The 72,089-nt window shown below is 47.3% G+C and overlaps 1 long non-coding RNA gene across 1 annotated transcript; it reads right to left on the bottom strand.

Moving 5' to 3' along the window:
* Positions 1-13,859: 13,859 nt before the first annotated feature.
* LOC123953821 lies at positions 13,860-48,598 on the bottom strand. The gene is made up of 4 exons (XR_006820983.1): positions 48,542-48,598; positions 27,303-27,489; positions 19,004-19,146; positions 13,860-14,938 (listed from the first exon to the last, which is right to left on the bottom strand). It is a non-coding gene; the product is annotated as an uncharacterized LOC123953821 (long non-coding RNA).
* Positions 48,599-72,089: the final 23,491 nt, after the last annotated feature.

Below are 72,089 nucleotides of genomic sequence, written 5' to 3'. Positions count from 1 at the left end.
GGGAATGAAAGCTGGTGCAACCACTCTGGAAAACAGTATGGAGATTCCTCAAAAAGTTGAAAATAGAGCTACTCTATGACCCAGCAATCGCACTACCAGGTATTTACCCTAAAGATACAAATGTAGAGATCCAAAGGGGCACATGCACCCGAATTTATAGCAGCAATGTCCACAATAGCCAAAGTATAGAAAGAACCTAGATGTCCATCAACAGATGAATGGATATAGAAGAAGTGGTATATATATATATATGATGGAATACTATGCAGCCATCAAAAAACACAAAATCTTGCCATTCGCAATGATGTAGATGGAACTAGAGGATATCATCCTAAGGAAAATAAGTCAATCAGAGAAATACAATTATCATATGAGCTCTCTGATATGAGGAATTTGATAGGGAGGGCAGGGGGTCATGGGGGGAAGGGAAGGGAAAAATGAAACAAGATGGGACTAGGGAGGGAGACAAACCATAAGGGACTCTTAATCTCAGGAAACAAAGTGAGGGCTGCTGGGTCAGGGAGGGATGACCTGGCTGGGTGATAGACACTGGGGAGAGTATGTGCTATGGTGAATGCTATGAATTGTGTAAGACTGATGATTCACAGACCTGTACCCCTGAAGCAAATAATACATTATATGTTAATTTTTTAAAATACCCAGTTTTTGTATTTGAAATAGCCAGGGCTTGTGTTTGAAAAAATTGGAGGTTTTGGCCTTCCTTGACTCCCCTTCCCTCACAGAGGTAATCAGCTGGACCGGGTCCCTGTGCCTCTTTTATTTAAACAAGCACATGTTCTCTAGTCTGTCCATCTCTGCTCTTCCCTAATTTCCCTCACACCCCATCATGTTCTGTCATCTACGGGACACACCTGCTTCTCAGAAATTATATTTTAAGACTGTTGGACAGATGATGTCCAAAGCCCTGTGCTGAGCCCCATGTTTCACAAACACAGGAGTATGGCCATGCCCTCAGGAGCGGAAATGATCCCCACAGAAGTCAGGAGTCATAGCAGGCAGGGGTCCTCACTGGGTGAGTTTTCTTGCCCCCACACAGTTTGGAAGTTCACACTGGTATATTCCCCCTGGAGATCCTCTCTCTTCTGAGACAGTAGCAGTTTCCTTTTACCGTAGACATGCCACAACTCCAAGCAGGGTTTTGCCAGCACATGGTCATAGAGACATAGTCTGGTGCAGCCACTTTTGGGGAGCAGTGTTCTGGAACCCTGTTTCCTTAAAACTTGGCAGGGAATGAAAGAAAAGAAAGAGAGGGAGGGAGGAAGAGAGAAAGGATGGGAGGAAGGAAAGGAGGAAGAAAGAAGGAAAGGAAGGAAGGAGAAAGAAAGGGGGAGGAAGAAAGGAAGGAAGGAAGGAAGGGAGGGAGAAAGGGAGGAAGGAATGAAGAAAAGTCAAAGCCAGCTTGATTTGGGCAACAAGGTCCAGATCCACCCAGAAGAAATGATGCTAGCTATATAGAGCTAATCCGAAGAAGCTCACAAGTGAGATTCACAGGGAATCTGGGATATGGCCATCATAGTGTGGAGGCATGACCCCTCTGAGATTAGACTGTGCTCTGTCCCATTAGGTCTTCTACAGCCTGGGCAACTTATTACCTGACCTACTTTACTGCCTCAATCTGTGAGCTCTCCTCCCCGCTTGGAGAGAAAGCAGGACCTTATCATCAATCTTTGCTTAGAACGTTTATTTTATCATCCAAGAGTGAAAATTTTCCAGAGCCAGAGATGGTTCAGGAGATAGTGGGGAGGTTGACAAGTCAGCCTGATCCCACGGCAGCCTTTCTCTCCATTTCCTGGGAGTACCCCTACTCCGGGTGCCATCCATTATAAAAGCTCTAAGAAAACAAGAGTAAGGTGGGACCCCCAAAATGGTAAAAGACAGTTATGTGAAACCTCGGTAAACTTCCCAGGCAATGATCAAAGACTTCATCACTGTTCCCCCCTCAGATCTGAAATAAGGCAAGGACATCCACTCTTACTACCTTTGTTCAAAATTTTTCTGGAGATCTCAGAGCCCTGAGAAAGACAAAATTGGAATGGAATGGAGTGGAGTGGAATGGAATGGAATGGAATAGAATAGAATAGAATAGAACAGAACAGAAAGCATAATATCAAATAAGAAAAATAGGTCTGGAGGTCAGAAGATAATTGTTCTACTTACACATGAGAAAATCTCAGGGAATATACAAAACAGTTACTAAAACTTCTTTGCACGATTTTTGCTGGGTTATGGATATAAACATTTAAAATAATCAGTTGGGAAAAAATAAAGATAAAAAGATAAATTAAAATACTCAGTTGGATTTACGAACAGCAGCCAATTGGAAAATGGAATCTTTAAAAAGTTACAGTGGATCCAAAATATAAAATATAAATACTCTAAGAATAAATCTAACAGAAACATTAAAAGTTTAGACACTACAAAACATTGCTGAGAGAAGTAAAATTTACCTATGTAAAAAGGTAGACCATGTTCACAGATAGAAAACCTCAGAATGATTACAATGTTAATTCTCACTGTATCGATCTGAGCTCAATGTAGCCCACATCAAAACAGCAGTAGACTTGGGTAGAAATTAGCATGGTGGTCCTACAGTTTGTGTGGAAATTCTAACCTAGAATAACTATTTTTTTGAAACAAAGATGTAGGACTTAACATATCTGATTTCCAGATTTACTCTGAAGCTCTAAAACAGATATGTTTGCAGAAGGTAGACACAATCATCAATAGCATGGGATATTTAGAAGTGGGTTTCATAATTTCATAAAAAAATAATTTCATAATTACATATGTGCGGTCTTGATGTTTGACAACCATGAAAAGATAATTCAATTGGGGAAAGAAAAGCTTTTTCAACAAATGGTAGTGGGTCATCTGGATATCCATATTTAAGAGTGAACACCATCCCTATCTCATACCATACATAAAAAATAACACAGGCTGTATCATATCACTAAATATAAAATTATAAAATTTCTGTAAGAAAATATATGACGAATTTTTAGCAAGCTTGACTATGGTAAATGTTTCTTAGACAAATCACTAAAAGTATGAATCACAGAGTATGACGTGTCAGACTTCATTGAAATGTAAAACTTGGGATCTTGAAAAGCACCATTAAGAAAACAAGGCTAACCACACGCTTAGAGTATTCACAACACATACACCAGACAGAGACACCCTACAAAGAGGTCTTATAATTTCACAACAAAACAAACAACCCAACATTAAAATGGACAAAGAATCTGAAAAGACACTTTACAGAAAAGGAAACATGAATTGTTAGTGAGGACAGGAAGAATATTTGAAATCATTAGACAATAGAGAAATGCAAATTAGTATCAAAATAAGAGAATGTGGCAAACCCATTATAGTGGCTAAATTTAAAGTGAACAGACAAACTGACCATAGCAAATGCTGGCAGAGACGAAGCAGGGAGCTGTTCTCAGACACTGGGGACAAAATAATAGAAGGCAAAGTACCTTCAGAAAACAGGTAAGCATGTTTCGAACGTTAAGCACATACACAGCATACAACCAGCCTTTCCTCTTCTAGCTATTTTACCTAAGAGCAAAACAACTTCGACATGCTCACAAAGGCTTGTGCATGGATATTGAGCAGCTTTATTTTTAAAACCAAAAACTAGAAACAGCTCCCATGTCTACCGACAGATGATTTAAAAAACAAGTTTTGATATGTCCCCATAGGGAGCATCATCAGCAAGAAAGGACACCGTGGATGAACCCCGAGGTCACTACAGTGAGTGAAAGGAGGCTGGGATCCCTGGGTCCCACTCTTGATTTTGGCTCATGATCTCGGGGTCCTGGATCGAGCCCCGTGTTGGGCTCCGTGCTCCATGGAGGGTCTGTTTGAGATTCTCCTTTTCCCTCTGCCCCTCTCCCTCCCTGTGTGCACGCTCTCTCTCTCTCTCTCTCTCTCTCGCTCTCTCTCTAATAAATATACAAATTTTTTAAAAGGCTTGCAAGTAAGATTTCATAATGCCCGTCTGTATAAAATTCTAGAAAAAGCTAACTGATCTCTAGAATGTGTGTATGTGTTCATGTGTATTCTTGTGTATGCACATGTATGTATACATCCATAGTACCTACGTTTGCACACACACAGAGAATACATAATACATATCTACACACACACGCACACTATGTTTTAGAATATCTATAATACATTTCAGGATTACCAAATTCAGCAGAAGAGCTCCCTCCTGGGAGGGAGAGACCAGGATGCAGTCAGGGAACTGGTACTTCAGGCTTTGAGTGCTTCCGTTATGTCTTAAACACAACAGTTTTGAACATGGGGTGTTAAAGAAAGCATAGGATATTGGGGAAAATATTAAGATTTGACAAACAGAATGATAGGTGCATGGCTGTTTGCCACACTGCAGTGTGTGGCCGTGGGTAAACAGGAAACAGAGTATTTAAAAATAGAAAGCTGTCATCGCGGTTCTCATTTTTTCGTGGATGGTGCTCGGCTGTTTGAGTCTCGACGACAGGCCTCATCAAAATCGCTCCAAGCAATCCCCCGACTCAATTCCTCTCATAACAGCTACGCTGAGCCCCTGCCCCTGTGTCACAACCACAGGAAAATTATTTTCGGTTCTTTCTGTTTTTCCTCTCCTTTAGTCTATTAAAGCACAATCTACCTTGCGGGTTGGTTCGGGTGACCTTATTTTTGCTTAGCTAACACTTCTCTAGCGCCGAAAACAATAACTCTTGATAATGAGCAAATGTGAGGCTGCTTCAGTTTCTGTGGCTGCCAAACCTACAGCCATTTCTCACACTAACAGCCCGTGCTAACTTCCGGGCTCCCCAGATTTTGCAGAAATCACCGTGACAAGCCTGGGGACAGTTAAGACGGTTGACCCATTTGCATATTTTTTTTTCCATCTCTGTCTTTGGCAACATCCCAAAAGCCTTCCAGGAAAGGGAGGTGCAGAAATCATCTTACACGGATTCTCTAAATGCCGCCTTTAAGAGTTGTCCTTCTCTCCGATTTCCCCATTAATGTCCTGAATGAAGGCTCTTATCATGCATAATAATTTATATATCCCTTGGAAGTGTAGCTATTTCTGAGTCTACTAATGTGGAATGTGAAATCTGAGCTTACTGACTTAAGAAAGAATGTGATAGACCCTGACAGAGTTCGCAACAAATGGGTGTCAGCTTGTAATCTCCTTGTTCCTGGGGTGGAGGCTTTTGGGTTTGTCCAAGCCAGGAACTGGGGAATCGGCATTACGGTTTGTTTAATTTAGTGATATTTTGAATTAAAATTTCCAAGGGCATACAGCAGTAATACGGTGAAGACTCCATCTCCCACGTCTGTCCCCCGGATCCACCACACCCCTGCTTTAGGTCAGAAGTGTTATGTTTCTTAAGCCAGAAAAGATAACACAATGCATCTACAATGAGTAAGTGGGCATGGTCCTTCTAATCCTGTTTCTGCACAAAGGGAATCCACTATGCAGAGCCCTAACACTCAAGTCTGGTCCAAAGGGAGAAGGAGCTCTGGTGGTTCTCCAGTGGCCAAGGAAACCCCTGACCCGGGGGTGACGCATGATATGTCTGCTACAGCGTCACTGGCCAGAGCGGCTGCAAGTCCCATCTGTCCTTAGCAGCTCACACGGCACCATCAGTAGCCCGCAGTTAGTTCTACCCAGGAAATACTTTTAAAAGCCGACTAGTACAGGCCACGGAATGGGTGGAACATTCTGCACGTCACGTACCTGGTAAGGAGCTCTTAATTCACAAGACCCCTTCTAAGTGAGATCTTCTGATGGCTTCACCTAAAATCCTCTCCCCTGGGTTGGTACTCCCCACCCGCCCCCACGCCTGCTTTGTTTCCACTGCAGAGAGGTTACCATCTAACATCCCAGATATTTTACTCACTTACTATGTCTATCGTGTGCATTCCTGGGTGGAATGTCTCATGGGGACAGGTATTTTCTCTACCGTGTTGGCTGCTGTTCCCCTACTAGTGGCTGACCCAGAGTGGGCACTCCATAACTATATCGAGAATAAGTAAGTGAATGAAGAATGAAGAAGGAAGGAATGAATGAGGAGTGAAGGGCTTCGCAGTGAGCATCAGAGGAAACTCACTTCCCTGTGTTAAATCCCTTGGTCTTACTGTCAGCTCAAATTACCAGCCCCCGCCTGGGACCCCACCACTACCCGTACCCCTGTCCTCGTCTTGGGTCTGTGTCCACCATCATCTCCCCACACTCCCCTGTTCAGGCTCTTGGCAGGCAAGTTAATTCCCACTGCCCCTTAACAGAAGCAGAGATTTCCACTGTCCAGAAGGAGACAACGGTAAGGCCAGCAGACAGACATCTCAAGTGGTCAAGTATGAGGCTGGGTCCCTGCATTTAATGGGGATCTGTGCTGCTGGTGCAATGACCTTCTCCTGGAGCATTTATTAAGCACCCATGAGTAGCCAGCCCCAGCACAGAGGAAGACTGTAGGACCTGGAATCAACTTCCTCTCCCGGGCATGAAGGCTGGATATACTGATATCTTGGGGCCTGTGGAGGCCATGTGTTCAACCTACTGAAAGCAAGGACCAGCTCAAGTTTGTTGCTAAATTCCCTGCGATGCTGTGAGGCAATTAATAAGCAATAAATATTTGTTACTCTCAAAAGGTAGGGGAATCCACCTAAGATAACTATACGGGAAGAATCATCGTAGCAGAGAGAAGGATGACTTAATGTCCACCAGCAAAGCAAGCAATGAAATTCTCATGTTGCGAAGGCAGGCCCTGTTAGAATTGACTCAGCACTGAGAAGGAGAATCAAAATGACCTTTTCCAGAGGGATCACAAGGGACGGACATAGCCAGCTTTCTCCAAGAGAGCCAGAGCTCCTGGCACAGCAGAAATCCCAAGGACCACCGGTGATCATTTAAATGTCACTAGAGCAAAGACAGAAATTAAACACCAGACTAAGATGTGTGGGTGTGCCTATGTACGTATATACACATATATGTACACATGTGTGCACATGTACACACACGTACATATACATGTAGATTCAGGAAAACAAGCACAAATGAACTACTCAAAAACTGTAATTCAAAGAAAGGACGTGTCCTGCACATCCCCTGAGTGCAAGGACACTGGGGCTACAGAGACAGAACTCAGTGGTGCCTCCAGTTCCGGGAAGCCTGAGGATTTAGGGAGGGAGTTAGGATGAGCCCACAAGTGGAATGGCGTTCTGAACGCCATTTGAGTAAAAAATCAAATCAGAATTCTTATAATGTTCAATTAACCTGGGGTCTCTCCAGCACTTCTCATCTGGGCAGAAATTCAATGGAAGGGATTTGCTGGCCCTTGTAAACCCAAAGTGTGTAAATAGTCCTAAGTGATGAGCTCTCCTTCAGAAGAAATGAAATACTCTGTCTCCAATTAATGAAAATCCAATAATTCGGTCACATCTCCTCCTGGGTTCATTGTGTTAATTACAAAAGCCTCAAACTCATTTTTAGAGGACAGGGTTTCTCAACATGGGCACTACTGATATGATAGACCAGATAATTATTTTTGGTAAGGCGGGAGGCGGGTGCTGCCCTGGGCTCTGTAGGATGTTCAGCACTCCTCGGGATTCCACCCACTAGATGCCAGTAACATCCCAGCGTGACAACCAGCAGTGTGTCTACACATCCCCCAGTGACCTCCTGGGGACAAAATGGCCCCAGTGCAAACCACCGGCCAAGGATAATTATTCTAAAGTAATTCAGTCTAACCAGGCAGGTAGAAAGAATGATGTGTCTGTGACTCTCCTACTTCTCCTTTGCTGATTGGATCCATTCCAGCTCTCCCAAAATATTTTATGTGGAAATGTGCCCATATCCTCACCGGCAATAGTTCAATGAGAAAAAATTCGTTTGTTCTGAATAATTAGGAGTGAAGCGCATGGAGGAGGCAATGACACATGGTGATCAAAGTGGTATGCTTCCCCCCTTGTCACTGAAAACCAAAGTGGTTTGGGTTAAGAAATGGCTTCCGCTTTCATTACTTGAGGAACTGTTTTCCTGGGTTCCAGGAGAGGGGAGAACGAGTCCACGCAGTGATCGGGAACACACTGGCAGAGCTAGAGAGAGGGTTTTCGGGGACGGGCTCAGTAGCGTATTTTCAGACACGACAGAGATGCCAAGGAGTGACAAAGTCTGGATGGGAGTTGGTGTCAGGCCAGACCTAGAGGACGAAAGCCACTAATGAGCCCCAGAATGAAAGGTGACGTCCTGTCTCCTGGCTGAGTTGGCCCGGCGCCAACCACTCTGCACTAATGAGGGGCTGTGGGCCATTCGGTGGCCATGGGGGAGCCTGACCTTTGCCATCAGGAGCACGCTTCCCTCTCCCGGCCACTTGCCACCATGGGGGAGGGTCGAGAGCACACTGGCATATAAATGGAGCCAGCATCTCAACAAAAAGTGAGTTTCTGCTTCAGCTGACAAGAGTCAAGGTCAGAGCCCTGGGAGCTAGCATCTTTAAAAACTCTATTGAGTCCCAGAGCAAAAATGTGTCCTCTCTCTGATCCAGGCTGACTGACTTGCACTAAAGAAGGGGGCCAGAGTGCAGAGACCATGCACTCTAGATATAGATAATCCAATCACGTAGTCTTTTAGGCGTTGCCTTATTAAAGGAGCAGAACATCTGAAGTTAGGGTGGTCCGAGAAACTCCAGGTCAGCACCTCTATGATGAGACACGACTCCGAAGACCCCCAGCTGCCACTGCTGGTCCCACTCGAGCACGCGCCTCAGACAGACTGGCATCCCAGACACGCGGTCAACGGTGGTGACCAAGGCAAGAGTGGCCCCTGCTCCTTGAGTGGGAGGAGGTAATTCGTAGGCAGTGTGCCTGACTGTCCTGAGTGCCCCTCCCCAGACACCTCCAGTTCCTCGCCTTGCCCGCATATGGCATACTTCCCAGCCCCCATGGCTAGTGGGCCCCGTGGAAGCTCTCCAACTACTCTGTGAACAGCAGTGACATGTCTCACTCACACTCATCGCATTAAAGACCCTCCGAGGCCCAGCAACATTCAACTTGGCAGCCGTTACTTGAGCCTCATCTCTTGGGCAACTTTGGTGGTCAGAGCCACCCAGCTGGCCTGAGATGACCCCATGGTCTCAGGGAGAAATAAACCTGTGTTATTTACAGTCACTGACTGTAGCTGCTGGACCTCAGCATGAGCTGGTGTACGAGGCTGACTCAGAGATCATGCAAACACAAAGATGTGAAGGAGAAGATGATGATTCAGAAGAAGTAAAATTCCGTGCAGGGTAGCTTTTCTGAGGGTATGACATCTGAGTTGAAATCTCGGGGCTTGAGACACGGGAACAGCAAGAGCAAAGGCCCTGAGGTAGCAACAGCACATTATGTCTACGCAATCTACACACACATGCACACACGCACGCACATGCACACCCTTAACACAAGACGCAGGTGGGAAGAGACAAATAGGAGGCTGAGGAGGAGGAAGGGTTGCCCTGTGGGGCCCCTGAAGACACACCCAGGGGTTCCAAGACATCAGTGGCGTGAATCCACTGGTAAAGGGCTGCACAATGCAAGCACAGTCGCCTTTTCTGGAGAGCATGTTCCACGCTGGGCCTTCTCTGGTGCAGGGAGCCAACACCTTCCGACTGACTGCTGGCACCAACTGAAGGCAAGAGCCACTGCAGCTGCTGAATTAACCAGAGGACTGAGAAGCGGGCACGCTTCCCCGGTGGGCTGTGACTGACGGATCTACTGTCCCGAAACCTGGCTTTAAACCGCATTCCCCCCAGTGCCCTCCGAGGGGTGGGACCAGGTGCTCCTTCCCTCTGTATCCCAAAAGTGCCCTGTGGGAAATCTACCGATGGCAGCAAAGGACACTAAGTGGAACATGATGGGAGAATTAAGTGACGTGCCCCTGGTGTCGCGGGAAGCAAGCAGGTGGACCTCGGAGCTCCTGTTCCTCCTACTGCACCGCATCACCTTGGGACCGGAACTGCCATGGTCCGGGGCTCACTTTTCAGCCACCCCAGGAAAAGCTGACACTCTGCACACCTGCAGGTGATCAGCCCTCAGAAGCAGGTGTGAGCGCACTCAGAAGGCACAACCTCCTTTGGTTGCTGACAATTCCAGCAACTCGCCACCCCTTCCCTCTGATGGAACATTCTCCAGCGCTCCAGGGACCTCCTGGCAACCCAGAATAGGGAAAACGGTTGTGCCCCTGGTCTAAAGTTCCAGAAGCCTTGCTGTCACCTTCAGCAGGCGTGTTCCCTTGAGTCCTTACAATTCTGCACCCCAAGCTAATCTACGAGCTCCAGGTTCAAACTACAGGGGAAAAAAAATCCAATCTCCCAGAACATTCCCAAATATTTTGACCTTGAGTTCCTCCCGAGACCACTCTGTTGATCAGGTAATTTGAGTTGAGTCACAGGGTTATTATCACTGAGGACATTTCCCAAGACCAGGACAAGATGACTTTGCGGTCACGTGTCTTTGGGTGGCTTGCATCCCAAACTTTCGTCACTGTGGTGGCCATGTGGATGGACGAATAAAAGGAAAACACAGAGGATCTCACTTACTTCATCCCAATCGAATATAATTATATTATAAATGTATCAGAGATATTAATTAATTCCAAAGAATGAATTTATTTGTTCTTGCTCAGGCCAAGTAGAAGGCATCTTGCCCCAAAATCGTCGGGACAGGTATGGGTTCAGGGGAAAGTTTCCAAGTGTAAACCATACATTTTGGGGAGCGTAAAGCCAGGGGCAGTGTTCGCCTTCCCAGGAATGTGCTCACCAGCCCAAGCCTCATCTGCAGCTAATACAGTCAGAAGGGAAGCACCCAGAGCATGGAGACAGGACTCAGAGTCAAGCAGCCCATGCCCACCGTGTGTGTGCTGCCGCAGGGACGAGGACCCTCCTGAGGGCTCCTCCTTCCCCTCAAGGGAGTCAGGTCTCCGAAGCCAGAATCCGTCTGAACTCAAGGGGACCAAGAATGCTGCCCTCTGAGCCCTCCTGCCCAGGACCAGCCCAGCTGCCGTTTACATCATCCGCATACAGATGGCCTCGTCTCTGCTATTTCTGTGCCGGAGAGTAATGCCCACATATTGCTAACACTTGCCGATAACCACACTCTGAACGTGATGAGACGCCACTGGCCAAGAATGACTATCATGCTTAACAGACTGATTAGCAAGAAAGGGGAGCAGCGAACTCCATGCAGGGTGAATGGGATGTTTTAATTTACACTAGCTGATCTATCATCATTTTGTTTTTAGTGCGGTGGCTTGTTACACATATAACTAATAATGCTAAACAGTGAAATGTCAAGCTTCAATTCTTAATAGCCTCATTTGAATTACATTTGTATTTATTGTCCCTCTAATTATTTTCCTGGCCATTTGAGCAGGACACGTCCCTACACCACAGAGCAGGCTAGCTGCCTGCCACAGGAGATCGTTAACATACCCGGGCCCTTGTGAAGTCAAAATGATGGCAGGAGGGATCTTTCTAAGATCACATTTTGAAAACGCTTTCAGAAATTACAAGCTAGTGTCCAACTGGTTAAATGGTCATGAAGCCACATTTTTTTATTACAAGCACAACTTCCAAATGGACAGCATAATGGGCGGCTTCTCCTTCTGAGGCCTCTGTCCAGATTCACACAATAAAACTTGCTGTTGTGATCTATCTAGGAAACTCCCAAGAATCTCTGTTTGGGCTCACTCACAGTAAGCAAACAGTTCCTGAGCACCTGGAGCCAAATGTTTGCAGCCTGGAGGCTGGTATCAGCCGTGAAATCGCTCTACGCAAAAGTGTACCCACTCACAAACCACGGCTCGGGCACACAGGCTGGATATGTGTGCTGGCCCCGACTGCTTCTCATCCCAGCCCTCCCCGCTTCCACACAGTGTGGGTAGGGTTGTCCCTGATCCCCAAGTGCAGGAGGGGGTACAGGGCCTTTGCCCTGCCCATCAGATCATTCTATCCACGTGGGTGGGAGATGCCCACCAGACCGCTTAGGGCAGGGAGTTGCAGGCAGGAGGTTTAAAAAAAACTTACGGAAATTACAGGTGAAGAGCATCTCTCTGTTCTGGGATTTAGAGCTATGGGGAGGTAAGCTGGGGACTTCCAGCTGTCAGTACACAAAGAAAGTCTGCTGGAAGGGGGCCTAGGGAGGGCTCAGTCAGTTTAGCGGCTGCCTTCAGCTCAGGTCATGATCCCAGGGTCCTGGGATCAAGTCCCATTTCAGGCTCCTTGCTCAGGGAGGAGCCAGCTTCTCTCTCTGCCTGCCGTTCCTCCTGTTTGTGCTGGCTCGCTCTCTCTCTCTCTGAAGAATAAGTAAATTTAAAAAAAAAAAAAAAAAGGAAGGAAGGAAGAAAGAAAGTCAGTCCGTCTGCTGGAAGTGAAGCTGGCACAGGAAGTCAGCCAAAAGAGGGTCAAGAAGTTGGTCCGGATGGGAACATTTAGACCCTGGGTCCAGTTATGCCTCAGTTTTAAAGACTTTATTTAAAAGAAAAAAAGATTTATTTTAGAGAGAGACAGAGATGGGCAGAGGGGAGGGAGAAAGAATCTCAAGCAGACTCACTGGTGAGCAGAGCCCCACATGGGACTCGATCCCACGACCCTGAGACGATGACCTGAGTGGGAACCAAGAGCTGAACATTTAACCAACTGAGCCATCCAGGTGCCCCTCATAGACTTGACTTTTTAGAGAGGGTTCGGGTTCACCACAAAATTGAGCAGCAAGTACAGAGCTTTCCCATGTCCTCCCCGCCCCCACGCATACAGAGCCCATCACCAACACCCTCACCAGAGTGGGACACTTGCTATATATATAGACTTAATATAGATATAGATATAGATATAGATAGCAAGTGTCCCACTCTGGTGAGGGTGTTTATATCCATATATATATATATACGTGTATATATATGTATATATGTATATGTACAAGTATACATATGTATATATATACTTGCTATAATTGTTGAACCAACAGTGACACACGCGGTCACCTGACAAGGCTCACTCTTGTATGTTCTAGGAGTTTTGGCAAATGGGTAATGACATGTGTCTACCATTAGAATGTCACGCAGACTAGTTTCACTGCCCCACAAGTCCCCAGGACTCCAGCTGCCTTCCCTCCCCATTAGCGCTGACAACCATGGCTCCTTTGGCTGTCTCCAGAGCCCTGCCTTTTCCTGAATGTCCCAGAGTTGGAATCCTATAGTCAGTAGCCTTTTCAGACTGGCTTCTTTTGCTCTGTAATACGCACATGAGGTTCCTGTCTTTTCCTGGCTTGCTAGCTCATTCCTTGGCATCCAGGAATAACAGTCCGTTGTGTGGACGGGCTACAGTCTGTTTATCCATCCACCTACCTGGTTGCTTCCAAGGTTTGGCAGTTGCAAGCAAAGCTGCGATAAACACCCAGGTGTAGGTTTTTGTGGGGACAGAAGTTTTCAGCTCCTTCGGTGCCTGGGCTTTGTAGTTCCATGAGCCTGTAATTATCTTTATTAAACAAGCCATTAGGAGCTGGGTTTGCTGTCATTTGTAATCACGGGAGTCCCGGTTACGCTGTGCTTTCCCGGGTTATCCACAGTTGGAAATGACCCATGTGGCCTCAGGTGAGTTGCTAAACTTCACTCAGCTGGCCAGTTCAGGGAGGGATAAGAATATCCTGGGTCGGAACATCACAGGATCGCTGCCCTCGGCGACCGGAGGACCGCGTCAGCACGTGAGGTTCTCACAGTGGGCAGCGCTCCAGAGGGCACACAAGTCCCCTTGTCTGCATCCCAGCCCTCAGCCCGGACTGCACAGGGGCAGGGACCCCTCTCTGTCACTCCCAGCACCACTTGAAGGGTCCAGGGGTCTGGACCGAGGCCTTCCACGCTGCTTTAGGATGGTAACCAGACATCACCACCAGGTGGTGATACCAGACCAGCCTAAAACCATTTGGGCGTGGGGGGCAAGCCAGAGGGTCATGAGTGAAGTCCCGTCTGGCTAAAGCTTCCTGAGCCAGTGGCTGTCATATTGAACAGCACGGACCCAGACCATTACCATCATGGCAGAAAGTTCTAGCGGTCAAGGCTGCTCTAGAGCCTCACGGGCTGAGACACTGGCTGAGCTTCTCCCTCTGTGGCTGCTGCGCACCTGGGGGCATACAGCTGTGGCTCGCTTTAGTGCTGGATTTAGGCTAGCACCTGTCGTTAACGGCACGCTGTCATCGCCCTGCACCTGCGGTAACTACATCCCGATGGGTGCTTGTGCCCACTGGGGAGAAGAAAATGACAATGCATGGCCTACGGAGGGGGAAACATGATGATGTGCAGCGTAAAAGAATGAAAGAGAAGATTCTCTCAAGGGCTGAGGAGACAGTCTGCTCCCGCCAGCAGGCCGATGGCAAGCCGGAGCGCCTACTCCCGGGAACCAGGCTCCATCGCACACGCGGCTCCGTGGGGCTGTAACTCCATACAGCGTAACTTCACAGATGATGCTGAGACCCCGCGGGGGACACTGCAAGGCCCGTCTCCCACATCACAGGGGCTGGTGCGCACAGGCGGGTGGGGCTCCCTGCACGGGCGGTGTCATATGCGGCCCACAACGGTGCCTGGGCCCCGGCGGCCAACCACGGAAATGGGGCTCTGGCTCTGATCAACGCCTGATCAGTCAGAACCAGCCTCTCCTCCCTCCACCCCTGCCCAGACGACATATGTCTTCACAGCCCCGGGCATACCCACCATGTGTGCAGTGGTTCTCGCTATAGTTTTAATTTACATTTCCTAATGCCCCATGCTGTTGACGTTTCTCGTTGTTTGAAGCAGGAGGGTAGGCTGGACCCAGTTTGACATCTATGTGTGAATACTTCCTCATCCACAGACCCCCCTTGCCCTGGAGAGTCTCTCCTCCTTGGAGGAAGCCTGTAGATGTGGTAAAAAAGCATGAACTTTGGAGTAAGACGTGGGTTTGAACCCTGCGTCCATCACCCAGTTCATGGATAGCCCTTGAAAAGTGACCACATCTGGAAACTGGGGAAACTGGAAATAAAAGCATTGCCGACCTCAGCGGTTTGTGAGGATTAAATGGATCACTCACGTCCGTGGGCAAAATGCAGGCCAGAGAACACGCGCTCTAGAAGTTCCACAGGTAGCTTTTTCCCCTGTGGGCACATATCTCAACATACGCAACCCGCTGCATGTGTAACCGCAAGATCGGCCATGGGACCTTCCAGCCGAGCCCCATGGTGCATTCCTAGTGGGAAGAGTTCACATGATTTTCACCCAAAGTGAAGTTTACGCTATAGCTTGAGGGAAGAGTTGCGTGGTGCAGGCCTGCTCAGGAACCTGCCCCAAACGTGACGTAAGAGATATAGCTCCTCTGAGGACTGCCGTCTGCAGAATGCACCACGCCCCAGAATGCATAGAATAGAGTGTCTGAATTATAGTGATGCCGTGAAGCAGAAAAGGCAGAGGCAGTTAGAACTCTAAGATCCTCCTCAAGCCTTCTAGCAAAGAGAAGGCATCTGAACACTTATTGCTAAAATGACACAGGTGGGTCTATGCTCTCGCCCTTGAACTGGTTAACTGGAAGGTATTATTTGGTTGAGCCAAAGAGTCCATGACAGCTCTCGCAACTACAGACAGGCAAGGCCAAAATCAGTCTGGGACAGTCACACTCGATTCTCCGTAGAACCAACTCCATCCCGGTTCACATCCCAGGGCCGCAGCAGCCAGGCTGACTCTCGGGACGGGCAGAATGCCACGGCTGCCTCCCCAGAGCCATCGCATCTTAGAAAGCTCCCCAAATTCAGAAGACTTGGGGAGAGGAGAAGATGGCTGATGGAGAACTTATTGTCACTGGTAGACACCGTGGTGTCACTCAATCTCAACCCCAAGTAGGGAAGCAACCAGAAAGATGTCCCATGGCCCCGCCATGCGGGAGGTCGCCAGCCAGACAATGGTATGTATGGGGGGCAAGAAAGCGCCTCCCCCTGGATTCATTGTGCCTGCGAAGGAGCACTTAGAGAAATTAACCATAATGGTAAGAGAAACTGACTTACAGAAAGGGAAAAAAAAGATTCTCAGAGAGAAAGGTAAACTTAAAAGCTGTCAAAGGATACACAGCATTTTGTGTTTCTGCCTTATTAATATTTATTAACTCCAGGGAGAAGCAAAGACCCCAAAGGAGACTGACCGCCCCCCTCTCAGCTGCAAAATGACACCACCTGTGATCTCCTATTTACAACTGCTCTGCTCTGCTCTGCAAACCTTAGCAACAATTACAGATGCCCTTAAGATAGAGCTCATAGAGTGCCCTGGTAGCTGCTATCCAGAGGATAAAGGGAAACAAAGAAACTTGCATTTAGATCCATTTACACGATCTGTTACACAGGACTGCCACGGGGCGGCCTTAGCTCTAACCAACATTGGGATTTTTAACTTGTGCCTGCCTTCCAGAAATGGTGACTGAAAGAGAAAATAAATTGTGCTTTAATGCCAGGGACTTAGGAAACCATCCTTGTTTGGGCTACTTGGTACTGCTGGAAAATGTTTCCCAGAGCAAATGTGGCCTCATAGATAGTGAAGAAAATCTCATGGGAAACACGAATCGGAGCTCACAGTTGGAAGGTGTGGAAGATGATACTCAGTTCTTGATACCAGCACAATGGCACACGATTCCCGAATGGAAGTAAAAGAAAGAACCATGAGCCTTTTCCTTCTGCCCAAGCTCCTCAATTTCTAGACAGCCATTTCATTCAAGATTTGTGGTTGGAGTATTTCCAGTGAAAAATGGCATAAAATGAAACCAGCCCAAAGGATCTTATCATTTCAATGGGGAAATAGAGTAGAGACAAGACAGGGACAGCAGCGTTGGTGAGGCCCTGCCCCGACTCAGGGGCCTCATGCAAGTCACAAGGTGTCCCTGTGGCTTCTTCTGGAAAGCCCCTGTCCTCCCATCCTCGTTGGCAGAATACTGCCCCCGAAATATCTCCGCCATGGTCCCTGGAACTACAAATATGCCAGGTTACATGGCAAAGCAGAGGGAAGACTGCCGGTGGTATTACAGTTACTAGGGAGATGACCTTGAGAGGGAGACATGAGCCTGGATCACCCTGGGGGTCCCAATGTAATCAGAAGGTCCTTAAATGCAGGAGAGGCAGAAGAGCCAGGCCTACGACACCGGCTTTGGAGATGGAAAAGATGAGGAGCGTGGGTGCCCTCCAGAAGGTACAAGGACAGGGAAATGAGCCCCACCACCACCAGAGTCTCCAGAAGGATTCAGACCAGCCAACACCTTGATTTTAGGCCAATGGGACCCATATTAGAGTCTGTCCTACAAACTGTAAGACAATAAATGTGTGTTGTTTTAAGCCACCACATTTGTGGTGATTTCTTAGGGCAGAATAAGGGATTAACACATCCATCTATCCCCATCACAAGAGCTTCTAGATGAACGAAGGACACACACAGCAAGGTGTTTGGAAGACCAGAAAGTATTAAACAAGTGCAAGTTTCCTAATATTGTCATAAACCAATAACCATTAGGGACTAACACTTATTAGGTTGTAAGTAAACATCTATTGACTTATATAATGAGCATATGATATGTCATATTAGAAAAGAGAAAATCCTACGTAATGACGAACAATTGTAAACAGGTCTGAATTTGACGGCACACAGGAGCAAGCATTCCCTGGCCAGGGAATGTGCAGGGACAGCCACCAGGCTATTACCAGAACTTTCTCTGTATTCTCTCTCCTGGAGGCTAAGCTGGAGGAGGAGAACCATGGATGCTGGTGGCTATGTCTCTCAGGATCTGGAGGAAGCCGGCACAGAAGAAGGAGAAGCTCAGAGCTGTAGAGAGCCAGAATCCTGGAAACACTCCTGGGCAGCTGGATCCACCCGTTCCTGAAACTAGTGCAGCCCCCCATCTCTGTCATGAGCAACCTTACAGAGTTTCCCTCTGGGATGACCAAGACAAGGAACTATGTAAAGGTCTTCCTAAAATAAGAAGACCTTCAAGAGGGAAGCACTAAAGACACCCAGAGGTGCTTGAGCCCATGGTGGATTTGCTCTTGGTATCCTACTAGAGTAGGACCTGAGGAATCGATCTGGAATGTCAATCCATGGAATCTGCCCTCAGAATCCTAGAGGGGGACAGGGGGAACAAATCTGGAATGTCAAGGGCCACTCTATTCTCCCTCCCTCAAAAATTCTGGCTTTTGTTGCCTGAGACTTAGTCAAATATCCATCTCTATTTTCCTACCTGTTTATGTATTTATTTAATAGGACAGTGGAGAGAATCACTTAAGAACATGGATTCAAGCCCCAGGACTCGAAGTAACTTCAACTTTCTGTGCCTCAGTGTCCCCACCCGTAAATGGGAATACTACTACTGTCTACGTCACCAGAGGGCTGGGCAGGTCAAAAATCCCTACCTAGCAGGAGTCACCAGCTCAGCACATGGTAATCCCCAAGTACGCGCTTTGAAGCTCCCAAAATTATAGGGAGGAAAATACCCCAGGAACTAGCTTCCAAATAGCCACAGTTACACACTTCAACTTAACAAAATGATTAAATCAGATCATTCTTAAACCAAAAAGCTAATTTGGAAATTTAATTATTTTGAAGGACAGGTCCCCCGTGGCTTACTTATTCCATGATGCTGGAGTAGGAGAAAAAGTTAATAGCTTTCTAATTATATCAACTTTTCTGTTTTAAAAACCCGGTTCTCATTTATTAGTCTGTCAAGGGATTATCAAGCAGGTTGCTTTATGCTCTTAATTCACAAAGCAGAAATAAATTAGTGCAAGTGTATTAGATCATGGTCCCTTAAATCACTCCTTTTTAAGTTGAAGTGATTAAACTCATTCATTTTTATGGAAATTGTTAATAAACCCATTTATCAGAAATTTGACTTTATTAAGTTAGCCCGTAGTCTTCATGAAATAACTCAAGGAAGATTCTACAGCCCCTGCCTCTTACCTGCACACCTGACTTTACTTCAGTGGCAAAACCGATGACAAGAAAACAACGTGGAACTCATCCAAGAAGGGTCAAACGGCAGGATCTCGACTTTCTTATGGCTGAATAATTCCACCGACACGCGAAGCCTAAACAGACCAAACCTGCAGAAACAGGGAATGGATTAGTGGTTGACAGAGGTGGGGGGGGGGGGAGGGCAGAGGCGGGGAGAGGGCAGGGAGGGGTGAGTGAAGGCGGTCAAAGGACACCCTTCCGGTTATAGGATGAACGCGTGCCAGAGATAAGACATGCAGCACAGTGACTACAGTTCACAATACTTTCCTGCGTATCTGAAAGTTGCTAACAGAGTAGATTTTAGAAATTTTCAGTACACACACACACACACACACACACACACATAAAACTTACAACGATGTAGATGATGAATATGTTGATAACCTAATCATGGTCATCATTGTACAATACAGTGGTCCCCCTTCTCTGTGCGGGATCCGTTCCAAGACCCCCAGCAGGTGCCTGAATCATGAGTAGTACCAAACTCACTGTACATACATGCTTTTTCCTATGTATACAGACGTGCGATAAGGTTTAATTTCTACATCAGGCACAGTAGGAGTTTAACAACAGGAACAAAGAATGAAATTGAACGATGATAACAACATACTCTAACAAAAGTTAAGTGCATGAGCTCTCTGTCTCTCAGAGTAGCTTCCGGACTCACCCTTCCTTTTTTTTTTTTTTAAGCTTATTTTAGGACTCACCCTTCTTCTTACAATGACAGTGTGGATGACAAAATGCCCGTGTGATGAGAAGTGAGGTGAATGACATAGCCGTGTGATGCTGCGTTTGGCTGCGAGTGACCCCGTGGAGCCCCAGAAGGAGCGTCACCAGCTTCCAGACTCTGGTGGATCGCAGGTGACTGACACCATGGAAAGCAAAACTGCAGATAAAGCGGGAAGGCCCAGGGTATGTATGTATATAAAATCTTTATGGTTTATACCTGAAACTTACATAATACAATAGGTCAACTCTCTCTTAATAAAGCTATAAAAGGAAGAAGAAAAAAATCTGGATGTAATAGCTACCTATGAGGTACCACTTGAAATTACAGTTCTAGATTCTTTTTCCCATTCACACTTTCCCACATGGCCCCCTGAGCACATCGTGGTGAAATGTCATGGGGCAAGATGACAAGACCAATTCGTCCAGTAACGGCCTCTGGCTCTGGATCTTGGAGATAAAAGCCTTGAAGACAATACGTCCTGCTCTTATGGACATTGTCTTGTTGTGAGTGTGACCTAAATCCAGGTGTCTACAGGTGCAGAAGTGACCGATGCCATGAGGAAGGAAGAGGGTGAGTAGCTAGACAGCCACGGAACCTGGACAGCCAAGATGAGACAGACCCATCTTGCTGACTCCCACGTGCAAGGTTCCACACGCTCTTGCACATTCTTCCAGACACAAGGCAGGCACAGGCATGGCTGAACCAGTGGACGGAGCCACTGTGGGCCCCTATGGCATCAGCACTGTTTCATGAACACGGACTGGCAAAGAGAGGGACCCCTCAGCTGACAACAGGTTCTGAAAGAGTGGGGACCAGAGTCTAAGGTCTGCACTTCTCATATTCAGAACTGACAAAACAACAGGTAAATCACATCCCTTAAATTCCACCCATTTCCTTGGCAATCCCTAGTTCTTAGGAGAAATAAAAGACCGGGATCTACAAGACGGTTTGACTGGAAGAATTTTCTCATTCTTCTATTGTTTGTTGGCTAGCCACACTGGGTACCTGGGAGGGGTGGGGTGTGGGCAGATAAGCCATGATAGAAATGGAGCCCAGGAAACTGGACTTAAAAATAATGTGTGCATGAGGGGGCCTGGGCAGCTCAGTTGGTTAAGCATCTACCTTCGGCTCAGGTCATGACGGGGGTCCTGGGATTGAGCTCCGCATCGGGCTCCCTGCTCCACATGGAGCCTGCTTGCCTGCTTCTCCCTCTGCCTATCTCTCTGTCTCTCATGAATAAATAAAATCTTCAAAAAAAGGAAAATGGGTGTGCGCAAGCACACGCACACACGCACACGTGTGTGCATGCACTTAGTTCAGGAATGTAGAAATCACTGGATTTCATTGCTTGACGTCCCTCTAAGAGATCCATGAACTTTTACCCCAGGTTCTGTATTCATTATTCCCTACTCCTGGAATGTTCTTCCAAAATGTCTTTTTGCTTTTCCTTCCAAAATTTCTAAGGGTGACTCCTAATTGTTCACGTTTCTGCGAATATGTCGGCATCTTCAGAAGGCTTCCCCTGGCCATCCTCCTTGAAGCGGGAATTCCCCAGTGTTTTTCAACCAAATCCCCCAAATTCGTTTGCCTTATAAACTTTACATGGGGCTTGATGTATCTTAGGCCTATATTCTGCTTTCTCTCTCTCTAGATTATAAGTCAGGAGTCTGGTCTAGCCCCGTTTTTGCTGCTGTAATCCTAGTGCCTAGAAGAGAGCCCAGAGCACTCCTTTTACATCCGCTGAATCGGTAAACAAACTTAGTTACATCCTAGACAAGTAGACAGGGGTCCACAAATGTTAAATATCTTGACCAGACCACAAAGGTCACAGTGGCAGGGCCGGGAGACAAATGTGTGACACGTGAGAGTTAACGTACTTGAGTTTGTGCACTGCTGGGGGAGAAAACCCTCACATTTGGATTTTTTTTTCCTTTTACATTCGGATCCTTGATGCTTGTAATGACTTGAATACTGATGATGTGGAGACGCAGAGAGATGTCAAAAATGCACTTTTTTCGCACCATCAAGTCTTGCCGCCCGGGAAGAAATTAACATTGAGGATTTTCTGAATCACTAACATTTCACCTCCACAAGAGGTTTTAGGAACTCTCCTCTCCCACAAACGACATTAGCAATTTAGAAAATGATTTAAAATAAAAGGGCATTTCCGAATATTGCCAATAACAGTTAGCAAATCTCATTAATGAGATACTCTGATGTGGAAATCACTACAATTCTTTTTCACAGCAGAATACTGTAATTAAGCCATTGTGTGTCTGTGCTATTTAGCAAATGAATAATCACACTAAGCCCTTGAGGCTTCCTGCTCCTTTGGAGCATCAGGCTAATACCCTTGCAGTCTTGTCTGGAACTCAATTTAATGAACAATCTATGCTGAGCTGTGCTCAAGGCAATTGACTGCTTTCTACAAGGAGGTATTAGAGCAACAGCAAAATTACCCAGTGAACTGCAGGCCATAAAACAGGAAGGACAACGGGTATCCACTTAGACCGCATCGGCTTCTGGAACACAGCGGGCCGGGGCTCCAGCGACCGCCACGCGTATCTTGCGTGTGCCAGGCTCCGTGTGGGACAGCAGGGAGGTTCCCTGCTCCGGGAAGTGCACGGCCTATGGCATTTACAAAAAGCACAACACCCACTTGGAACAACAATGACAACAGCAGCATCTGGGCGGCATCCAACGTCCGCTAGAGGCCCACGGAGAAGTTAAAGAGGTGTGCGCTGGGTGGAGGACCCATGTGACATCCGGAGCCCCGCCTGAACAGCGCAGACTGAGCTGCACTCATCCACTCGCAGGTGGGCTTTTTTCAATAAATACAGTCCAGTCCTGTCAAAGTATTTTCTCCCCCTTATTAATGTCTTCTTTTCCCCTACGTTGCTTTACTATAAGAATACACTATGTGGGCGCCTGGGTGGCTCAGCGGTTTAAGCCGCTGCCTTCGGCTCAGGTCATGATCTCGGAGTCCTGGGATCGAGTCCCGCATCCGGTTCTCTGCTGGGCAGGGAGCCTGCTTCCCTCTCACTCTCTCTGCCTGCCTCTCCGCCTACTTGTGATCTCGCTCTGTCAAATAAATAAATAAAATCTTAAAAAAAAAATACACTACGTGATACGTACAATGGGCAAAATCTGGGCTAATCCACTGCTTATGTGAGTGGTAAGAACTCCGGTCAACTGTGGGCTGTTAGCAGTTAAGATTCTGGGAAGTCGAAACTGGTACTCACATTTTCAACTGTGCAACCCCCATGTCCAAAGGCCAGTGGTAATGGAGTCCTGTTAGGGGCTAGCTTCACACAGACACAACACCAACCAAGGCAGAGGACGGTACAAAGAACGAAGAAGGAGCCCCCCCAAAGACTGGCCTGAATGGTCCTAAGAAAGGGACCATAACAAGGCTTGTGTTCAGTATCCATCTACATAGTCAGTCCCAGGGACCGGGGACTGACAAGTAAAAGAGATGACCACGAGGTGACAGTTCCATGCAAGATGTCTCTTTGGGTACAGCTTGGAAAGGACTGCATTCGGGGAAGCCCTTCGCAGCCCGAGACCTTCTAGAAGCTTCGAGCGGTGGCCACTACCCAGGAAGAGGGAGGACAGGGAGGGGAGGCTGCGAAGAGCTCCTGTCTGAGTCAGAGCTGCCCCTGGGGGGAGGCAGTGTGAGATCAGGCCACCTCCCACCAGCTCTCAGCCCCACAGGGAGGGGAAGCAGAAATGAAAGAACTGGAAGACCCCAGAGAATCCCCCCGGCACAGTCTGGAACGGCCCTTCACACAGCCACCGGCAGCTCAGCTCCTTACAGGAAAGGAGCCAACAAGTCAACCACATCCGTGTGATGTTTCCCTCCCCCTAAAACATGTTCCGAAGCCATAATGGCAAAAGGTACATCTGTGACGAAGCTAGACGTGAGATAAACAGATACTGGCACGACGATGTACCCATTTTAGTAGGCTCGAAGTAACTCAAAATTTACAGAATAAAATCAAAACCAAATTTTGGCTGAGGAGAAAGCCTTTTGCTTCGAAGATTAATGCAGGGCACAAGGATGAACCCGTGGTGGGGCCGGAAGTAACCACCTTTTTTTTTTCCAGTTTGCCTCCGATGTTGCTTTGTGTCTTAGCAGTGGACGGTTTGCCTGGCCTTCCTGGCTCACTAAGGGTGGCACCTGTCCAGGACTGGATCTGTGGCTTGTCTCCATCGCCACGAAGTCTCCCATTTCCTATCAACTGGGTCCCCACCGCCGGAGACCTAAAGCTCCCACACACATCAGCTCCTGTCAAACAGCATCGCCTCCTGGAGTCTTCAAAGTAGGCTAAGTTCTTGGAAAGCCTTACGAAAGGCGAATGGAGTCGAATCTTACAGGAGAGTTGAGTGTTCATAGGGTTAAAAAAAAGTATAAGGTAAAAAAAAAAATAAAAATTTAACATAAGGTTTAAAGAAAAGGTAAAAAAAGTAAAAGGTAAAAAAAAGTAAAAGGTAAAAAAAAAGAAAGAAAAAAAAATGACTCACTGTTAAAAAAATAAAAATCAACTCTGAATATGCCTTAAGCCAGACACAAAGCACCTAACCCATAGCTCTTGCGAGGGAAGGACCACACTCCCTCCAGACCCTGAGACCTCAGCGTCGCACATGTGGGAGATGCCTGGGCCCTGAGCATCTGAGCAAACTGCGAGAGAGCCCCTTCACCTCGCCCGTGCTCCCGCTCCCCACAGCAGATGCCTCAGAGTGAACAGCTGGTGAATTTATATTTAAACTATTATTTCAGTCTCCCCCTTTTGCACAAGTGCCTACAAGTAAATGTGTGTGTGTAGCCTAGGACTCTGTGTGCCTTGTCAGCCAGAGTAGCAGAGTCCCCAAAGTTCCAGGACTGGGGGCACCCCCTGCACTCCAGGGGCGACAGAGCCCTCCAGACAACAGCCCCCGGGGGGCAGAAAGAGCATGACCCTTCTTCCAGTGAGCTGATCGGGGACATCTGGGGACCTAGAGGTTCGGGAGGAGCCGAGCTCCATGCACAAGGCCTCCGTGTCTGGTGGGTGGAAGGTAGGGCAGAGGAAGAGAGAGGAGAGAGCCCTCATGCACAAGGGAAGAAAACTGGGATTTACTGAGGGCCTCCCAGGCGCCAGAGGCCTTCTCTGGATGGACTCACTTGGCCTTCACAAGACATCAGAGCTGGGCGGCCTTGGCATTCTAAGTGCGGGCCACCACCCCACGGAATGGGCCCCAGGGAATGTCCAGGCTCAGGGCTCTTGCCCTCCCTTCTTCCTCCCACAGCAGGAAATGCTTCCAAATCTTTGCACATCCTGCTGCTTCTCAGCCTCAATGTTAAACTTTGCATCAGCGCTGCTGAAGGTCACACCCTCCCAGCGGGTGACCCGGGCCTCTCCAGGTGACCCTCCCCCAGGACACTCTTCCCAGCAGTTCCACACCCAGTCTGGCATCTCCACTCTCAGTGCTCCCGCTGTGCAGAACGCAATGGGTCTTCAGCTAATAGACAAACCTTGCTTCTGCTCCAACGCCAGAAGAGTTTCTGGATTCAGGAACCCCTGTGAACAGAGACTGCAGAAAGATGGGTTTCGAAAGAAGATAGCAGCATGCGGTTTTCTGCTTCATTGTATCTTGAGCTGGGATTAGAATAGAACACAGTGGGTGGGATCTTTAAAAAAATGTATCTTAGAGCTCTGCTATTCTTCCAGAATCTGGAAGCACACACTCTCCTTTCTGGAGACGACCGCTGGGTTTTTTATACAGTGCCCGTTCCAATGGGGAGGTTGAGGCAGGCTCCGTAGATGGTTTCTGGCCATACAAGATGACGCCATTCATTTCCTTTGTGGATTGCTACCCAATGGCACAGACAGAAATCATGCAAGAAACAGCCTCCTGTCCATGCTATCTGGTGGCACAGGACAAGGAGGGAGACAGGATACTGAAATGCAAGCTTGTCTCATACTGATGTTACTTGGGTTAAAGGTTTTTGTTTGTCTCCTCCTAAAACCTTCTGTCCCATCTAAAGAAAATAAAGAACTCATGCTCACAAACCAAAATGACCACGATTTGTAGTATCCTTTCTTTTTTAAAAACATTTATAGCTCACTCAGTCCTAGAGTCCAACAAACTATGCATTTTCTTTTTATCTTATTTTACAAGGATTTATTCTGTGCGGGGGCGGGGTGAGGGGTAGATACAGAGATGTCGATCCCAACATTATTGCCCCCAGCAGCAAATCATGAAACAAAGTAACCAAAAGAGAATTATGGGGTTTTATAGGGTAACTTTCATACCGTGGGGGAGATTTTCTTCCATGGTTAAAACGAGATGCACGAGAATGACACAGAGCCGTGTGTTGGGGTGATGTCTGGAGGCTCTGCAGCCACACTGAGATCATGAGGGAGTCGGTTTACTGGTGTGCTGGAATGCAAAGACCAAGGAAAGCCTCCGGGTGTCATCCTTTTGCTGCAGAATTCAGCAGCCGTGGAACTACCTCTGGCTTCCTCCTTTAAGAAATAACAACAGTCCCTGTCCTTTCAGCCACCGTGAATCAGTGAAAGCAAGCTACAGAATTCTGGGCTCTTTCCCACGTATTTTTCACTTGAGTTCTGAACGTGTCCAGCAGCAGACACTGGACAGCATACACATGAGGTGGCAGCCTTACTGTCTCTTCCAACAGCTGGTCTGGATACAGATCTCGAAACTGGCATCAGGTTGCTTGGTCACTTTTTTCTCTTTGAAGTAGCACTTGAAAAGGAGGCAGAAGACAGTTCTGCATGAAGTCTGGCTCATCTAGTCTCCTAGCAAGGTAGCACCCCTGTTCCCCTCACCTGTAAGGGCAAGCCCAGCTTGTGGTTCTTGATTCACTCGCTCATTCATTCGCATACTCATTGGTTACATGTCACTTTCCTTCCGACACTGTGAACTTCAAGGTTCTTATGGTTAGGGAAGAACAGGGAACAGATTGGAACTGACCCCACACATAATGCACTGCGGATCCTGAATGTTTTAGCAGAGGGGAGGGCCTTGCCCAGAGTGGCTCATTGGCAGGACGGTGTTTGCAGCCCCCAGAAGATGGGTGCTCAATAAATGGGGTAGGTGCACCTGGGTGGCTCAGGGACTTGAGCAGCCAACTCTTGGTTTCAGCTCAGGTCATGATCACAGAGTCGTGAGATTGAGCCCTGCATCAGGCTTTAAGCTGAGACTGGAGCCTACTTAAGATTCTCTCCCCTCCCTCTGCCCCACCTACCCCCACCACTCTCTCACTCTCTAAAATAAATAAATAAATCTTCAAAAATGAATAAACAGGGTAGACAGAAAGCCCAGAGGATTCCGTGGATGGCTTTCATGACAAAGATAACTTATCTTGCCTGTTGAATACTGTGAGGCAAAGCTCCAATGACTTTTTTCTGCTTCTGGGTTTAACCCAGAATTGACCCCTATAAACTCCAAGGATGATGTTTAAGAGAGAGAAGAAAGCACGCCAACTAGAAATGCAAAGCTCATCTGACTTACCATTCTGAAGGCCTGAGATACCTTTGGTCTTGGCAAAGGTCCAATGCCTGGCATTCCACCTGCGACATAGCCACGTCTCAGCACAAAGGGCCAAATACTGTACGGCCAGCGCCCCACCCTCACTTTGCACGTCGCTCCTGTTTCATTAATCATTTCTGTTTTCTCCATTCCGGTCTTCAAATCTGTACTGAAAAACATAATCACAGTAATCATAAATTTGAAAAACGTTAGCAAAATCTTCTTGATGACAAACATGAGCTCAAGTCACTTCTGCCACCTTCAAGAGCATTAGGTCATTTGTGGATAAAAGGCTGGAAGTACAAAAGCCTACCCCAGCAGCCCAGCCCCATCATGAAGCCATCGGGAAGGCCAGGGACTGAGCAGGACTGATGAGCGGGGAACGCATTACCTGTGGAGTTGAAAGGCACCATTTCATAAGTGCGTACTAGCTCGTACTCTGCTGGCGGGTCCTGTGGGCGTCTCCTCCTGCATGAGGACCTGGCGCTCGCCTGCCTCACGGTGACGGGGTGGTGGCCCGTGCGGGTGACGGTGTCTAAATGCTGCTATCTACTGTTTCCCCTGGGGCTTCCCACTGGTCTTCACAGTTGATGTTCACTGCCATTTTCTCTACTCCAGTGACTGCCTTCATGATGCTAATTGGATAAATTATCCATAAAATCATTTTGTTTCTAAAAAGGTGCTTTTAGATGAGAGCTGGTCGCTGGTGAGAAGCAATCTTGCCATGTCCCTTCTCCTCTGGGGGAGATGGGGAGGGGAGCAGTGAATGGCTTTGCCTTAGAAAACTAAACCATTCTTGCTTTCCAAAGCAGGAGCCCCAGCGTTTTGCCAAGGACGTTAGTTTTCTGTTTCACCAATGAGCTGGGAGCCAGATCGCTATCTGCCCCGAGGTGAGGCATGTGTGTCCGGGTAGGCATGGATGGGATCTGCTCAGCCTGCTGTTCACCTGGAGGCAGGGAGGAGTCCCCATGAGGTGGAGGGAGCATGCACGGCTGGGGAAGCCCAGGGGACAGAGGAGGAAGGGGTGACCCTGAGCACACAGGGAGAAGGGAAGGATGGGGCACACTGCCCTCAGGAGAACTAGACACAACTCACCACTCCTTGGTGTAAGGCGTTCAATGCTCACGTCCTGAGAAAGACTCCGAGAAGTCAGATATCCCTAACATTTGGAAAAGACTGCCCTCTCGTTTCTTCCCCTGCTCTGAAAACAATCTTCACATTGCTGATTATTGTTATTTTTAAATTTATGATTATTTTTGTCATTATTAGTGCTCTGCCACAGGACATCTCCCCGCAACCCACGGTAAGTCAGCATGACTTCATCACCAATAAAGCACCTGTGCAATAATCAAACAAGTTCATGTCTGTGTTATCTAAGCAAGTCAAGGGCACGGGTCATGGGTCTCCACCATCATCCAGGCCACAGGTGACGAGAGATCTCAAGCCTGACTGTCCAATGCCCTACTGGTGACTTTGGCCTGTGAATTCCATCAACCCTGGTGTTGTCTAGGGCCCCGCCCCTGGTCCTCGAGCACTTAGGATGTCCAGGGAGTCTTGAGCTTGCCCGTGATGGAGAGAGGATGCTGAGCAGGCCCAGAGCCCAGACAGGAGTCCCTCCTAGCCAGACTGAGGCAGGCAGCATCCTGCTGCTGGAGATGGCTGCATTCTCTAGACTCGACCAAAGACCATCAAGGGACCATTTCAGAGTCCCCTGGCTCCCTGGTGACGGTGACAGGGGCCAAAGCAGAGACTGACCCCCACCACCCTTTTTCCAACTCATGAGCAAAAATCGTCCCTCCCTGAGTGGTTCGATCTTTCTCCTTTACACTTATAACTGGAGTGCAAATAGTGTCTAGAGCCTTTGTATTTATCTGGTGACTCAGTAGCCGAGCCAAGCCTCTTCCTGTGAACCTCAGCAAAGGGACTATGGGAAGAAGCACGCCAAGCAGAAGTCTGAGGTATCCGGTATTGGAAATGCTATTCTAATTCTGCTGAGGTTTTCATTCTTCCAGCTCGCAACAGGGTCTTACTTCCCGTCTGTTACTGTACATAAGGCACCCGAAAATAGGAAGATGTACTCTTGATCAAACAGAAGGTTCTTTCTAGAACTTGTCTGTTTTGATCACTGTTCATTTTCCAAGGCTCACCTTGCCATGAGTACAGCAGATAAAAAACTGAGTGATGAAAGCTAAAGAGAAGAAAAGTAATGAAAACAAAGAGTAGGGGCATCTGGGTGGCTCCGTCATTAGGCTTCTGCCTTTGGCTCAGGTCATGTTCCCAGAGCACTGGGATTGAACCCCACATGGGGCTCCCTGCACAGCGGGAAGCCTGCTTCTCCCTCTCCCACTCCCCCTGCTTATGTTCCCTCTCTTGCTGTGTCTCTGTCATATACATAGATAAAATTTTAAAAAAGAAAAGAAAAAATGATGTGTTAAATTGTCCATGAGGACCCTCTACTTGACTACCCAATAGATGGAAAGCAGTCAACATGGCCAAAAACTATGGACTTTGCCCCCAGCCAAGTCAGCATGACTGCCCTCCGCATGCCTTCCATGTATAAATAATGGCATCCTGATCCCACTTGAAAATAAAAGCACTAGATTTCATTGAGTACTTGAAGCACTGTTCTAAACATTCTACATCTCCCTTCTCATTCAATCCTCCCCAGGTCTCCATGGTAGAGATGACATTACGATCCCCATTTGCCAGAGAAGGAAACTCATCTGAAATATCCCCACAGAAGGAAATTGGATGGTGGTAATGACCAGGGGAGAAGAAGGTTGTACCCTGCTTTAACAAGGGGAAGGTAGAAGAATTCATCTTTGAACAGTAATAGACATTCTCCGGAAGTTAGTTACTGAAAATGTACTGGCTGAAGTACACAGATATAGTGACCAAAATATGCCATTTAATCCCAGACAGTCTACTTCTCAGAAACCTAATAAAGTTCACTATCCTGATGAGCTGGCATTAGGAAAAAATTGTTTAGGCTTGGCAGTATTCACAGCAGTTGCCACACAAAATAAAATAAACCAGAACTGCATGAAACTTGTCTGTGGCCTCCCTACTCACAGATACACCAGCTCCATATCTTACATTCTATTTACATTTCTGCAGGATATTCCTTGTCCCGTGTTTGCTGAGCGACCCCCTCAAGTATGAAATGACATAACGATGGGAAAGTCTTCGGTGTAAGAAAATATCCATTGCTGAACTCATGGCTAAGAAATTGGTCCATGGGAAGGAACAATCACATCAATATCTTCTTTGAAATTTTTTTGTTTAATTCAATATAGTTAGCATAGAGCATATTACTAGTTTCAGGGGTAGAATTTAGTGATTCATCCATGGCTTATGACACCCAGTGCTCATTACATCATGTCCCTTCCTTCATGCCCAGCACCCAGGTACCCCAATCCCCAACCCCCTTCCCCTCCAGTAACCCTCAGTTTGTTTCCTATGATTAAGAGTCTCTTATGGTTTGCCTCCTTCTCCGTTTTCATCTTATTTTATTTTTCCTTTCCCTGCCCTACGTTTGTCAGTTTTGTTTCTTAAATTCCACATACGAGCGAGATCATGTGGTATCTGTCTTTGATGCCTTCATGGGCAGACTCCAGCCAGCTGTCAGACATGAACAGGGGGAAACAATAGCGATGTGACTCTCCTACCTTTCACAATTTCCCAAGACATGCCCAGGGGAGAGTGGAGAACTCCCCGAGTCCAAGCAAAGCTATAGGCCATGAGGATCCAGCAAGATCCAACCTTCTGCACATCAAGTGTTGGCGGTTATCAACAGAAGAAGAGAAGAGCCAACAAAGTTGATTCGTGGGCCCCAAAATGACAATTTGAACCCAGCACACGCAGCAGCCAGGGCAGGTACTCTGGGACAATGGTGACGTTCTGAGCTAGCGGAACAGGAGCTCCTCCTTGCTGCACTTGGGCCCGGCTCCCACTGGCCACACAGTTCTCTCTATTCACACTCTCCTTCTGAGAATGGTCATTTCATTCTCTTCACTCCATTCACTTGGGTTCATCCTCTAACAGTCAGTCCAGGAAGCCTTCCATGGGTCCACACAGCTCTGGTCCCCCTTTCTTGTGCCAGCATGCACTTAATAGCAAACGGTAGTTCTACACCTCATCTCTTAATTGACTACTTAATACCCCTTCCCTCAAGATGCTGTGATTCCTCTAACACTGAGGACCGTGTTTGTCATGGTCATGACTGCAGTTCCAAGCCCTTAACATTGCCATGCAGGAGGAGCTCTGTGGCCAGTCAGGGTTTGCTGGATTATCCAGTGAGTGAGCCCCAGAGGTAGGTGGGGAAGTAAATGCTCATTTTCCCAGGTACCCAATGTGAAACAGCCCTCAGCAATGAGACAGAACCAGGGAGGGGCTGGGGGCTTGGAATTGTTTGACGGTCCTGATAAAAGAGACAATCATCCCTGGTTTTTGGCTCCTTCCACACTATGTCCTGCCCTGAATATGGCTGTGATGCCTGGAATTAGGCAACCATCCTGTGACCATGAGGAAAGTCAGAGCCAATCATATGGTATGCAGGCCTAATGTTTCTGAAAAACCAAATGGATGCCAACAGCTGCCAAGATCCAGACATCTTGCTAAGTAAGCAAAACAAAGCGCTGTCTCAAGTGGGTTCAGTTACCAGAGTTCTCTGCTTCTTGCAGTAGAAATGCAGTCTGCATTTCTAACAGATAGTAGTAGTAGGTATTGGGCGGAAATACCTCAACAGCCTGAGATCTCATCATCTGAAATTAAAAAGAAGTTCGGGTATCTCTTACACTCAGTAGATCAGATATCTGTTACACTCACTGAAACTGATTCTAAGGCAATCCACAATCTGATAACTGGTGGAGGGAGAAGGAAGAGATTTAAACACACAGTTACAAAGAAGGTGTTTTAATTTTTACGCTGGTCTCACTAAGAAGGAGGCTCTCGCTCATCTCTTCCTCCAACATTACCACGAGTAGTTCACCCACAACAAGCACATAGTTGTTACCAACAAAGGGTACAGAGTGTGATGAATAGTTTTTAAAGGAGCCGCTCGCCCCTCCTTCATCCCAATACTAATTATGTAACTAGTTATGTAACCCATCAACAGCCACATACTTGAATCCTGATCTTTTGATTTCATTGTGTCAGTTCATTTCCTTTAGAATTAAAAAAAGCAAAGAACAATGTTTCCCTAATCTATGACTAGCTATAATTAACTCCGAAAATATCTGTCCTTCAGCCACAGAGAGTACTTTTTATAGTTGTTGGAGGCGTCGCTGGTAAAGTACACATTGACATTGCATTCTAAGAGCTATTAATAAGGCAAGACTTGGATGTTTTTTCTCCACTGAGTTCACTCCCCACCTCCCAGCCTTGGAGTGACTGCTGTATTTTTAACCAGCCAAGCTTAACCGCTCTGATCACAGAGTCAGGATCTGCCATTGAATTTCTTAAAGAAATCAAGAATGAGCTGGAGTTTTCCCATGCGCATATACAAACAGGCTGTCTTTTTTTATATCTGAGCTCAAATATTATACTGTATTCTGTTCTCTTTAATTGCGCTAAAATTTCTGACACAATATCCATTATATATGAAATTTACATGCAAATGACAAATAAATAGAATCTTGCTGCTGCTCCCTGGTCCGTGGTTCTTACGGTCAGCAAATCCTATTAGGGGCTTTATTAGTCAGCTCCGTGATGGAAATGCTTTATCTGATCCTAGGACTTAAGCTGTGCAAGCCGGCCCGGCTGCACTGTAAAATGGAATCTAACTCCTATGGCTGTTCTTCCCTCTAACAGGAAACCACCAAAATTGAGTTACTGAATTGAGGCTGTCAGTAGCATTAGGAATATCTGCACAATCTCATTTCTCATTAAGCCACAAATGTTCTCCTTTTTCCCTCCATTCCAGCACAGAATTATAACTGACTAGTGAGCACGAAGGTATACAAGTTCACCCTTTCAAACCTGAAACCACTGCAAAATGAGGTAAGACTAGGCCAGAGGAAGGGGACAGGTGGGTCTGGAGGAGAAGCTGCTCTAGAAAGCCTTACAAGACTACGTCACAAAACTTCTTAATGACAGAGGCTACCTCTGTCCCACCTTCAGGTTGAACCCTGGGAAAAAACAGCTCAGATCCACTGAACTGACAAATCACAAAGCATTCTTGATTTACTGTGACCTTTAGGACCAGCTGCTTTCTGTTTCTAAACAAAAAAGGAAAAAACCTATTTCGAGATGAGCTGAACTCAGGTGTACACCACACAAACCCTAAAAATAAGCCAAATAGTGGGGAATTCCTGTGTATCTCACTGGAATTAAAGTTTAAAAAGTTATTTCAGATTTTTTTTGAGAATTAAAAAAGAACTCATTAAAAAGTAACAGTAATAAACCCATGAGATGCCAACATAAATGACATATTTATGAAAAGTAACTATGTTGCCATTTGAGACCACGTGGATGGAACTAAAGGGTATTATGCTTAGCAAAATAAGTCAATTGGAGAAAGACAACTATCATATGATCTCCCTGATATGAGGAAGTGGAGATGCAACGTGGGGGGTTTGGGAGGTAGGAAAAGAATAAATGAAACAAGACGGGATTGGGAGGGAGACAAACCATAAGTGACTCTTAATCTCACAAAACAAACTGAGGTTTGCTGGGGGGAGGGGGACCGGGAGAGGAGGGTGGGGTTATGGATACTGGGGAGGGTATGTGCTATGGTGAGTGCTGTGAAGTGTGTAAACCTGGCGATTCACAGACCTGTACCCCTGGGAATAAAAATACATTATATGTTTATAAAAAATATTAAAAAATTAAAAGAAACTATTTAAAAAAATCTGTGAGAGGAGGGACACAGTTTTGCATTTTTGCAAATCTCTAAATGTCTGACTTAAGACAACTGGATTTTCACATCAGTTTCTGCATTCAGTCTATTGCAATATGTCACACCATGGAGCTTCTGGGAAATTCCACCACATGCACATGAAGAGTAACAGTGAAAAAGCTAATGACAACACTCTGCATGGTGATGATTGGAGTGTTAGGAACCCGAGGGGTCCCTGGAATCTACACTGAGAACCACATCATTTTGCAGGTCAACAGCCTCCTCTGTGTGTAACAGGCCAGTTATCAGCACTCTGATATCCAGGGGTTGGAAACCTGTTCACAAGAGGCTCTGCTTGGCTCGGGTTCATGTCACACCTTCTACCACATACCCTCATCCAGCCCCTTGGGAACTCTACCAAAAGAAGCAAGTGGCCCATTTTTGGTGTCTCTAAATTGGTTCCACCAACCCTCAGTATAGGAAGATGTAGAAACTGAGGCCCAAATAAATCATGTTATGTCTAAAATCTAAGCCCTGGTGAGGGGAACCAGAAGATGGCTTTCAAGTCATAGAAGAGAATCACGGACCAGTCCCCAGCCCTCAGCCACCATGGCGATGGTTTTGGCTGAACTAGGTCTAAGGCTCATATGTTAATCTGTGTCATCTTCCCTGCTGGACTGAAGGATCCTGGGATTTCAGAGTTTGAGGAAAAAGTCCAGAGAGATGAACTCCCAGGAGTTAGAGGGTCCTGAGAATATTAATTCTTACCTTGCTAATCATTTCTTCTGCATTGGTCCTAAAGGAAAGTCCCTAACAAGGAGATCCACATCCACAGCAAGATCCCCCATGTCATCTACCTGCTAAGCAGAGGCACCAACAAATCAGTCCATCCCACAGCTAACACCTTCCCTCCTGAAATCTTCACATGAGCAATGAATAAGTACCAAAAACGGGAGTCCTACAGGTGGAACAAGGAATGGGGGTTCTGACTTGCAGCACTTCAAACGTGGCAGGATTTGTCAAATCACGCATTCCTACTTTCTATCACAAAGATGAAGGGGTGTTTCTCTCACAGATATTTATATATTAAACCCTGTTCTTAACCCTGGGAAAAGGTGAGGAATTCAGGCACCGTCCCTGCCTGCACAAAGCTCATATTCTAGTGGGCATCACCGATGCTAAATAAGTAAGAAATCAAACCACCCCAGAGAGTGATGAATGCAGGGAAGACAATGAAGCTGGGTCATGGGAGAGCCTTTTTCAGATGGGATCTCCTTGGGATGGAAGAAAAGGCTCTTTGGAAAGAGGGGATGCTGGGGCTTGGACCTCTCTGAGGAGGAGAAGCCAGCTCTGCAGAGATTCACAGAATCAGCATTCGGGCGGATGGAAGAAGAATCACAAACTGTCATGAGACAGGAATAAGCCTGGTGATTCATGGAGCCCCAGAGGGTCCAGGAGGCTGCGAGAGGAGGTCAGAGAGGATGGTGAGGTTTTAGAAAAGTTCTCCTGAGCTGGAGTTTCCTCACCATCTGCCATGACTCATCTGTTCAAAATCAAATCCTTCTCAAATCTACAGAGAAAGAAATTGGCCTTTCTACTTTATGTCCAAGCCAAATTTCCAGCACTCAAATCAGCATTAAATCAGAGCTCAAGCAATTCAAATGGTCACTTTGCTGGCTCAGTGAAACTATTTCCTCCAGTGAAACAGCTCCTACCATTGATCCTAGCGCCCTAAGCCCGAGGGCAGGCAGAAAGTCCCTTAAGCTAAACCAATGGAGCCCAAGGACTGTATAGAAGTTTTTATTCCCATTTAGAGGGAAAGCTGCAATGAATTTATTAAGTATGACTGCAAGTATATAGCCATGATAAGAACAAAAAATCACTGCGAAGAACCCTGCAGGTTGGTGGCAGATTTTTAATTTAGTATTTCAAATTTAAATCAACTCAACAAATACTTAATGAGCCCTAACAAGCCGCCAGTCCTGTGTTAGGGGTGCAGAAGCAACACGTCTGTGACCCTCTGTGACAAGCGCATAATCAGAATGACAGACGCAAATTCAGACAATCAGCTCTGCTACTGGGAATAAAAGGTAAAGTGAACAAAGAAGGGGGTGGGATAAATATTTGCAAAGAGCCTTATGGAGCTGGACCGTGTGGATGAAAAAAAAAAAGCACGTCTGCATAATTAAAATATCTCAGTCTCTAATTATGGATTATAAATTATAATGGTATGTAATACATTATCTTCTTCCTTTCTCTCATTAAGTGATCTCCGAAGTCATCGGTCTAAATGACAGTGAGTGGTAGTCGACCTAAAACAGGACAGAAGCATTTTTAAAACAGAATTAACAGAGAGAAAGAGCTCCAAGTGCAGTGTCACCAAACGACACCCCTCCAGGTGGGATGAAATCACAAAATGCACCCCGGAGTATCATGCTTAGTGAAATAAGTCAATCGGAGAAAGACAACTATCATATGATCTCCCTGATATGAGGACATGGAGATGCAACATGGGGGATTAGGGGGATAGGAGAAGAATAAATGAAACGAGATGGGATTGGGAGGGAGACAAACCATAAATGACTCTCAGTCTCACAAAACAAACTGGGGGTTGCTGGGGGGGTGGGGTTGGGAGAGGGGGAGGGGGTTATGGACATTGGGGAGGGTATATGCTATCGTGAGTGCTGTGAAGTGTGTAAACCTGACGATTCACAGACCTGTACCCCTGGGAATAAAAATACATTATATGTTTATAAAAAAAAAAAATTGGAAGGGGAGGCTAACCATAAGAGACTATGGATTCTGAAAAACAACCTGAGGGTTTTGAAGGGTCAGGGATGGGAGGTTGGGGGAACAGGTGGTGGGTAATAGGGAGGGCACATTTTGCATGGAGCACTGGGTGTTGTGCAAAAACAATGAATACTGTTACGCTGAAAAAATAAATAAATTAAAAAAAAATGCACCCCGGATGCCTGATTAGGGCTGGCCCTTTGCAATTTTTTTTAAAGAGTTTATTTATTTATTTGACAGACAGAGATCACAAGTAGGCAGAGAAGCAGGCAGAGAGAGGAGGAAGCAGGCTCCCCGCTGAGCAAGGAGCCCAATGAGGGACTCAATCCTAGGACCCTGGAATCATGACCTGAGCCAAAGGCAAAGGCTTTAACCCACTGAGCCACCCAGGCGCCCCGTCCTTTGCATTTTTTAAGAGCTGTTTACTGCATAAGGTCACTGCAAAGAAACTATAAGGCTATAACATGTGCAACAGGTCATGAGCCAGCTACCTACTGATGAATTCAGTGAGAAACATCTAACAGATCTACTGGGAAGAAACTAGTGTTGCATTGTTACTGAAGTTAAAAACAAAAACAAAAACAAAAACTCTAAAGTGAACAGAAAAAGCATTTCTTGGAAATTCACACGGAAAACTGATAAATTCTCTCGGAGCGTCAGGAAAGAGCTGAAACTGTGTTTCTGCATCTACCCAGGATCAGGCTTCTTTTGGCATTTACAACACAAGAAAACTAATTCAGGTTAGACATGCGGCCCCGTGCACCTTGGTCACGTATCGGAGGCAAGGTTCCTGGGCGCCTTTCTGTGCTCTGGGGTTCCTTCAGAGTCCCCTCCTCACACAGATGGCCTGTGCTGGGCTCAACCTCAGGGCCTTTACACATCCCGGCGTCTTCCACCTGTAATGCTCTCCCTTGGGCTCTCCATGGCTGGCTCCTTCCCATTGTTCAGGTGTCAGCAAAGCTTTCCTTCCCAGAGCACGGTTTCTTTTTTTTTTTTCTTTTTTTTATACTTTTTTTTTTTTTCAGAGCACGATTTCTGACCAGCTCTCCTCACTCCCCAAGTCCTGCTAATAATTCTGGTGCTTATTATCCCTTACTACCTTCCTCACTGTGCTCGTGTCCTGACTCTCTACAGTGTCTCTACAGTCTCTACCTTGGGACTTGTCAGACCTGGTTCCTCTGCACCCACGCAGCCTAGAAGGGAGGCTTACACAGAGGAAGGCCAGGGGCTCTGCACACAGCAGAAGAAATGGAGGCTGCAAAGTTAGGGATTCTTCCAAAGTTGGAGAGCTAGGGAATGTCATGCTGGGATTCCCACCCAGATGGTCCTAAGTGGCAGGCCACACCGCCCCTCACTCACACCCATGTGGAAAGCAGCTTACAGAGGAGCTAGACTGCCAGCCTCACTGAGCTAGGGTGGGTGTCTTCTGCCCCCTCTGGGAGAGGGGAGGGAAATACACCTGGTCTGTTAGCAGCAGGCTCCCATGACCACAGGAAAGGTCAGGAGTGGAGGTCAGGGGGTGGATTCCATGCCCTCGAATTTCCACTCCAACCCTAGCCATCCACCCCACTTCACATGTTGGCCTGTGAGTGAGCAGGTTACACGGCATGCCAGAAGGAACTCTGTAGATGCAGTGAAGGTTAGGGACTGTTCTGGGATATTCCCGTGGGCCCCAACCACATGAACCCTTAACAGTGGAAGAACAAGGCAAGAGAGCAGCCAGAGAGATGTCAAGGCAGAAGCAGAAGAGACTGGAAGCCTGGTGGGGAATGCACCTGCCATGGCCACCTTGAAATGGAGGAAGGGGACCGTGAGCCCAGGAATGAGGGCTTCCCGGACAAAGCCCTCAGTGGAAAGCCAGCAAGGAAACTGGTGTCACCCCAGGGAAGGGAGCTGCTCGCCTTTCCTGGAGACTCTGAGCTCACAGCACACTCATCCAGCTGGGAGCCCAGCATGGCGAGCAGGTGGAGGGATGAGTTCTGGCTCAGATGCAGTTTCCATAGTAACCGAGACCAAAGGGAAGGCTGAGCTGAACTTCGGGGAGGGAGAAGGAGCTTGAACATCACTTTGGAGCACTCCCTCTCTGACTCCGTGTATCTTCCCACTGTTGTGGAAGAGCTCCTTGTTTCTTTCTGGGAAACCACCCTGTTTTGATTACTCTGTGTGGTTTGAACGGAGCCCAAATGTTCTAGGGGTGGACCTGTGACCCTGCTTAGAATAGATGAACATGTGACCAGGCAGAGCCAATCAGAACATTCCATCCTTTGGGTCATAGTCACTGGCTCAAATCAGACCAATGAGAGGCAGGCCTGGGATCTCTCCGGCAACCTCAGTGCTTAAGAGGGCAATGGACACATAGTAGGTGCTCAATAAATAGCATTTAATTAATTAATGTGTACTGCTATTTAGTTGCAAGCAAATCTAACTTCGCAAAGACATATACTTATTTTGGCAATGGTTTAAGTAATGTTCCTAATTATTACCTCTATCACTTTGCTTACTTGTTTTGTGGAAAAGCGGGGATGTCTCCCTTGTCAGAGGGAATGTTTCCACCGGGACAAGCCTTGCATTTCTGCTGCATGCTGCTGGAGCCCCAGTGACTAGGACAAGACCCCGAACACTGCAGGCACACAGGAAATGTCCATGGAAGAAGAATAGCACGCTCTGCCCCCAGCCTCAATGCGGCTTCTCCTCCTGGATTTTATGCTCAGAGTTACCTGGAAATTCAGTTCAAACACTGATTCTTCGAACTGAGAAGAGTGAACACACTCAGTCTAATTCAGCCAGAAACAGGGGCCAACAACAGACCTCACTCTGCTTGGCCTCTAAGAAAGCCCGAGTCCAGCGGTGGGGGCCACTAATGCAAGATTCAGTTCCGTGGACCGACAGAACATGATGTCACGTGTGTTCCACACTAAGCGGGGCCAAAGCAGGTGTTCCTTCATCTCTATCTCTGATCACATCAGGAAAAACTTTCTGTCTCAGAGTCTAGAGGAAAATGTGCCAGCCTGACCATTGGACGACCATCCACCTAATTCAATTTTTAATTATTAAATACATCAGGCAGCTAAACAGTGCAGAAAAGAACACAACACCCCTGTCCCCACCTAGCTCAGGAAATAAGATACGGTGTGCTGAAGTTCCTGGGAACCCCCACCTCATCCCATCCACACCCTGCCCTCCTCAGAGACAGACATGATCCTGACGCTTATATGATTTCCAAGTGTTTTTTTTTTTTTACTGTGCACTACATAATTAGGTATTCATAAAGTGTATGAAATTGTTTTGCATGTTTTAAACCGTATATAATGATATCTTGTTCTAGGTATGCTCTGGCAGCTTGCTTTTTAATTTTTATACTCAATTTTACATTTTAAAGACTTATCCCTGCTAAAACATGCAGCACTAATTAATTTTCATGGCTGGTTAGCATTTCCCTGGATGAATACAGGAACGTGTGTCTGTCTCCCGTGCTCCTGTTCATGGGCGTTTCAGCTTCCATGCCTGGAGATGCTGCCTCTCCGAGCACAGAGAACTGGTGAGAGTCAGATTCTGGGGATGAAAAGGCTCGGTTCAAATGCACTTTCCTTAACTTTGCTCCCTTGTGAACATCACTTCACCCTTCTGGGCCTCTGTCTGCTCATCTGGAAAATGGGGATCATAATCCTGAGGATTTCTGAAGGCTATGAAGAATTATAAATAAGATGAAGGGATGAAAAGCATCTCAGAATCTTCAAAATGCTCAAATAGGACCGAGCTGAAATCCCAGGGACTGGAACACCCAATCTCAGTTTACAAATGCCCCATGAAAAGCAGCAGACCATCACCAAGTTGAATTCAGTCAAGCCAGGCCCTAATCATCCACTGAAGTCTCCTCCTCCAGGAAGGCTTCTCTGGTTGTCCACCTGGACTGCATGGTCCTCTCTCTTCTCTCAGGTACTTCCAGTCCACATCACTTCCTCGGGGGCTTGTTCAGAGAGTCCCTCTCTGTTTATGTCCCTTGAAGCCCACCACGCAGGCCTCCGTAGTACATGCTCAGCTAAGTCATGCTAATTGATAGTCTACCTGGATCCAGCATCCAGCAAGACAATCCTGATGCCTTCTCTGGGATCTCATTAGTATTGCTTCACCTCATTCTCTGATTCCTAAAACAGAACTACTGAAATGGAGTCCTTTCTATTTCTAGACTCATTTATTCAAAAGTTACACTTTGGCCTGGGGAAAAATATGTTAACTTATGCATTTGCCTTCTCTTTCCCTCTACAGAGTCTGTGAGTTCCATGAGGGCTTGGACTATTTTTCGGGGGTGGGGGGCAACTGAAAACCAGACAGCAAGAGAAGCGGCGAGGAGAGGAGAAAGAATGGAGAAAAGGGAGGAGAGAGGCAGGAGAAGGGTAGGAAAGCAAGGGGTGGAAGAAAAAAATATGCCAGGATTTGCACACCAGACAAGCCAGAAATACCTGTAAGATGGAAAGTGCATTCTAGCAGTTTCCGGGAATCACACACACACAGGGGCACAAGCCCCACAGCACTGAACAGGATTTCTGGAGTCAGCAGCCGAGACTCTGGGCAACTGAGGCAGGCTGGCGAAGAATGTCTGCGCCTGTGCTGGCTCTCACCTCTGATGATGAAACCGTTGTTGGCCGGGTTTTCCAAGGCCTGACGATGTAGATTTGATTCTGGTGGTGCGGAGACATGACCTTAAGTACATGACCGAGTCATAGAGTGAGACCATCATCTCCTTCAAGACCTCCTTCCGCCCTCCTGTCTGGACTTCAGGGAGAAAGTCCTGGGCTGGGGCTAACCTGTCGCTGGCAGTGATGCCTCCCCTTTGGATGGAGATGGAGCAGGCCTCCATCCAGGCCCTTCTGCAGATAACAGTAATTCGACTGAATTTCACGTTGTTGTTGTTGTTTCCTATGTGTGGTCTTTATATCTATGATAACCTTGTCTTCCTCATAAGCCAGTCTCCTACTTATGGTGGTAGAGATCAAGTTTCCTTTTTAGATGAATAATATGTTTTATAAAAGCCACTGACTTAAAGACAAAGTAAATAATTATGCATGGGGTGAACAGCTGGTGAAACGCATGAAAATCGCACATTGTTGGTAGAGTAAAAAGCAAAACCACTGAAGTGGCAGGTAGCTGGCATTAAGGAAACAGCAGATAGAGCACATCAGGGCATTTGAAATGATAAATCAGCTGTAATGACCAGGCAGGGGATGGAAATCTTCCCCAGAATGAGACAAAAGCCCTAAGTACCCTATCCTTCCATGCTCGTGACATTTTATTGGCTGGATCGCCAACTGTTAGGGTGTTGGCAATCCACATACCTTATTTGGGATCAGCCTCATACTACTTCTCAAGTCAACCGTGGACCCAACAAATATGCATTGATCACAGAGAGGTCATGTGGCATGCCGAAAGCTGCAAAGCTACTTCCAGGGTGCCTGGGATTCATACACAGGTACCCTGAATTCAGTCCTCTCTTATCCTCTGTCCCATGTGATTTCACAGATCTGAGTGGCCCCTCTGTGACCCAGGAAAGGGCTGTTACAGGAATCCAGGAGTGAATTCTCCCAGGGTCTCCGTCAAACTTTCCCGGTACCAAGATCAATCCAATTCCACCCTGACGACCCCCGGACCCAGCACTGCACACACTCCGCATCATATGTCACCCCCCCCTCCCCCGCGCTGGAAGTTTCTCAAGGCATTGTCAGATTTAGGTACCAATAGTTAACCTGAACCTAATTACATGTCACTGAAAAAGAAATTCAATTCTTCCTGAAATCAGGAAGTTATAATTCCTGAAATTATTTCAGTCTCAAATTCAGACTGAAATAGCAATGTGACATGTAAGGAGAAAATTCACAAGAAAAGATATGAAAATGGCTCTCAAACAGATGAGAAAGTGTTCAGACTCATAATTAAGTGAAAATTAAAACAACACTGAGATGCCACGACTTGGCTAATGGACTGGCAAAAATTACAAAGCACGCTAACACGTGTTGCTGGTGAGGCTGTCAGGAGCGGGGCAACTCTTAGGTGAACAGCATATGCACTTATGTCTTGATCCAGAGGTCCCACTTCTAGAAAGCCATCTGAAGATACTTTCCCAAATATATTAAAATATATGCACACAAGCTACTCCTTATAGCACCGTCTGTAGCTGCAAAATATCGGAAACAATAAAATCATGTCCGGATATAGGGGACTGGTTGAGTAACTTGGGGTGCACCCACAAGCGAAGGACAGCAGAGGACAGGGGCGGAGTGATGGTAGTAGAGGAGGCAGTGTATGGGAACTCTGTGTACCTCCCACTCAGCTTTGCTGCGAACCTAAAACTCCTCTAAAAAAATGAAATCCATTTAAAAGGAAGAGGGGAAGGAATGAGGAACTGAATTGGGAGTCATTTCCGGGACATAGTGTTAAGGGCACACATGAGCATCTATAACACACCCCCCTTGGTGCAGAAGGAAGAGGGTGTAAGAGAACACACACACATCTGCTTACTGGGGAAAAATGATCACAGGGAGGATAAAGCAGAAATGAAACAGATTGGAATGGAAAGTGAACGGCACTGATGAGCCCAACCATATTACCAATGAACAATACAGCCACACAGAAGGATATGAGAAGGAAAAGATCCGGCCTGAGTCGCTTTGGAAACCGTCTCTTGACTAAGGCTAAAGACGATGAGCTTCTGAAACAGCTCACGCAAAGAACGAATAAGTACAGAAACACTGAATACGAAAGCCGAGTTTCTCAATGTCAGAAAAAGAAGGTAAAAGTAAGAAGAGGGGAGAAGGACAGAAAGAATCCTGGTGATTTACTGCAATCAGAGGTATCAGTATGAATCGTGTTTGCGATAGATGGATGGATGGAGAGATAGGTGGAAGGACAGAAAAATGTTGTGGGTGCGCACGCAGATACATGGGTTGGTGTGCCTACGTCCACTTCCTAGTTCTGTCTACACACTGGGCTTCAGAGGCAGCAGCCCGCCTAGCACTGAGGCCAGTAAAGTGCAGGGCTCGGCAATGTCCCCTAAACCCCTTAGCTCAGCTTGGGAATGTTCTCCATTTGGCTGACACACAGCCAGCCAGACCCGAGGGTAAAACACTCACATTGGATCTTCTAACAAAACCTTTAACTTCCTGGTGAGTTTCACCTGCAGGAAAGGAAATGAAAGGGAACACGAATCTTAAGGCAGTTCTCCTCAGTTATAAATAGGTTTAGTGCACCTCCCAAACACTTATTTACAAGAAATTTAAGTTGTGTTCTCTTTCTTAATGACCGTGGCAAACTCCTCTGGGCATTCGAGGAGGTTTACGCTTCTGTCCTACCCTGACTCAAGCATAACACAAGACATATTTTGTCTGAAAGCTTATGTAGAAAGTCATAAACATCGGCAGGCAGGTCCTCCTTTTGTCCCGGAACCCGCTGACCACAAAATGTTCCATCAGGGCTTAGGAACACGTTATGAAGTCACAGGGACGAGTATTGACAAATGCCTCATGCCCGGACAAGCCATCATTCCCCTGTTTAATCTCCCAATGCAGGGCCGTGCCATCAGTCTTTTTTTCCATTAACAGGTGGCACAGCGACTGTCCACATCCTGCATGAGAGATGAAGTTGTACAGGCGACCGCATTTTCTGAGATGGCTTTCAATCCCCCACTGCACGAGGCCAGTACTCAGAGGAGAGCGTGGCGGAGACTTGGTGAGGCCCAGCTTCTAGCAGGCTGCTGTCCCTGCCCTCGTGATGAGCCACCAGCTGGGAAATGGGCAAATGCGTAGTAACCCACGCATCCAAGCACGCGCACATCCATCTATCCATCGACCATCCACCACGAACAGGACTCCCCTGGAAACCTGTGCTTTAAGTAAGCACAGAGTTTCCAAAAGAGATCGAGAGCCCGTGCCCCACGGTGGGAATGCTCTACACGTTAACCACTCACCAGGGAGAGGACACGAGGCTTGTTCCCAGCTTGGGGGTTACTGCCCATGAAGCGCAGGTCCTGCGGGGATGTGAGTGTGCATCTGCGACAAATGCCTGGGAGAGCAGTGAGCTGGCTTGCCTGGCAAGTGGGTTTGAATTTTTAAGAAAGTGCCAGCTTGTTCCAGACTGGTTGTACCATTTCCCATTCCCACCAGCGATGTAGGAGAGATCCCGTTTCTGCACCTCCTCACCAACATTTGGCACAGGGCGGGTGTCTACAAAGTCTATATTTAAGTCAGTGAGCTGGTTACAGAAATTAATTCAGGAGGACACCTGGGTGGCTCAGTGGGTTAAGCCTTTGCCTTCGGCTCAGGTCATGATCTCAGGGTCCTGGGATCGAGCCCCGCATGGGGCTCTCTGCTCAGCGGGGAGCCTGCTTCCCCCTCTCTCTCTGCCTGCCTCTCTGCCTACTTGTGATCTCTATCAGATAAATAAATAAAATCTTTAAAAAAAAAAGAAATTAATTCAGGGATAGCCAGGGGACCCAGAGGGAAGGGAGACTTGCTCTGGGGAGGAAGCTTTACACTCACGCAAGCTGAGCGACCGAGGACTCGGCAGGTGCCCGAGCCGTCTGCGTAAGCCAGCAGCAGAGGGTAGAGAACCCGCCAGGAAGGCGCCCCCGGCTCACCTGCTGTGGAGTTGACAGGAGGCTTCCCCAGGGCCAGCGGGTCCCCTGTGCCGCCATCTTGAATCCGGGACCTTGGGCTTCCCTGGAAGCCCCGCCTCCACGGCCTTCCTTGGCTTCCATTGGGCAGATCAATGTCATGTGACCACCCTTAGCTGCAAGGGTGGTTGGGAACTATATTATCCTTTAAGCGAGGCACACTGCTCTGCCAACGATATGTGGGTGCCGTCAGGGAAGAGAGGCGGGTATTTACCGACTTAGAGTCAGTCCCATGAGCAGACAGCACTCCAAGGAAATAATCACCAAAAGAAATAAAAAAACAAAACCGATAAAGAGTTTAAAATGGCTCCCCCTTTGGAGCAAGGCTAGACATAGAAATGCACGAGGACGATATGCCTTTCTGGATGATGAATGTTTGGTTCTTAATAAATCACATATCGTTCCATGAGCTGAGAGAACTTAGCAACACTTCTGCTCCACGCGCATTCCTTGCCTGTTCCGGTGTGCTAACTGCACTGGGCATGATTTGCTGCAATTCTGCAACTGCTTTCTCTGATCTGGCCTCCTAGTTGACTTAAAATGGAATCTTGCAAAAGGTGTTTCTCTTTTTTCTACACAGTCTCCTTGAACAAGAATAGCTATTTGCATTTTTGAGTGGGAGGGGAGGATAGGACAGTTATAAAGAAAGAATTGTCTTAAAACAAGGATGGTTTTACACGTTAATGTTCACCCAGTTGTGCAGTGTCTCTTTCTAGGAGGAGTTACGAGATTTGTTTTTCCCCTGACCTTGGCAACTTAGTTTTTTTTATATAACAAGGTATATGAAGAAGCCTGCTTATCAGAGAATAAGTTATGCAGACACGATAAGCTCCACTTTGTCTGAACAGCTTGTTAAAAGCCATCCTTCTCATATGATGTGGGGCTCAATTTCTAAAGTCTGCGAGTATGGCATCAAAAGTACTCCTGAAAAGTATCTTAAATCTCCCATAAAGGACAAAATAACTCCACCTCTTAGTAAATCTAGCATAACCAGTTTTTTCTTGAGTTGTGCCAGATTGCTGTTTCTTTGGCCCATCTCTAGATGAACTTCAGTTTAGGCAACGTTTCTATAAAATAAAAAACATAAAGACATACACAATCACACACAAGTGAATGCACACACACACACACACACACACACACACGGTCTGAATCCTGCATCTAATCCTAAAGACTAGACTGATAGTCAAAGCCAACAGAGAAGAAGAGAGATGGGAGATTCACTCTATGCTTAATCCAGGCACACACATGTACTCAAATGAAACAGACAAGAAAGATAAACCCCTACAGGCCATCACACATCTGCATATGTGGGGCCTTGTTTTTCTGGAGTGTGTAGAGAGGGGCACCTTTACAAACTTTAGGAAACACTACTAGAGACAACAGAGTGTACTGAGCTGTCAGGAAAACTGACAAGGAGGGTGGATTTCTCTGGAATTCCAGGCTGTGCATCCACGTTTCTAAGAAGCAAATGCAACTTTTCAATATCGGTTGGCAGAGCGTCCATGTGTCCTACCAAAGTGCTCCAAGCCCAGCTTAAACAGTTTCAGGAAGAAGAGAATCCACAAAGGTGGATTTGGCTTTTGACCACCAATGGGTCCAGAGACTCAGGTGGAACTGGTGTCCCCACAGGAAAGACACAGAGATGGGCTCGACCTGTGGGCAGTTTAATCCATAAGGTCCTGCAGACCCTCACCCTTGCGTAGCATCAAGAAAGAGGTATTCTCTCATTTTCTCCTCCCTGATCCGCACCCCAGGACCCTGGCATCAGCTGTGGACACAAGGCACTGCCGGGGAAAGCTGAGGCCTCGCTGCCTGCTGCCCACCCTGGGGGTGGGGTGGGGGGCGGAGCCAACACCTCTTGCAGTCTGCTATTCCTGGGGCTCCGGAACCACCTCTCCTACCCCTCCTATCCTGTCAGCACAGTGACCCCAGCCCCCCTGCACAGAATAAAAATAGCAAGAATCATAAGGCCAGCTGGCCTCTGGAACACTCCCGGCGCTGTGCTTTGTGCCCAACGTGCCCATTAAATCCCCTCAACTCCAAAATGTTCATTCTCAGCCCTGCAGGGGGACTGAGGGGATAGCCTCAGGTATGGGATTTCTGGGAAAACCTGTCCTACAAGATAGGCTCGCACCTGCTCGCCCAGACACCAGCGACTTTGAGCCCAACAATCTCTATTGCAACCCCCAAATCACATCAGACTGAATCTGGGGTGTGTGGGGAGGGTCCCAGATTTCTGCCAAGCGTGAGTTTTCTGTTAGCTGCCTAGCGAGCGCGCCTTCTTACGTGATCCAAGATCTACTCTAGGACCTGGCTTGGAAGGAACAGGTGCAAAAAGCCAGGCCCTCCGCCAGGACTCCCAGTCCCAATTAGACAAGCTGAGGGTATGGATGGGGGGGCCAGGATATGAGCCCGTGTTTGTAGGTAAGGGTTCACATAACCTGCCCCACTTCTTGGATCCTAAATGCCACAGTGTGTTCAGTGTGGTGTGGGAGTAGACCCCATAGAAACCCGCCCTGGGGGACACTAAACGCTTCCCCTCAGCCATGCTCCCTCCTCGCTCCTGGGAACTGAGCCTAGTCTGGTTCCAGGTGCTCCACATGGTTCCTGGCAAGGGTACTGAAGATCCTGGAACGGACAAATTTGTCCCAGTCCCCTACGTGGCTGCCCACGGGTCTTCCCATCCAGGGAAAGGTCTGCCCTGAGCTCCGCAGAGGCACTTCTGGTGGCATCAGCGCCCCCGCCAGATTTCCCCCAACAAACCCCAAGTTCAAGCTGCCGCGCCCGCCGGAGAGTCGGCGAGACAGACTCCCACTTCGGCCTTACCTGTGCCCGGCCGCGCGCCAGCACCGGGCTCAGCGCCCCACACCTCCCTGCAGAGTGTGAGCCCTGCCCTGCGGCCCCGGGTTCACAGCGCCCGCCCTGTACCTGCGGGTGGTCCCCACTCCGGCGGCTCCGGCTCTGCCCGCTGCAGGCGCTTGGATCCCCGCAACTTTCCTCCAGCCCCTCGGGCTGCCCAGCTTCCCGACCCAGCTCCGCCTGCCTGCGCCCCGCCCCCTGCCCCGCCCGGGTCCCAGCCCCGGCCCCGCCCACCTGCTCCCCGGCCCCCGGCCGGCTCCGCCCTGGTCCCAGATCCCACCCCGCTCACTTGTGCCCAGTCCCTGTCCTGCCCCACGCGAGGTGAAAGTGGAGAAGCAGAGCCCTCCAGCCGGAAAACGAGCCTGGGATTATTCCTCTAGACTGGGATTATTCCTAGGGCTGCACAAGAAAAAGAGGGAACGGGTGCTGGGCGGCTCCAGCAGACCCCACGGGAATTGGTTACTTTACCCCTAATTTGTACTTACCCTCTTCTGGCCTTAGCTCTCCGCGGCATAGCCATGGAAGGTTCGAACCCGGTTCTCAAGCCTTTGAGTGGAGGGTGGCAGGCGCCCTCTCTGAGCTCTGCGGGGGGGGGGGGGGGGGGGGAGGTGCGCGCGCACGCGTGTGTAAGCACACAACAATTTGCTGAGGCCACACCTGCGCTTGGAAACCGCAGTTTCCTGGCAGTTTCCTGGGCAAGGGGACAGGACGGATGAGATGGGAGAAAAAGTAATTCTACTTGACGGCCAGGAGGAGTAGAATGCGGCTAAGAAAAAGTCCCAACCCAAAAGGTGATCTGTAAAATAGTGATTCTTGGAGTTTTCGATGACAGTAGAGAATTATTTTCTTGAACGAGTGATGCTAATTCCCCTGTTGTCCACTTCAGGGGCTGCCGCAGACAGAACCCAGGGGAGAAGTGGGGGGGGTGGTGAGGGGGCCTGCCTGTGGCCTCCTGTAGGGACCAGGAGCTTGTTTTTGAGGCCCAGAGGGCTGGAGGATTTTTTTTGTTTGTTTTCATCATAGGAAATATTTTTGGCCTCTCCAGATCAGTGAAAAATAAAATAGATCCCATTATCCCTGACTGTGGGATGGGGGCCTGCTTTACTACTCTTCCTCCCTGACCTGCTACCCATCTGGAGGTTTAGACTTGTGGTTCCCACACTCATCATTTCTTTCCTCTCCACAGAGAATATCAGCCTCCCCAAAATGCAGATCCCAGATCAACTACGATGAGGGGAGTCATCCGTAAGGTCCCCTCCCCCAAGTGACTGACTGAGAGAAGGCTCCTCTGGCCTCTTCCCGCTGTGCCCACCCCACTCCCTCCCCCTTTCCCCAGCCTATCTATCCCTTAGGAGCCGGCTTTACATCTATTAATCCATTTTGCTCTACGGGATTGCTCTTTTTTTAATTGTCCCTTTCAAAAGGTTAGGGAATTTAGATACAGACACGGAACCCCTATTTACAGAGCATTTACTTGACTAGCCCATTCACTGTCTATTATCCTGTTTATTCGGCTCCTTGCACATACTCTGTCTTCAACTCCCTGCCTTTCCTCCCATCCAAAATGTAAGCCCACCACTGATGGCTTCATATGTCCTACCCCTCCCCCTCCCCAGAATTCTCAACAACTCAGTGTGTACTGCAAGTAAACAATTGTCAAATGGACGAATCTTGTGTATTTACATAGTATTGTGGCCCATTTTACCAATGAGGGAATCCAGATTGAGAACTGCCAAGTGAAATCACCCAATGGGAATTTTTACCGAGCATCTGTTTCAAGTACAACACTATTCTAAACATAATATTTGGGTGAAGTCAGTCTTCGCAGACACCTGTGTGCATATGCTCTCAGGATACCCGTTTTACACACAAGGAACTAAGACGTAAGGAGGTTCCATAAGTTGCCCAACGTCACAGTGGTTGGTTGCACATGGGATTCAGAGACAGTCTTGCTTCACAGCCCACATCTGCATTCCCTTCACTGCAATCATTTGTGCTGAAAAGTGCCTAGAAACCACACCTGTTGTTTGCAACAGGCATCTTGATGACCTGTGTTGACTCTCCCTTCCAAGGTCACCCTTCTGTATCAGGTCTTGTCAGCTAGATTTTTCTACCTTGAAGACAAGGAGAAATGTTGATTTATCACTCCTACTGAGCAGTACAGGAAAGCAATCCAAAGCAGTTTCTTCTCAGGGCTTGACGCCCAACTTGAAGTCAGCCTCTGCGGACATTACTGTCCGCACAAGGGATGCTTACCCAGCTTCCCTGAATGAGACTTGGACAGCTTTTGTCTGGGCAATCAACTGTTATGATTGACACGCAAGTGCCCAGCCTTAGGCCTTAGCCTCATCTGTTTGGGAGCCCGTCTGCTTGAAGCACAGGGTCTGGACAGGAGTAGAGCGTGAACTGTCCCCCCACAACCTTCCACTCTGGGTTCAAGCCAAGCCCCCCAGACTCCTGAACATACAAAAGCATGCCATCATAAACATGTGTTGCTTCGAGTACCTGGGTTTGTAGCCGTGTGTATGGCAAACCCAGAAGACAAGCCCCTCCACCCCCTCCAATGTGCTGGCTTTAGTACCCAGGACAGACTAGGTCATGCTGTAACAAGAAACAACCTGGTCATCTCCATAACGTACCAGAACAAAGCTTCCCACTCTGGCTTCATGTCCACTGCATGTTCACTGAGTGCTCTGCCCCATTCATTGTCTTCCTCTCCAGAACCCAGGAGAGGGAGCAGAGAACATGGCAGAGAATGCCCTGGTTAGAGCTCCCCCACCACCATGGTACCCAACACCATCCCCACTCACATTCCTTTGACCAACAAAATCATATGACCATGCCCACATTTAAAAGGATTGCTGATGTGCAATGCCTCCCTGTCTTGAGAGGAGAGAGAGTCACAGCCCCCTACTGTCTGTGTCAGCTGGAGATGAAGGGAGAGTCATGGGGGTGGTCAGGGGCTCCCAGCCTTGGGTGTTCATCCTGGAGCTGTTCCAGACTCACTAAGTGGGGATGTTTTGTTCTGTTTTTCAGTGTTGCCATGCATTATTTTCCTTACATCGGACAGACATAGAACAGACAAATGTTATTAATTGCACTCCGTATGCATTTGACGCCGAACGAGTGCAAGGAGGGAGAAAAGTGCACGCAGATTGTGTTGTCCAGTTGTCATTATCGTCTCTGTGCTGCTGGCGGGATCGTGGAGGCTGGGGAGAAATGCAGGTACCCTCCTGGATAAAGTGTCCGGGGCTGAGTTTTTAAGTTACACAGCAGCCGGCTGTGATGCCTTGGAGAGCCGGTGTCCTGGGTTTGGGAGCACGCGCATCGAGGATGACGGTGACTTCTCACAGAATCGACCTTTTGTCGTAATGTCCCTCGTCCTCCTGGTAACAGCTCTTGCGCCGAAGTCTACTTAGCCTGATATTCACAGATACTCGAGGTTTCTTTTGCTTAGTGTGGACCTCCTGATGCACCATTATTAATATTTTTTAAACTTTAGTCCAAATACGGCTTTCTGTGTGTCTGGAGGGCTGGAGGCAGAACTAAGTGACCTCACTTTCCCTGATCCCTTAAGATTCATGTAGTACCTTCCAGACCCTCCAGCTTCCCTGTGTGTCTCAAGAGCAGCCATTCTGTTCTATTTTAGGACGACGCATGCCAGGATTAGCCTTCTTCTTGCACACCGGCTCAGAGTAGACCCAGCTCCTTGAACCTGAGCTAGGTCTGATGGCACCATTGATAGATGGGATAGCACAACCAGAAGATAGAGGGAACATGGCTTTCATTACTATCACCGAGCTACATGATATATTAACCTTGGAGATGCTCCCTTGTTATTTGAGATACATGTTATCATTTAAGCCATGTCAGGGACTTTTCTGCGATCGAACCAAATCCACAGACTCAGGACCATTTAGACCTACAGACTCAGCCCCGCTCTGCTGCTCGCTGGTCCCATGACTTTGAGCAGGTCACTCGTCCACATGGGCTCTGCTTTTCTTGTATCTGTAAAATGACTGTCTAGCCCCAGACAATCTCGAAGCCCCTTCTGGGTTCTAAAATTTTAATCTCTTCTAGTTTAATTCATTTGGGCTTCAGGACTAAAGCATTGGATTTTCCTGGCAGCAGACCTAATTTGGAGGGAGCCGAGGGACACGCAGGAGCCAGCTGGCCTGCACCTGGATCTTTAAACAAGATGCCTCACTGAATCCATCAGACTAAGCCCACCAGATGCTCTTACGTGCCCCATTTTACAGACATTACCATCGAGGCCCAGAGAGGTTTAGTCACTTGCCTGAGGGCACACAGCAGGACGCTGACAGGGCAAGATTTGGAACCCAGCTCCGTCTGAATCCCAATACCTGTGGTTGTTCCTGCTTCCCAAATCTCTGGGAGAGAAGGAGAGGGGTTTCCTTTCTCGAAGACCTTAGCGAGAGCTGGTTTTTTACACTAGAGTTATTTGTAAGATTTTTGCACACTCAGACAATATCATAAAATCAAAATGTTTGCAATGACAGAGAATTAAAGGAGCAGAGCCTTGGACTCCCGGCAGGTTCCTAGTCCCCATGTCAAATGTACACTTTTGCAGGGAGACCAAGTCATTACAAGAAACTCAGCCTGTCCGCACAACGTCCCCTTCCCTCCTCTTCAGAGGCTGGACTGGAGATAATAATTCTCATCAGCACTAAATTCAACCAGGTCATTCAGCCATCTCATCAATATTGCTGGAGGGAAAAGTCATAAGCTGGAGGTGGTGGAGAGGGGACTCGGGACTCGATTGATTTAAGCTGTTGAAGAAATTATACTGTGTCGGTGCCTTTGTAAGCGGCATCTGTTGTGTTTGTTTTTCTGCATAATAAAAAGAGGTGTAGGGCTTGGACAGAAGACTCTAAGTAATTTTAAATATGTGTTTGAACTCCTGCGTCATCGGTTCAACTGTATTTCTTCAATTCACATGCACATTTGCCTAAACCTTGTCAGGAGCATGAACTGGATCCTGACAGAAATCAAGATGTCCACAGGGATGACTGATACGGCAGCAGCAGCTGTGTATCTCGCTCCCGAGATCCTGTCCTCAACTCTGGGTCAGGTTTTGTGAATCCGGGGTGTTTGATTTCTACTTGAGTAAGTACAGAATAGGAGCCCCTAGACTGGGACCACTTGGAAGAGGTTTTCTCCAATACTGGGACCTCTTGGAAGAGGTTTTCTCCAATAGTGCAGAATGCAGCAAAAATGTCAAAGTTCAAGGTCCCAGATTCTATGAAAGGTCCAGAGATGCCTCTTGAATTTTATAGCCAAACCAAAATAGGAAAGCCCTTTCTTGAACAAAAAGGGAAATGATCATATTGTCATCCTACAGAGCCTACTTTATGAAATGAGAATCAGATCAGACTCTGCCCATTCTGACAGGTCAGGGGCCTGAGATAACCCGATCACCTGTGTGACCTCTTTAGGCTCCTCACCGACAAAGGGGTAGAACAAGACGATGCCATTTGCCCTGACGGTTGGTGCTCTGAATTCACATGTACATGGGAGGCAGAAGAAGAGACACAAAGATGAGTCGTTGCCATGGGCTCGAGGGAGCTGGGGGATGAAGTTGGAGCCTCTGACGTAGATGAAAAGGGGACCCTCCTTTTCGTCTCTCCTAGGTGTGCCCTTCGATGCCGGGAATTCTGGAGCCCAGGAGGCACTGCCTTTCGCTGTCTTGTCTCCCTCTAGTTGAGGAATCATGTGTGCATTTGAGTAGGATTGAAACAGTCGTGGAAATAAGAAAGAGCCATGTCTAGTGTATTGGGAAGGATTTGGCAGAATTAGCAGAACCGTTTGTGAGAGTTAGCTTAAACAAATAAGGGTTGTCTGACGCCCACAATAAGGGCTGTGGAGGTGGGGAGCCCAGGACGCGGGGGGTGTCCTGGTTGTATCGGAGAGCCCAGGACCGTTCCACTGTCCATTGCTGTCATCGTCAGGGCTCGTCACATCACAGTAGCAAAAAGGCTGTTGCACGCCCTGCTATGATGCCCGTTGTCCCCGCGGGTAGAAGGGGGAAGGGCAAAAGGGCAGCAAGCCTGCCTACAGAGGAACCCAGAGAGGGGGGAATAAAGATTGAAAAGACATACATTTGAGACAGAAGATTCCAGACATCTACTTGCGAAGTAGCTTTGTTGATCCCAACAGCTAGAAAAGAGGAAAAGGGGATCCGGAGGAAGAAGGTGGGGGCTGGGACTAGGAGGAGGAAGGATGGGGGGTTGCTGAAGATGAGTCCTAACTCAACTGCAGCACATAGACCTCTCCATTCTGCACTTGCCTTGAGTGGGGAACCTCCTGAGAGGTCACCCCACCCAGACACAAGCAAACACGGGGAGCAGAAGTACGGAGTTTGGGCCATCTGGGGGTGTTAGGGGTGGGAAGAGAAAACTTCATCCTCTGACTGAAGTGGACATTCTGTCTGAGCATGGACAGCGGTGGCCACACCTCCATGCTCACGTCCACACCCCCCCGGGACATTCCACCTGCTCCCAGCAAGGGTGATGTCAGTTACCGTGGTAATTTCACAGGGCTGTTTTGAAGATCCCATTTAAAAGGAAAAATCAAAGTCCATAGAAAGGTGTCATATGCTGTTCAAACAGAAGATCTCTAGTACGGATTTTTTTTTTTTTAATGTCAGGTTCTTTCTTAATGTCCACAGAGGTTGATGGAGTGGCTTTGAAAAGATCATGCAGACTTTAGGCAACAGGCAAGAGGCTCTCCTGATTACAAGAAACCCTTCATTCATCCTAAACAAAGCTTGTTTATTCAAGTAGCTCAAATGACTTTCATAAAATCTTAACTCATTTTTTAGAAAACCCTCTGGCTATACAGCAAAACAAAGATTCTAGTTTGTAATCCCTGTGATCCGGGTAAGTAATTCTTACCAGGAAGATAATTTTAATTAATGGAAAAAGGTCCAAAGTGTGTTTCAGTATTCTAGGCTGGCGATCACTCTGGGCTATCAGATGTGGGCTCTCTGGGGGACCCAGAAGTGCTGAAGGAAGGTGGGAAATGAAGCAGGTGGGTTAGCATTCTCGAAACTGTTGAGCATGTTAAATACCATCTAAATGGACAGGGTAACTTTCCAGCATGCCTGCAGCTTTATTCTTACCACTCCCCAGAGTGGAAATACAACTATGTGAAAATAGATTTGCCAATGGGCCCCTGGGTGGCTCAGTGGGTTAAGCCTCTGCCTTCGGCTCAGGTCATGATCTCAGGGTCCTGGGGTCAAGCCCCACATCTGACTCTCTGCTCAGCGGGGAGCCTACTTTCCTTCTTCTCTCTCTGCCTGCCTCTCTGCCTACCTGTGATCCCTCTCTCTGTGTGTCAAGTAAATAAATAAAATCTTTAAAAAAAACAGATTGCCAAGTCTTACACATTTTGATTGGCATTGTGGGTGATAAACAGTTTCCCCTTCGTCTGATGTCTGAGGTCTTGTCTATTTTATGGGTTAATATCACTTCATAACAAATTACTATACCCCCTCCACTAAGCCTCATTGCCTGCCATGTTACATCAGCTCAGGGTCCAGACGCCCATGATCGAAGGCAGCCCCACAATGCAGTTTGCTGTATGAAATTGCTCTCATCCTCAGAGTTTTGACACTAAAGAGGTAAGTTATCTGCTCCCTCCCACAGACCACTGTATGAAGCTTAAACAGGTAAAACACGATCACCTTAGATACTTTCATTCGCAAGGAAGGAAAATGAGATCCATAAAGGGAGTCGCAGGTCAGTAGTAACTCTGAAATAGAGCCAGGCAAGTTCTGGAAGTCTCTTGTTAGTCGGGCTCAGAGCCTGGAAATAATTCTCACGGCTCTCCATTCTACTCTGAGTGGAGAGTGCATGGAAAAAGATTAATAAACACGTATTTGCTGCTGAGTTCTTTTCCTGGCTGACTTCCTACCTGTAGGATTTGGGGAATCCATATGCTTTCTTGCATTTTATTTTCTGTGTTTCTTTAAGTTCAAGAGAGTAGAGTTTCTGCTGATAAAATTCTCTCAAACTGTTTGTGGACCTCCCGTGAATCACACCAGGGCTCCCTGCATTCAAGAAAAGCCACATCTGTGAGCCGCTTCTCTGTGATATAATCTTACAGGCTCTGATGGTTCGATTAGGAGGCAGATGTGAAGTTTCTCTACAGAGCCTCTTCTGAATGACTGAACAATTCTCTAAGGCACCTGCTTTGAACTTGCTAAGATTTTAACAAATGTCTTACGATTGAACACTCACTCGTGTCAAGACAGCATTTTCCTGGGAAAGAGCACCCTGGATTTCTTCCTCGTGCAGGGGAAATTCTCTTAATTTTATCATTGTTTGCCATTGGGGGAAACGGAGAATTTTCAAAACCACTGACTGCCCCCCCCTTTTCTTAAGATTTTATTTATTTATTAGAGAGCATGCATGAGAGAGAGTAGAGGCAGAGGGAGAGGGGGAAGCAGGCTCCCCATTGAGCCCAGGCTCGATCCCAGGACCCCAGGATCATGACCTGAGCCAATGCCAGACACTTAACCCACTGAGCCACGCAGGTGCCCATGACTATCCCTTTTTTTATTAGACTTTCTCATCACACAGTAGACCATCAACAGCACCTTCAACGTTTTTCTCCAGAATCTGCTTAGTTAGAGCTCCAAGGTCATTGGACACATTTTCTACTTTGTACTACAGGTATTGCCACTCCGTGACCAGACTCTCCCTCTTCCCCTTTTCCATCTGCTCCTCGCTCACGGGTGACCCTTCTCTGCCACCATCCTCGGCATCCAGAACCAAACTTCTGCGGCCGCCCGGCCGGCCCATTTGAGTTTTCTCTAACAAGCTTCCCATCCCCGCAGACGCTGCCCACCCCTCAGCTCCGAGTCAGCCCTGAATTCCCTGAATTCTTAGGTTTCTGTGGGACAGGACTCTACTTGCGGGCACCAAAATATTCATTTTGTTACTGTTTCATAGATGCAGAGGACAGGGTGAGGGACGGGGTTGGGAGGGCAGGGCGGATGGGAAGACGTCAGTCAAGGGCACAGGGTTGTCATCCTACAATGAAGGAATGCTAGGGAACGGGCGTCCAGCCCTGTGAGCTTAATTAACAGGGCACTATTGTACACTGGAAATGGCTGAAAATTGGTCTGAAGTGTCCTCACTCAAAAAACAAAAAAACAAAAAACACCAAGAAGAAGGAAAGGAAAGGAAAGGAAAAGACTCACCATGGGAGGTGAACAGATACATGAGCTTGATTCTGGCGATGATTTCACAATGCACACATACATCAAAACATCACATTGTACCACTTAAACATGTGCAATTTTTGCTCATTATGCTTCAATAAAGATGGGGGCAAATTACCTCAAATTATCACAGCTTAAGACAGCAACCATTTATTATCTCCTCACTTCTGTGAGACAGCTTCATTGGTGGCCCATGGCTCCAGGTCCCCGGCAAGCATGTCACTGAGCTCTAGGCTTGCTGGAAGGTCTGCTCTCTCAAGACCAGCCGGAGAAAAACAAGGTGCCACGTTCTAAGCTGCCCGGCGAAGAACTTCCTGTTGCAAGTCACTGATGTCTCTGGCCAGCGGCCCGTGAGGACCTACCAGCAGCCATGTATGATTAAAAGTTGGATGGAAACAGAGCTGGAAGGTCCTACTTGGAGAAAGATGGATCGTTTGGCCACAGGAAGGAAGCATGATTGCCTGAGATTGTGTAACAAATGAAAAACAAACAAAGGACTCTGGAATCAGAGAAAAACAGAAGCAGGAGGGTTCTTGGGGGGCTCCCTGCAGATACCCCAGAGCCTCACCAGCCCTGCCCTGCTGCTGGCTGAGCCTGGGGCTCCTCCCCTATCCTAGAAATGTGCCAAATATAAAAGAAGCTTTCCCTAAGGTGTCAGCAGCTGGGGTCCCCGCAGGAAACAGGTGCATAATCCAAATGGGTACTTTGAAGACAAGTACCCATCAAGGGACCCTTTAAAAGGCAGGAGCGGGGGTGGGGGGGGTGGGGGGGGATAAAAACAAGGCAGAAGCAGTGTGAATATGCGAATACAGATGCCAGGGCTGGCCAGAGTTGAAAAGGTCTGTACCTCCTATACCTCAAGAGGAGAAAGGAGTGGCTTCTAGAAACAGGAAAGGGGTGGGGGTGGGGGGGCACAGAGATGGGTTCATTTCATAGGAGCTGTGACCTTTGGTAGAAGGACATGGAATTACCCCAGTGACCTGAAGGGAGCAAAGTGGGGAAACCAATTCCAGGTAGCCTGACCAGCGTTCACTTGCCTTAGATTCTGAAAGCTCTGTGCCTGGCCAGGAGCATGGTTCCTGGTGAAAGAACAGAGCCCTCATGTCCTTCCAGGGACAGGGCACCCCTGCGCCCAGGCCCACCTCCAACTCTCCCTGTCTCTCCTGCCCCAAACACACTCAAAACGTGAATATCAGATGATTCCCAGAGGGTCGATCTTTGGTTTCCTCCCTAAATTCTTCAGATCGACCTATCTGGGTGATTTATTTTTAATTTTTTAAAAACCTGGATTTTGAAATAAAAGTGCCCATCTTTTAAAAATACACACAAATCCCATATCTTTCTTCACGACCATCTTTAGAATGTATTGGAAGTGAAAATTTGGGTATACAGTTACAAGCCTAGCCTTTTCATCAAGTTTTAACAAAGATTTAAGAGGATATTTGAGACTAACGTGTGAAAGATATTCTCTTTCGAGGCTCCCCAAATCAGGCAGTAGTAACGGGAATTAGATTTTTAAAAAAGAAGAAGAAGAGAAAAGAAGAAACAAATTGAAATTTCTGAGCAGATCCGTTCTGGAAAGACAAAACAGTAACGCACTGGCAGAATGTCTCGGGTTTTTGAGTTTTCATCTAGCAGACTGAAACAAATGTCTGATTAGAAAGCATTTTTGTATGCAGAGCCCTTAAAAAAGAGGAGATATTTGCAACTAAAACAGTGATAATCAGGCCCACGTGTCCCTGTTGAAATCAATGAGAGGAGATATTTCTAGCACTCACGTCAGCAGGGGATAGGTTGGGAGGCTAGCTTGAAATCTCCAAACGTTTTCATAAATGTGGGGATCAGACTCCGGGTCACCCATATTCTCCCAAGTTTTAATTTATTTCAAAAAAGAATTATTCCATCAATTCAGAAAGCCCTTGGGGCCTCGGGTGTTCCTTCCCTGCATTCTAGGCTGCACCGCTAGCAAGCCATTTGGTGCCGTGTCCAATTGTAATTATCCTTGAATCCTAGATATCATTTTAGTCTGGAATGAGCGAATGCACAGTAAGATGAATGACTCCCCAGCTGGGTCCAGCTTTGAAAAGACTTTCAGCATGAACGCTTGCATTTGGAGAATTAATGAAGACGGGTGATGGTATTCGAATTCCAAAAGAGACTCCCTTTCTTTCTTTAAATGGGAGCCCTCCTGGTCCAAGGCATTATATTTGCTTACAGATCATGAGCTGTAAAAGTCTAGCCCAGCCCGGGGCGGACCCTCAAGCGGAGGTGGGTGGAATTGGAAAGCTGGGCTGCGGAGCCTGAGAAAGGCAAAGCTAACCTGTTCCGTTTGCTTCGCAGATTAAAAGACAGAAGTGACATTTTCTGTTAAGGTGAAGAAAGGGAGTGGGATTTATCAAAATTATATCCCAAGGCTGTGTTTGTGACTTAAAATGCCTTTGGGCTTCTCTTTGAAAGGAAAGCAGATGTTAAAAGCAGGCCTGTCCTCAGGGACCTCCTTTGTTGCAACTTTGCCTACCCCCCAAAATGGAGGAATGGCTGGGGAGCACGCGGAACCTTTCACAAGGGTCTAGGAGCTCCGGCAACATATAGGGTGTTGCTTGGCAAGCCTCTCCCCTTCCATCCTCCTGCCTCCCCTCACCCATTCCCTCAGCCCCACACCCTGTATGGCCTCAGCCTGCATTCCTTTCCCTCTCGACACGTGCCTCCTAAGTATTATTTCACACGTTGTGCATGAATCACATTTGGGCCAAAAAACCACTGTAATAGAAATATCGCCTTTACTGGAGATAACCAAGAAGCCTCACCAGGACCTAGGCCCTGTTCGCAGGAGGGTAGGCATGAGCCCTGAATGGGCACAACACAGCTGGTGGGTAAGGGGACAACCAAGACGGCTTCGGGTATGTGCTTCCCGTGATTCTGACTTGTAAACCCATCATCTCATGCCGTATAAAAAGTCCGGATAGTCTTCATTTGCTATATTTTCAGGCATGAGAGGAAAGACTGTAAAAATAACCTTATTTTAAATTTGAAGCATCCGAGTCTCTATTTTGGAAGCGACAGCAAGTTTCCCACACTCTCCCAAAGAACTCTCTCCTTTACCGGGAACATGGAAATAAAAGGGGGGGTGAAGACAAAGCCATGCAAGCTGGAGCCATCCAGGGTCGTTTGAGGAGAGGGTGCCAGATTTAGCAAGTAAAACATGAGACACTCCGTTCATTTGGAATTTCAGTCGAGCAACAAATGATTTAGTGTAAGTATATCCCATGCACTATTTGTGGGTATACTTATACCAAAGTCTTTGTCATTTATATGAAATTCAAGTTTAACTGGGTGTCCTGAACTGTACCTGGAAACCCTGCTGTGGGTTAATTAAAGAGGTTTTTTTTTTAATGTGTGTTTAGGAAATGCTAGTTTTTCATTCATTCAGCGTTCCTTGCAGAACAATCTAGAAGTAGTTTATTTACTAGTCTATAAGACATAGCAGAGTATAAAACACACTCCTATTTCTTTAAGGAAATGTTTCCGGGGGAAATCCAAGTATTTTATATCACACATGGGTGGGAAATGATTTTAAAATGGTATTGTAGGGAAAAATGTATAACGTTGCTCATGTAAATACAATTTGCTATACACTATGTAGAAGCCAACAGCTGTGGATCTGAATTAATAGCCCACAAGTGCTGAAAAATTATAAAATCACATAGTTAAAAGAAATATATTGGCTTCGGGGAATGAATTCCGGAAGACGGCAGCAGAAACACTGCACATGCGTTAGTAGACTGAGCCTATCCCTTATGTTTGTTATTATGAAAACAAACGCCAGTATGGGAGCTCGTAGAATATTGTTGACCAAAAAAGCAAGCTACCGTATAAAATAAAGGACAGGGGCATGAATTCCTATCCTGCATTTGCAGTCTGGGTAAATCAAGCAACAAGAACAGCCAAAATATAAATGTGAATCCGTTCCCACCCAGGTTGTCAGATTAATGTAGACAAAACAAATATTTCAGCCAAAACAGAAGAATAAACAAAGGGGAAAAAAAAAACTTGGTGAAATGCCAGTGTTGTACTTGTGCGTGCAGAAAAAAATATTTTGCTGATGATTAGTATAAAACAAGCAACAGGAGAGAGAAATGATCTTGATCAAGAACTCCCCGGAATTTCTATTGCTATTTGAGATGCGCATTGTGGAAGTAATAAAGACGAATCACGTACAGGTGGTACCCTAAACCTCGCCCATAACTGTCTGGGTATCCCAAGTCTTATTGTTTGGTTGATCAAGAACAAGATGTAAACACTATAGGAGGTATTATAAGTCAACCACAAATTTCTTCATTCAGCCCTGATTAAAATGAAGAAAAAAATCACAAAATTTTCTAGCAACTTTGAGAGCAACTGTAAGAGGAAATAAAAGGAAAGGCAAACAAATGCTTGACTCCGCTTCCTGCAACATTTAAGTTAGATTAATATTTTAGGTTTCTTTCTTAGAAGTCAGATCATGCTTATTCTGTATCATGTCATCATGAATCTGCGTTTGCTTCTATTATAGAAAGGCAAATGATTTTCTTGCAATATAGAAAAATTTATTCAGTGATTGTAAGGGCTGTTGATTTTTTGGGAAGATTTTATTTATTTATTTGACAGACAGAGATCACAAGTAGGCAGAGAGGCAGGCAGAGAGAGAGAGGAGGAAGCAGGCTCCCCACGGAGCAGAAAGCTTGATGCGGGGCTCGATCCCAGGACCCTGGGATCATGACCTGAGCTGAAGGCAGAGGCTTTAACCCACTGAGCCACCCAGGCGCTCCAGGACTGTTGATTTTTAATCATGAGACTGTGCATATTGTTACTGAAAAACTACATTCCTAGACAGTATGTTTGGAAAACAACTTTGTTTACCTAAAAATAGAAACTAAGCTTGCCAAAAGGAGGTTGATTTGACCTAAGAAATTAAGCTAATGAAACCCACTGATTCTAACTTCACAGATCTTGCGCTTGTCAATGTAAATTAAAAAAGGGGACTGAACAAAATCTCTTTTCTTTGAGACAGACCAAGGAAGGTCTGCCCAGGAAGGAAGCAGTAAATGGTAACAGCAACGTTAGCCAGTTGGGACCTTTGAATTTTTTTTTTTTCATTGCAGAAGGAGATATTGAAGGTCAAGTGCGATTGCTCTAGGATCTATATTTCTACATTGTTCCCTGTTTAAGAGCTTCTGAGTAGCCTTCTCTGATCCTGATGCCCTTCATTTCTCTCTTTCATGATTTTCTCATTCATTTTCATGAAAATAATTATTTCTCTTATTATATAAATGTCGTTTGTGTTCTATTGATCCCCGTTTTTCTTCAAGGCAAGTTTCATGCCTTAGCATCTCCCATAAGCATCGAGGAGAGCCCTCTGGACATAGAAATTTCCAGAAATGTTCTTTGAGTGAGTGAGTGTTGGTTTTAGTGCACATCTCTTAGGGGAATTATGGCATAGCAGGACAATATCTAAAATTATCTCTTCCTATGTTCCTCACCCTGCTCTCCTCCAGGCTTTCCCAGGCTGCTAAATGCTCCACTCTCCACCCAGCAGCCCTCAAGCCAGCCCTCTGGGATCATCACCGTCCTCCCCCTTCCCCGCTGACTCCAGCCACATCCTGATGGTCTCTAGTCCCAGCTGTCAGACCAAATCCAATCCTTCCTCTGTTCATCCATTCTGCTCACATTACCGAAAAGGGGCTTGAGGAACACAGCGAGATCACATCATTCCCTTGCTAGAAACCCTTCAGCAACTCACACTCTGCTTTGGGGGTGAAGCCACCTGCCTTCACTTCGCCTCTGAGGCCCTATGTCATCTGGTCTCCAAGACTATCTCACTCCTGTCCTACTCCTGCGTGGAGGAGAGAGCGGAGCTCTAGGAAAGCATGAACAATAGCAATGAATTAATTTCAACAAACACCCACTGTGTGTCTACTGTGTGTCTGACTTGATACAGGATGTTCAAGATTCAGTGGAAAGCGACTGTGGTTTCCAGTCCAGTTTCCCCCACCTTACCTTACCAGTGTATCACTCTCTCCAAATATCTCTACCACGCACATGCCAGCAACTGCGTGTGAAACACAGAGGTGCCATTAATGTCAATGGGAAGATTTTGGAATGCATTCCAAATACGACAATTAGTACCCACTGATTACCATAAACAGCAGCAACAAGGCACTTTCCTTTATAATGATGCTATAATTGTCTACATTATCTCTTTAAGTACTTTAGAGTGATTATATATTTAAGTCTATGTTCACAATCAAAACGTAAACATGATACACAGCGTCCGTGTGCTTCAAGCTCTCAGGCCATCGCTTTCCCAAAAACAAATAAACGCAATAGAACACTAAGGAAAATGATTCAAGCACACCACGCAAATGATACCCCTTCACCGAGCAAAGGCACACCCCTCTGTCATGAGCCAGCCGACCACCAGGGGGCTCACGGCAACCACAGGAGGGCGCACGGCTCCTGTCTTGGGGGGCTTGAGGATATCCAAAGATATCCTCGGAACGGGTGTGAGCAGATGGGTGTGCGTGCGTGTGTGTATGCGTGTGTGTGTGCACATGCACTTATGTGGGTATGGGGGATGCATTAGGAAAATGACCTCTCCAGGATGGAACGTGAACATTTTGAAATCGTGGGTGGCAACAGAGACCTAGTTTAATTGCTCTGTAAATGAACTCGAAGTGAGGGAAGAGAGAAGAGGAGGATGGGGAGAGGAACAAGACAGCTGGCCAGCGGCAGGGGCTAGGGAGGAAGGGGAGCGATGAGGTCTATTTGTTGGCTGTGATGTCATAGAAACCCCATCTTCTATCCAAATATTCAGGGAAATCTATAATGCACACAAATGACTACAGGTTTTTTTTTTTTTCTTTTTCTTTTTCCTTAAGCAGAATTTACATCTGCTTGACTCCAACCTGGAAAGAAACTACCAAGAATTTGAAGCAGAAATTCAATATTAAGATTGATTAACTACGACAGGAGATGGATTAACGGTGGGATGGTAAGGAAGGTCAGGACATCAGCCACCACACCCCCGGGCTGAGACCGAGCCCACACCCAGCACCACCACCGCTGCCGATGAGGTCTTGCTGATGAGGGCACAGCCAGGATGTATCGTGCTGGTGGACTTTGCTGGAAATCTGCCCCTTGGATTTCTTGGATAATGGCCCTCCAGGATGCCAGGGAAAGCTACTCAGAGAGTAGCTCTGAGGCAAGCAGGTACTTGGGGCTAGAGCAGCTCTTCGTGCTTCAGGAGCTAAAAGCCCCTCCCCCCAGCACTGGCTGTGAGGGGATGGGGTGTTCTGGGAGTAGCTGTGGGCCACCATGCACCACACAAAATGGACACTGGCGGGAGCCACATGCCCAAGAAGTCACCCACGCTGCAACAGCCTGGTGAAGGAACATTCTGGAACCTAGGGAGGCAGCCTGCATTTCTTCTTCAATATCTCTCCGGTGCCCTTGATTGAAAAAAGCTTCAAGGAAAAACAAAAACAAAACAACACAAAGGGTTGTGTAATACTAGGGTTTGCCGGGGAACAGAACTACTGGATCTGTGGACATATATAAGAGGAGGTTTAGGACAGGAACTGGCTTTCCTGGGTGTGGAGGTCAAGAGCCAAGTGCTCTGGGGTCCAAGGGCAGGACATGCCCCGCCACCGCCACCCGAGCAGACAGACGGAGCGCGCCTTCCTTCGACTCCGGTCCATTTGGGCCATCAGAGGACTGGGTGATGCCCACGCACATTGGTCAGGGTGATCTTCGTTACTCCATGTCCAGAATCGGATGCTGATCTCCTCCAGAATCACCCTCACCAACACCCCAGAGAGAACGTTTCCCAGCCAGCTCATGTCCCTTAGCCCAATCAAGGTGACACATAGATCAACCATGGAAGAGACCAAGGGAAAGAGTGACTTCAGAGCTCAGAGGACGGACATTTAGAACCGGTGCAGAGATGAGGTAGAAGGGAGGTGCTCCCCGTGAGCCTCCATGGAGCAGGAAACAGTAGAAGCTGGAGAAGCAACCAGGAATCCACAAGCACACAGAGCTGCAAATCTGCTCTGCAGGGGAAGACCCACTGGTTGGGGGCCCGTCAGCCTGCGGGGGTGCATCTGCCTCAGACCATGCCCCCAAACGGCATTCGTGGGGTGAATTCACAGAACGAATTTTAATTCCCTCAGCAGAAGTTCAGGGTGAAGGCAGACCCCTTCCCTAAAGATGTGGAGGAGGGATTGCTAATTAGCTAAATTCTAATGGTCACATTGACTTTGTATGTGCCTTTGACTTTGTCTGAGGTATGTGTGTGCGTGTGTGCGTGTGTGTGTGTGCAGGCGTGCGTGTAAAAAGAGGGTGTGTCAGTTAAAACCTGAATCTGCTATATTCAAGTAGTGTATTTTAGAAGTTTATTTAGCTCTATCTTTTTACCATGAATATATATAACATTGTAATTAAAAAATAATACCCAGGGAATTAATAAAAGAAGTTACCACAGCCTAAGGGACAAGTGAGCCATAAGCAAACAGGATATTGATCCTCTGGTGACCAGCTTTGGCCCTAAAGTGACTTTCACTCCTCAGATCCCAAGCCTGGACAGCTGCCATCATCCCAGAGAAGATAGAAGGGTAAGAAAAGTGGACGGAATGCATGGTTGCTTCTAGAATGATGTATGTCCCCGGGGCCATCCCTCCGACAAGGAAAAGCATGGCATCTGGTTTCAGCCCATCCCATCACCAGCTCATGCCTTCCCAGTTCTTGGGTCGTATTTCACAGCTATGACCCCAACCAGCCTCCCCAGGAGGTTGCTTCTGCCAGCTGCTACCTGGAGTGGCGCTCAGACACCCAGATTTATTTTCTAGGAGGAGGCCCTGGTGAGCTTCAAGCTCATTCGCCAGAACGATAGTGATTTTCTCAGTAATTCTCCCAGAACACAGCATCTCCCTCTGGCTTATGTTACATCCCAGGGCTGGGGGTGTGATGCTGGATGCCGCAGGTGAGAAATGCAGCCAGCATCTGGGAAGCAGGAAGCCCCCACTGAGTGGGCACCAGAGGAGGGGCTGGGGAGCCCAGCACATGCTCCAGGCATGGGGAAGGACCCCTCCCCCCATCACAAAGCCGCCCCACACCCTCCCACCCCCAGAGAGAAACAGGTGAACCAATCTGAGAATGCCGTGGTGCAGATAAACCCCAAGGAGCTTGGATCTCAGTGGCCGCATCTCCCAGTGTCCAAGATCACAGAGTGGGGCTGGGACCCTGTTACTCACACAGGCTAAGGGAGCTGAGGTTCTTTTCAGAACTTGCTTAGAATATAGCAGAAGGAGAAGGGGGAAAGAATTGTCATTTTAAGCATAAACGGGGCTTCCATAGCCAGGAAGGAGGGAGATTGAGAAACTGTTACACGACAGGGTAACAACATCCTCGATGAAAACCAATATGGGAATAATTATCAGTTCCAGATAAACAGCCAGATGCTCACAAGGGCTACCGTCCCTCTTCAGTAAGTCTGCTTTTCTTGTACCGTTTTATTTAAGAAGCAAATTATCCTGTAGCAACAGGTGGTGAGCACCACTTATCCACACCTCATTCTAGGCAAGAACCCTGAGGTGCCTTCACCCCCGGGCTGTCCCTGAGTGTAGGGCAGGCCCATCGGCTGCCATCCCTCACCCATGTCCCCAGCACAAGGGAGTCCCCCCAGGGCACATGCAAGCTCTCGGTGGCCCATCGAGGTTTCTGGTTTCCCTTGGAAAAGCTGATGCTGTGGCTTCCTTGGTACTCCGTGCCCATGGGGTAGCTGTGCATGGGCAACGTCGGCCTCCCTGCAAATCCCCATCACTCCTGGTTGTCCCCGTCACAGAAGCTGAGGCCCAGTGTCATTTAGCTGTTATTTCCATACAGCCGAGCTAGGAGAACACTGAACTATATTTTGTGCCAACGTCCCTAACCACAGGAGAAAATTAAAAACAGAGGGGGCCCCGTGTTTCAGGCAAAACAGAGGGAGCTGATTTCTTTGTGGAAAGGACAACTCTTACTTCTCGTCTCGTACGCAAACTGTGTCTGTGCCACAGGGGTATCGTCCGTGATCCTCATTTACCTGCTAGGCTGGCCCAAGGCGATGTCTGCTTGGGCTCCTGCTGTAGGGCACTCTATGAGGCCCGGAGGAACAGTTCTGTTGGGGGAGGTCACACTTGCTGATTGAATGATGGATGGAAGGTTTTTGCAGAGTTAAAAGGATCGGTACAGGAAAATATAAAACTGGGCTTGAAATTGGCTGCTTCAGAACATTCAGAGGGGGTCGGAGGTGGTATGAGCTGCTGCAGATGGGGAGCCTGCTGGAAATGGTGAGACTCTACTCAGGTCTTGGAGGATAAGCAAGACTGGGTTGGGAGCAGCGGGTTAGTCTCACACTTTCCCAGCTCCGTTTTCCTAATGCACGATGAGAAAAGGTATTTGACGTTGGGACCCACCACACGTGCACACGCATATTGGTTTTTTTTTTTTTTAATCTTTTTTTTAAAATATTTTATTTATTTGACAGAGAGAAATCACAAGCAGGCAGAGAGACAGGCAGAGAGAGAGGAGGAAGCAGGCAGGGAGCCCGATGCGGGACTCGATCCCAGGACCCTGAAATCATGACCTGAGCCAAAGGCAGAGGCTTTAACCCACTGAGTCACCCAGGCGCCCCTCACATGCACATTGTTTAAATGAAGATTTCATGAAACAGAGTATGTTAACTTTGTTCCAAGAATCTTCCCTGTGATGCTATTGTCCTCTTCCATGTATCTAAAAAAGGGATAGATGAGATCCCTTCAGCTGATGTCATGCTCCCTAAGAAATGACCCATGGCTCAGACCTAACAGACAGAACATCCACTGAATTTGGACCTGGAATATCCTACAGTTTAGACACAAGTCAGGTCTGGCTCCTTTTGTGGATTGTCACCACCATCCCAAGCTTCCTAAGACCATTCAGATAGGAGGCTCTGCCATCAGGTAGATCTAGATACTGAAGCACTCACTGTTGATTCCTTGTGGGTTTGACTGCTCTGATCTTGCTGGAGCAAAATGGGAGGAGCCCTAAGGGGGAAAACAGCCCCAGACTGTCCCTGGAGAATGAGGTCCCATTCATGGCCATGGTGCAGGACATCAGCTCCCTCAGGGCACTGGTCAGCCTCCAGTACAGAGAGAACCACAGAGGATTTAGTGAGAGTACCCATTGCTCCTCCTGTCTCTTCCAGATACAATGAGCATTCCTCTGATGGGAGGAACTACAGATGCCTACCTTAGACCAAAAGGGACTGGAGTAAACAGCTTGATTGTACATGTGATTGCTGGAGACATTGCCTTCCACGTTGCCTGGAAAGCAATCGCTAATTCACAGCTAAACTAGAGAGGAAAAAATCAATGCCAGAAATGTTGGTGCAATTAATTAAGGCTTCATGAGAAAAAGGGGCTGTACATCTTGGTGTTGGAGCCTTCACCACCTGCTACCCCAGGAACTGGCTTCTGACCCAAATCTGATAGCCTGAGATGGGCTAGGCTCCACAGTGCTGGGCTGGGGCAAATGCCAATGCCACGTGGCTGACATCACCACGTGGAAGCCTATGGGTGTGCAGAGACACTTGGCTTCCCACTGCCTTTGTCCCTTGGCAGGACACAGCAACTGGGACACTACTGGGTCACATGACCACCCTGAGCCAATCGCCACTCCAACTTGATAGAATATACTGACTAGACTTGGGCCAGGTTCCTATCCTGGAGGGCATTGATAGTCACTGTGAGATGGGGGATGGTCTGACCACTATAAAATTAGGGATTTATTTCCAGAATCAGGGCACAGGAATTCAGGGAAGAAAAAATAAATGTTCCAGTGATACGGGGTGTGGTGTACCTACAAATATTCCCAAATTCTCAGGAGTGCCTCCTAGCCCTTAGAACCTAGTTTCTGGATGTTCCTTGTAGATGCTCGACTAAAATATAAATCATCATTAAGTTTAAAAACTCTTTATTCATTTATACAGTACAACGTATCTTTAGGAAGGAAATAGCACCAAAAAAATGACATACGTTCACACAAAGAGACAAATAACGCTTGTCTTTTCCTCCATGTCTCTGATACACACACACACACACACACACACACACACACCAGCAGCCTGAAAAAAGCATCAGAATATATTTTGCAAAACCAGACATTGTCCCAAGCTCTGACCCTGGTCTCTGGGGATGCACTTTATTCAGGAAGTGCTATTTAACCAACATACAACTCCTTCCCTCTTGACTCTGTTTCCGAAATGCCTAATGTGATTAGGAGTTTATAAGAAGAGATTTTTCCCAAGCCTCCTATACTAATGGACCTTTCAGAATGTTAATTGCCCCAACTTGACATGTGTCCTTGAATTGAGGGGTTTATTTTCTCATTATTTTAAAATGCCTGTCATTTTTTTGGGTAGACAATAATTAGTTCAAAGAGGCAAACTTCTGGCAAGGATGCAACTCACAACTGAGTCATCCTTTCCACTGACAGCTCGTCTGCCAAGTGCCGCTGTTTCCAGGAAGGCAAACTTCTCTCATCTGGTTCCAAACCGAGCTCATTGCTGGCCCACTTTAAGGAGGCCTGTCTCACGCTGACTCCATGCTGCTTTCCTGGATGGCGCTGATGATCACAGCACCGGTGGCCGCTTGGAGAAAGCTGAACCATATACACAGGCAGTTAGGGTGCTAGGAATCTGGGTTCTTCCAGGTTCCCCAAGAAAAGGGCAACCATATAATTACAACCAATCCAGGATAGTATTGAGAGTGAAGGGAAACACTGTTAACACCCTCTTCGGACAGCAGGCAGATGTCAGGACTGTCCAGGGCAGAACGAGATGTGTGGACATTCTACTCTGCAGCATTTCTTTTTTTTTTTTTTTTTAAAGATTTTATCCATTCATTTGACAGATAGAGATCACAAGTAGGGAGAGAGGCAGGCAGAGAGAGAGAGGAGGAGGAAGCAGGCTCCCTGCCAAGCAGAGAGCCCGATGCGGGGCTCGATCCCAGGACCCTGGGATCATGACCTGAGCGAAAGGCAGAGGCTTTAACCCACTGAGCCACCCAGGCGCCCCTCTCTGCAGCATTTCTGAACCCCCCTGGTTTCATTCTTACTATCCATTCTCCTTGGAAGCTCTTTCTCCCTCTATGATTGTGTCCCATCCAGGCCAAATGCCTCCTCTTCCATGAAGATGTCCTGTCCCTGGTTGGCATGGTCGCAGAGATGTCTGGGTCTTCAACTTGCCTCACACTTTGCCTTTTGTATTATTGATATCAGAGTTGACTTCATTGAGTTTGATCCCTTTTGTGTTGCTAGTGTCAGAAACCCAATTCAAACCAGCTTAATAAAAAAAAATAGGGATATTAAATGGCCCATATCACTGAGAAATTTTGAGTACTGGTTTAGGCACAGCTTGATCAAAGGACTCAATGAATGGAATCTCTCTCGTGACTCTTGGCTCTCTGTCTTCCTAGGCTTTGGTTTTAATTTCAGGATCTCTTCTTGGGAAAATCAAGCCTGGGATACCACGGGACCTCGTGCTCATGAGTAGCAGCTGCCTCCTCTGGAGAGGACACATGTTCCCTTCCTCACTGCAGTCCCCACCTCTCCTGCTGGGGAACCTGGAGGAGGGATGTAGCACAGAAAGATAAAACAATGATGGGAAGGCGACGAGAGCAGATATCAACCACCCCAGCCTACCTTCTGCTGAAAATGTGGACTCTCGCGCTGGAAGAGGTTTTGACAAGAAACAAGCAAGCATATGTCTACCTGGCCTGAATGTGAGGTTCCCTCCATGACCAAGTGTGCTCCTTCCTTGGAGATCCCTTCTCTCTCTCCACCTGGCCCACGGAAGTAGTTGTCCTTGGACAGCTCCCACTTTTGAAGTCAGCAGATGGCAGAGGAATAAACTTTTCGATTAACACTAATATTCTGCTCCTGCCCACTCCCTGGTAATTTTCTTTGGCAGGAAAGAAGGCAAGAGGCACATCCAAATCAAGCATGATGTGCTTAACGAGACTGATCTAACTGAACAATCGGCATCAGTGACTGACATATCTTTATAACATTGTATCCTTGGGGTTGCTGTGTGTGAGCAGCCTGGCTCCCAAGGCTTCTAGAGTGGGTGCTCCTGTGCGTGCATGCCTGAGTGAGTGCGTGTGTGTGTGTGTGTGTGTGTTTCCTTCTTGTAACTTCACCCTCTCTGACCACAGCTAAGAGCTCTTTGTACAAGACAGCAGAAAAGGTGAAAAGTGATGTTTGGGTTATTGGGGTCATTAGAAAAATGGTCATTTCTCTCTCATTATACATTTTAATTTC

The sequence above is a fragment of the Meles meles genome, chromosome 12 (assembly GCF_922984935.1).
Source record: "Meles meles chromosome 12, mMelMel3.1 paternal haplotype, whole genome shotgun sequence".
NCBI lineage: Eukaryota > Metazoa > Chordata > Mammalia > Carnivora > Mustelidae > Meles > Meles meles.
This window is presented reverse-complemented; position numbering and strand designations above follow the sequence as displayed.